We start from the raw sequence: 69,815 nt of genomic DNA on the forward strand, positions 1-69,815 counted from the left end.
GCATGCACACATATATACACACAGGCACATTCATACACATGCTTGTAACCGCTACCGCCATCTTGCCTCTTAGCATCCTCATCTTGTAAAGCCACCTGACTCACATGGGTTCTTTCCTTATCCTCTGCTTACAGACAGCCTCTCCTCCCATCCTGTAGTCTCAGAGCAGAGACATCAGATCCGCGGGAAACCCTCACCAAGGCCTGAGTGGCTCCGGCCGCCAGGCAGAGGCCCAGCGTCTGCCAGTGACTGGTAAAGAACAGAGCTGGTGTTGTCCTTTGGCAGGGCCATAAAGAAACAGCCAGCCGCTTGAGGCTCACATCCTTCTCCAGCAAAACTGAATCGGGACCAGAGCCGCCTTCTGCAGTGGCCAGTTTGGGGGTTACAGCTGCCCTTGCATTCTGTTCTCTGCCCTCCAGGGACTTCAGCTGGGTCTGGGCTTACCAGCAACAGCCAACTCAGCCCTAGGATAACAGGCACAAAGAGCAAATTAAGTCAGATCCTGGCTGCAGCAAAGGTCATAAAAACAGACAACACTGCAGGGGAAACCACGCAACAGTTATCAAACAGCCGGAGGACCCAGTAACCATCTGGGATTTTGCCAGAACCACCAGAACTAAGGGGCCCTACGGCTGGTGGCTCACTGAGGCTCCATTAGAACAGTGTCCCCATGACCCACTTTATTCCAGCCAGATTTTCTTGCTGGGTCCAGTTCACATGCCAACAGCGTGTACGGGCCACGTGGCCTCAACCCTAACATACGTGAGGCTCCCTTTTTATCCTAAAATGACATTTAGACATAACCCACTTACAGACCATTTTTAAAAAGCAATTTAATGCCCAAACGGAAACATAAAGGAGAAATAAGAAGAAAGCAGTGTTTTAATACATGTATTTCAGTCTGTGAAGCTCAAGCACGGCGGCCCGCGGAACCCCAGCGAAGGCGCCAGAGGTCCAAGTTTGTACGTGAGAGAAGGGAGAGGATCAGAAGCCGTTTCAAACAAGACACACCAGAAAATCAAAGAACAGAGGCGAACACCAAATAAAAATCCGCACTGCATTAAGCAATAACCGATGAGACCTTGTAGAAGTAATTTCTCCGTGAGTGTCAGCGGGGTATCTGCCAGCCCCGTAACCCGTGGAATGCCACTCCACTGCGCTGACGTCCCCGAGCACTGCGGGATGCGCCGCTTTCCTGGGCTCCGTCCACCAACGATGGCAACAGCCAAAAACCGTCCCCTCCATTTGTACGAGGCCCCAGGGGAATGGCCTCAGACCACCCCTCCCCCACCTGAGCCTCCCCAGCCAGGCCTCTTATGTCCACGTGCTTCTGCCCTATGGGGGACGAGGGCTGCAGGCCAGCAGGAGCTTGGGGATCAAGAGGGTACGGACTGGCCCTCCTGGGGTGTAGCACTCCCCTTCCGGGTGGGGGCAGGCATTGTAAGATGACAGGGACATCCAGTTACTCACAATCAGGTACACGGTGGCTCACGCAGCCCCCGAACCACCCCTCCAAAGCCAACCGGGCATTCAGTGTGCAGGGTGTCCCCTCCACCCACCCAGCCTCACTGCACCAGGTGGGAGTTCCTGCCTGGGACTGGGTACACAGGACATCCAGGTCACCTTCTACTCGGTGCGCAGGTTCTAAGGTCAGCACGTGATGTAAGAACCTGCATATACCCAAAACCACTCTCTAAAATTTACCCATGCACAGGCACCATGTTAGAGATTAGCATACAGACCCTTGGTCTATCCAACACAGCGGGTTTGTTCTCCAGTCTGGGAACAGATCTCTGTCTCTTTAATTGGGGCACACGTGTGGGGTGCTTACCCTGAGAGCCGCCATGCTGTGAGGAAGCCCACGCCGCATGGGGAGGCCCCATGTAGGTGTTCCAGCCGAAAGCCGCCATCGACCACCAGGCATCTGGGTGAACCAGCCTTCAGCGCCCCTGCCCTTGAGCCACCCCAGCCTTTGATACTTCCAGGTGAGGCACCAGATGTCATGGAACAGAGATAAGCCATCCCACCATGGCTATGTCTGAATTCCTGACCCACAGAATGAGGAGTAAAATGGTGTACATTTTTGCCTAAGTGCACTATTTGGTGTGCATAAGAGGCAGCTAATCTCTGTCTATCTTTCAACATTTCAGAATCACTCAGCTCCACAAAAGGCCCAGACTAGCAGAGACACACCAGAACTGAGACTGACCGAGGGAAAAGTAAAATCAACCCCACGCTCAATCAGGGCTTTAGTTCACAGGCCAGAGGCAAAGCCCCCACGGCTTAAGTTATTTCCCCTAAAGCAACGTGTGTAGATGAATTCTTGTAGCTTAGACACGTGACAGATCCCGCCAGACGGGCTCCAGAAGGACGTGTAGCTTGACAGAGGAGCTGAATTCTCTGGAAGGACACACCCGGGTTTGCATGCAATTGTCCAGAGGAGCCAACAGTGAGTCAACTCAGAGACCTCGGCCAATCTCCTGGGCAAACGTGAGTGGCGGGCTCTGGGGGCGGATGTGCGACGTCAGATGATGGTGCAGCCACAGCAGTACCTCTCGGGGTAATCCACCACGTACACTTTGTGGTCGGTGCCGTAGATGTAGTAGACGTACGTCTTTCCTTGGTACCAGTAACGAACTTCCGTGAGGGGGACCAGTTCAATGGTCTGGCGCTGAGGAAACAATTGGCCAAGAAAAACCTCAGGGTTCTGTTCAAGTCACTCGCCTGCTCAAGAACCTTCAGTAGCTCCCTACTACCTGTGGAATGAAGTTCAGGCTCTGGACTTGGCGTTTTGCCTCCAACCTGCCTCCTAGATGTATCTCTTACTACGCCCCTTCACATGCCCTAAGCTCTGGCCCAAACCGACTTCTCGTCTTTAACCACCACCTCATTCTAAGTTTCATGAAGCGGTGGGGTGGGGGGAGGGGGCGCACAGGCAATCCCCAGGGGAGTTGCAGGATGTATGGAACTCCACCAGCCGAACAGGACATCTTCCAGAAGCGGTAATTTTTAGATGGGAGGGTGGACAGAGTGGAGTGGAGAAAAGTGGAGGACAAAGTCATTTTAAAAATTTTTCTATTAAAACAACCATGGAGATGTTAGGGAATGTATTATGCAATTTGAATTAAATTTTAAGATAAAATGTTGACACCAAAGAAATTCCAAAGTTTGGTGGGCTGCTTCAGGCTATTTTCTCAGACGCTTCCCTCCCTGCACCAGAGTTTTGCATCAACCCTCCTTTGAGAAAAGTCTTTCTCAAGTTTTCCCCTCCTTTCACACATGGGGAAACTGAGGCCCATGGAATTTCAAGCTTGCAAGATCATCCAGGTCAAGCCCCACCTCCTGGCTGGACCTATTTCAGGCTCAAACCTCCTCCCTGGCATCCCTGTCTACTCGAGAGCCCGGGGCACTCACTCCCCCCATGAAGAGGGGTCCTAAATCCCTTGTTCTCTAGCCCCTTCTCGGAGCACTTACTCAACAATCTTCCAGAATCACGGGGCAGTGAACGGGATGCCCTGCCGCCTCGGAGCTGACACTGACTCCTGCTGAGACACCCAGGTCATTGGCTTTGGCACTGATTTGTTACGGAAAACTACGGGTGCAACCCACAGAGCAAAGTGACTCCTCAGCCCCAGCAAAGCTTTCTCGGGACGTACCGTGGGCCAGGCTCGGTGCCCAAACCCTAAGTTCTTGTGCACAAGCTGCTCCCCTGTCCCAGACTCGGATGTGGGGACCCCAACCCCGGAGGGAGGTGGTGTGCTTGGCCCAGGGTCAGACCCTCCTACTTGCAGGAAGATCCCCTCCTTGGGAAAAGAGCCCAAGTCCTCTCGTGGGAGATGATGGTCCTGAGGCGCCTGGGGAAAGTGGGGAACAGGCCGGGAGAGGATGTTGAGCAGAGGGCTCCCTACGCTGGGAGGTGCGGGTTGGAGGGGTGGCAGAGGGAGTGACACTGTAGCAGGAGGCGGGGGACTCAGGGTCAGGGCACGCACTTCCCATGAAGCCGTCTGCGTGACCTCCCACTTCCTCTCTCTGGGCCTCCGTTTCTTCATCTGTGAAATGGGTACAAAAACTTCTATGTCATGGAGTTGCTGAGAAAACCAAATGAGACGGTGAGACTGAGTTTTCTCCGTGTGCCGGAGAGCGGCCTCCAAGGGGGATAACTACGGAACGAAAAGGTAGACGATCCCTCTTGCCATGTTGGCACAGGAGACCCAACGTGGGAACCACGGGGCAAGAGGGGAGGGGAGCCAGCCTCTGCTCAGAAAGCCTGGGCCGCGGGTCAGACCACTCTTGTTTCCAAACTCTTCTACTACCCGACACAGAGCAAAACCACAGCAGCCCCACCCCACGTGCCTCCATTTGGATTCTAAAGGTCTCCAGGTTGGGGACCACAGGTTGGCCAGGACATCAACGGCCATCCAGTGGTCATCTCGTAATCGGACGTGTATCTGCTGGAACCCCTTGACTGTGCCCCTGGGACGAGCAGATTCCAGGTCTGAGAGGAGGGGCCGGGGCCCCGCGTGTGACAGCTGGTCCCTCCCTGGATTCTACTCGCTAACTTCCCAACCCTGAACAAAATATCGGCATGAACCTTTGTCTGTAGATCCTGGGCCCAAGGACGATTTAGGACAAAGAGTCACAGAAGTGGCCTCTTCTCCCTTTATGCTCCCTTTTAAAGAAACATGCACGTCTGCCCCTGGTGCACCCCTCCCTGCTCCAGGTCTGGTCCACAGATGGCTTGTGTCGCCCGAGACGGGGCTGTACCATCAGGGAAAGCCCGGGAGCCCCAGGGTCTAGACGGAGGCCTGCTGCCAACACGCAGTGTGATCTTGGGCAGGCACTGCCCCTCTGCCAAATGAAGGGTCCAAAAAGGACTCAAAATTGTCAGCCTCAGCAGCAGAAACGTCCCAGGAGAAGCACCTGTGTCCGCAAGCTGCTGCAATCCTGCCTCGTCCTCCGGCCAGTCCTACAGTAGTGCTACAGTACACAGCTCACTACTGGGCGGTCTTCACTGTAATGCCCACCAGACTGTACCAGGGCTGCAGAAGCAAGGCCCCTTAGAGACCGGGCTGGGATCCTCCGTGGATGGGGCTGAAGAACAAACGTCAGCTCCAGGCAAACAGCCGCTGAGGTATGGCTGACACTCAGAGCGTCACTACCCTCACCGCCCCCTTGTCTGACCCTCTTCCTGTTCCGGCTCCCCCACCCCTTTACCTGTTTCCCCTGGGAGCCCTTCCTTAACAAATGTCTTGGGCTTCCCTGGTGGCACAGTGGTTAGGGAGCCGCCTGCCAATGCAGGGGACACAGGTTCGAGCGCTGGTCCAGGAAGATCCCACACACCGTGGAGCAACTAAGCTCTGAGCCTGTGCTCTAGAGCTCATGAGCCACAACTACTGAGCCCATATGCCACAACTACTGAAGCCCGCACACCTAGAGCCCATGCTCCACAACGAGAAGCCACCGCAATGAGAAGCCCGCGCACCGCCAAGACCCAACGCAGCCAAAAATAAAATAAATTGATAAAAAATAAAACAAACGGGCTTCCCTGGTGGCGCAGTGGTTGAGAGTCCGCCTGCTGATGCAGGGGACGCGGGTTCATGCCCCGGTCTGGGAAGATCCCACATGCCGTGGAGCGGCTGGGCCCGTGAGCCATGGCCGCTGAGCCTGCGGTCCGGAGCCTGTGCTCCGCAACGGGAGAGGCCACAGCAGTGAGAAGCCCGCATACCGCAAAAAAAAATAATAAATAAAACAAACAAAAAATGACTTGCACACGGATCCTCGTCTCAGAGCTCCTTCTGCGGAGCCCAACCTAAGGTAAGGTCCAACCGCGCCCCTTTTACAGATGAGGACATCGAGGCCCGTGACTGGAAGGGCCAGGAGCCATGACTATGTGCCAGAGCTGGGAAGCAGGACATAACCTGGGAAGTGACTCGCCCCTGCAGTGCCTGCCAGGCGAAAAGGGCGCTGCCTCGTCCGGCTGATAGCCCTGCAAACCTACGCTGGCTTTCACAGTAGCCTGTGTGCCTTGAGTGCGGCAGATAATAACATTTCCCTTGGAGTTGGGAAATCTGAGTTCTACTCCTGGGCTCTTCCACTGAAAAGCTGTGTCACCTTGCCTAAATTACTTCCACTGTCTGGGCTTCCTCTGATTTATCGGCAAAGTCATGGGTTTGGACTAGACCAGGGGTAGCCGAGGATGCCCACAGGCCAAAGCTGGCCCAGCAGTCCATACAGTGCTCTTAGCATTTTTAAAATTTTGCTTTCAGTATTGAAAAACTGGAAGATTTCATGTAAAAATGTGTATTTCAGAAGGTCTGAAATCTCTGCCCCTGCACTGCACAGAGCTGAGGGGAGGCGGGGCCCTCTGGGTAAGGGGGCCTCCTACCCACAGCACCCCCCACCCAGGCCTTTCAGTTTGCAGTGCCCCCGTTTCATCCTCTCTGAGGTGCATTCCAGCTCCAAGACGGTCATTATTAATTTTAAATTAAATGCATCCTTTTCTCTCCTGCAAACAGGGTAAGCGTGCAGGAAGAGAAGCGGAATACTCATTGCAAAGGGAACGGAAGGCACAGGGACATTTTGAGCACCGGGTTCCACGCACTTAAAGCAAATGATCTCATCCCTACCAAGCCCTCTGAGGCGGTAGTAATATCTTTTTCACGGGTGAGAAACTGAACTTCAGGAAGGCGTTTGTAGCTGGCCCGGGACCACTCTGGGACGTGGAAGAGCCAGGATCTGCGCCCAGTTTGTAAGACTCGGACCCCCGACAGAGCCCTCACGGAGCTCAGGCGCTGGGCTTTCCCTTGCCAACCCCCCGCCCCATCTTCCATCCCCGTTTCCTTTACCCCGTCCCCTGCCGCACACGCCCCGCCCACCGCGGCTCCTGGGGACGCGACGGGCACCAGCGCCACCTAGAGGCCAGCAGGATAACAGCCGCACAGCAGCGCGGGCCGTCAGCCCTGCCCTTGGGGGCCTGGGATTTGGGAAGTGCCCCGGGGGGCCGGACGCTGGGTTCCAAACCTGCCCTTGCACCCTATATCTCGAGCTTTCCCTCCCCTTCCCTGAATACCGGGGGGGGGGGTGAGAATCGAAACGACACTGAGCCACATTCCTGCGTGAAACCCTGTAAGCTCCCTGTCGCTCGCAGGATATAACAGTCCAAACTTCTCCCTGTGGCCTTATGTCTGACCAGCCCTGCTCTCTGACCTCCGGTCACTCTGGCCCCACGTCACTGCCTAGTACCTCTGTGCTCCTCCGACTGGGGCTCCACCCCTCCCCCCCTTCCTTCTGCCCTGCCACTCTCAAGAAGGAACCTCCCCACAAAGGGAGGAGCCCGTTCCCTCCTTTACGTCCACGGGGACAGTGTCCTGGAGTCCCAGCAGACCCGGAACCTCACCTTCCACCAGCCCCGGTCCCCACCCCACCCCCCTCAGCTCACCTGCTGCAGCACGCGGGCTCGGGAGGCCAGCGCAGCGCTGTGCTCGGCGATACCCCGCTGGGAGGCCAGAGAGATTTCCCGCAGGGGGAAGTCCACGATGGGGTACACCTGGGGGGAGACGCAGACCACCTGACCCGGAGCCTCAGCACCTGGAGCCTTGGAGGGCTGATGGGAGCACGAGGCCGGAAAGGGACGGGCCCTGGCCAGGGGCGAGCGGGATGGGTGGGGCTTGTTAAACCCAAGCGGACCATTGATCATCCACCTTATAGCGTCGGGAACTCCAGCCAATAAACGAGGGCCGTAGACAGACTACCCGCCCACCCGGCGCGCCTTCCCTGCTGCCTAACTCAGGCTAGGATTGGGCGCAGGGTTTCCTAGAGGGGTGATGCCTGAAGTGAGCCTTTAGAGAGCCTAGTGATTGGGGCAAAGAAAGGAAGGTGAGGACTATTATGAAGCCATAAAGAAGGAATTCCTGCCATTTTCAGCAACATGGATGGAAGAGGGCATTATGTTAAGTAAGATAAGTCAGAGAAAGATACACACCCTATGATCTCACTTACATGTGGAATTAAACACAAACTCCTAGATACAGAGAAGAGATTGATGGTTTCCAGAGATGGGGATTGGAGGGGTGGGCAAAAGAGGTGAAAGGGGGTCAATTGGTACAAACTTCCAATTATGACATAAATAAGTCTTGGGAGTGTGAAGTACAGAATGGTAACTACAGTTGATAATACTGGATTGGATATTTTAAAGTTGCTGAGAGTAGCTCATAAAAATGTCTCATCACAAGAAAAATCATTTTAACTGTGTGGTGATGGACGTGAACTGGATTTATTGTGGTGATGATTTCACAGTAATATACAAATATCAAATCATGATATACACCTGAAACTAATAAGCCAATCTGAAACAGCTACATACTGTTAAAAAAAAAAGAAGGAAGGAAGGGTGGGAAGAAGAAAGGGAAGAAAGCAAAACCAAAAAAAACTGTCTGAGGATGTCCCATAAAGGCCAAATTCCCTTCCCAGGCCGACAGCAGGGAGCCACAGATCTTTTCTGTAAAGGGCCAGAGTAAATACTCACGTTTGAAGGCCATAGGGTCTCTGTCTCGACTACTCAACTCTGCCCTCGAAGCACCATAGCAGCCACAGACAATACATAAACAAGTGGGCTGTGCTCCAATAAAACTTTATTTATAAAAGCAGGCCAAGGGCCGGAATTTGCCAACTGCTAGTGTACAAGACCCTCCCTGATCTGGCTGCTGGCACCTGTCATGTCTTAGCTCCTTGCTCCGCCCAGCTCGCTGCCCTCCAGCCCCCTGCCCTCTGCCGCTCCTCGAGGCCTCTGTCGTGCTGCTTCCTCTGCTGGACACCCTGACTCCCATACTGTCACATCATCCACTCCCCCAAGGCACCGCTCTCCACCACCGACACCCTGCCCCTTCCTGTCTCTCTATCTCGCTTGTGTATTTCTCAATGGCTGACAGTGTGGTGAAAATGCTCTTATTACCCTCTCCCTCACCGACTGTGAGATCGGAGGGCAGAGATCCTGTTTTATGGTATCCCCATGGCCTAGAATGGTGCCTGGTATAGGAGGAGGGTCTCAAGATTTGTCCAAGGGAAGGAGGGAGGAAAAGAGGGAGAGAAAATGAACAGGGGAAGAAAGGAGGGTTGAATATGTAAAATTCAAGACAGAAACTGCCCCATGGGGTCCCAGCAGCCTCTGTCCCCGCCCAGCCTTTCTGAGTGAATGCATCGCCTGCAGAACCAGAAGACCCGGCCTCACAGGTGGAGGAGGGACCCAGCTCCCTATAGGGCGGTAGCAAAGCCCTCCTTACCATCGTGTTTTCATCCTTAAAGAGCATCTCTCCTCTGGCTTTAGCAAGCAGGTCTCCAGGGCAGGCCAGCTGGTGCTCAGACACAAACTCAAACAGGCTGTTCTTCCTGGAAGTGACGAGGATGAGAGACAGAGCCCGGGGGTCGGGTTAAGAACCTGGGTTTGGAATCAGGCAGATAGGGCTGGACGGCTTGCCGTGCTACCGCTGGGACCTTGGGAAAGTGCTTTAGCCTCTCTGGGCCTCAGCATTCTCACGCGTAAGATGGAAAACTAGTGAAGTACGGACAGTTCTGTTCTAGCAAGGTACCCGATAGGAGAAACCCTTAATGCGTGGGAGCTTCCCTGACGTGGGGCCTTAGGACCCTGGGACTCCGTCTCTCCCAGCAGGTCCCTGCACTGTGAAAGCCCCAACCAAGTGGAGCTTCTCTGCAGAAACCAATCCAGGCCACGTCCCCCCCGGCCACCCCGCCAGGCCATGGCATTGAGAGGTGCCACGTACCACACGATGACCAGCTGGAGGAAGTGCAGCAGTTTCTTCTCGCCCTTGCAGGTGGCACAGGTCTTGTTCCCCCTCCCTGAGCATGTGCTGCATCTGAGAGGGGCCCCATCAGTACCACTCAGATGGTCGTGGTGTCCCAGTGGCTCCGGAGGCCCCTGCCTCACATCCTTCCTCATAGAGGTGCACTGTGGCGGGCACGGATTGCTTCCGCGTGCCCACCATCTAGACCTCCCACTCCTCGTAGCAGTGCCCCAATCTCCCTTTGGAGACATGGTTTGTGGGCTTGCCCCCATCCCTTCTATGACCAGCTTGGGACCTCAGCCTGGCCAATCAGAGCATTCCATCTCTCTGGCCATAGTGGCTGATACAGAGATTGACGCATGACCCAGGTGAGTGCACTAAGATCCACCCCCACAACTTTTGCTGGAACTATCAGGAAAGGGCCATCCTTTTCCACTGAGGTCACCAAGCTTGGAGCTCCTGGTGGCCTCCTCTGCCACCACAGGAGACAGCCTGCCTGAGGATGAAGCCAACATGAAGGAAAGCAGAGTGAGGGACAGAGACAGATTCCTGGTGACATTGTTTAAGCACCTGGATCCAGCTGTACCTGAAGTCATCCCAGAAATCTATTCCTCGACTTTTCCATTACATGGGCCTATAAATTTACTCTTTTGCTAAAGCCAGTTTGAACTGGAGTTCTTTTACTTGTAAGTGAAAGAAATCTAAGTTTCTTTCCAAATCAAAGAGCTCCTTTACCAACCACAGGTGGCAGGTCCACCAAAGCTTCGCCATCTGGCTTCTTAGAAGGATGGCCTGGGCCTGGATGAGCCACAGGTATCATTAACCCAACACAACTTTGAAGAGTTTCACTCCTCATGGTTTCTTGTTTCCCTTTAAAGATTTATAAATACGTGAAAGGACGTCAAGCCCAAAAGGCAGCAACCCACTGTTTGCAAAGCCCTGTGAACAGGCACTTTGTTTAGTCAATCAACCAACCTTCCTTCACTCTTCCTCCATTTAGTCCCTGCAATGGGTTATAAATAAGGGTTTGCCCGGGCCCGGATCCTCAGAGAGATAAGAATCTCACCTTGGGTGCTCTTCTGTATTCACTTCCCCTCCACGTGAGCACGAAGCGGTCTCCTCTCTGAACCCATGGCCTCCCTTCCTCCCTGCAGACCCTCGTACCTCCCCCCGCCCCCGACCCACAGATTGCTTGATGGGCTCCACTTGGTCTCGAGAAACACTCACTGAGGTGACAGGGCACCTACAATGCACAGAGCTCTGGGGACACAGGGGTGACGAGACAGCGCACCCGCTTGCCTTCCTGAGGGCAGGCAGTAAAAAGCAAGAACGCCCGTGAGAGCACTCAGCTCGGGGCCGGGGAGCCCCGTCTTACCTCTGCCTGCCGGACCCCGAGCACATCTGACACCGCCGGGCGGGCCTGGCTCTGCGCTTGGCCCGGCTGCATGAGGGGCACCGCACCTGCGGACACACGTGGCCTCAGCCCTCGCCCGCCTCCCGGGGAGCAGGCAAAGGGCAACCTGAGACCTGGCTCCAACCCAGCCTGTGACCTTCCCCAAGCTGTCACTTCCCTACTTGCTCTCCCTGGGCCTCGCCCCTTGTCTGTAAAATGCAGTGTATCTTTGGACCCCTCCAGTTGTAGCGTCAGAGACTCTGCATCCTCACATCCCTGTTTCTCCTGAGACCTCAGCCTCTCCTGCTCTTCTCTCAACCCCATGACCCTTGGGACCGTCCCCTGACCAAACAACCACGGCCGGGGCGGGGAGAGGGGGGCAGGCTGGCCCTCCCTGGTGCTGGAGAAGCCCCCAGGGATGGACCAAGCTATGCCCTCACAGCGGGCTCGGGGTGCGCTCCGGAGACATTCCAGGGAAAGCCTGAGGGACAAGGGGGTAAGAGGAGGAGGGGCGGGAGGGAGCAGCAAAGGCCACCAGCGAAGGCCACCGGAGGACACAGAGCAGGTGCAGCCACCGCGGAGCCCCACGGTGCGTGCGGAGCGGGTAGAGGGACGAGCACGCGGCAGGTGGAAGGTGGGTGCAAGGGCGCGTGGGCAGAGAGAGGACAGAGGAGGCCGGTTTACTGCAGCAAGTAGTCAGTGTGTGTCCAAGGGGTTAGGCACAAACGGGGAGGTGGGGAGAGCTGAGAACACGTGAGGGGCGTGGACTTACTGCCGGGAAGGCTAGTAGCCTAGAGGATCCTGCAAAGAACGCTGAGGCCACGAGGGCCTGACTGGCGCTTAGGGGCCCGCGCGGGGCTGAATAGTATACGTGGTCGTCCCCGCCCGGATTTACATCTTCCAGAACCTCAGAATGTGACCTTATTTGGAATTCATCTTTGCAGATGTAATTAGTAAAGGTGAGGTCATACTGCAGAAGGGTGGGCCCTACATCCAATGACTCGTGTCCCTATGGGAAGCCCGTGAGGAGACAGAGACACACACAGAGAAGCCAGGAAGCAACACGGAGGCAGCGATGGGGCTGAGGCAGCTATAAGCCAAGGACTGCCAGCCGCTGCCAGAAGCCAGGAGGAAAGCATGAGATGGCTCTTAACCCTGCCGACACCTTGGTATTGGACATCCAGCCTCCAGAACTCTTAGGGGATAAATTTGTTGCTTTAAGCCACCCAGTTTGTGGTCATTTATTACGGCAGCCCCAGGAAGCTAATCCAAGGCCGAGTCTACTGTGTCCCTCAAAGGCCCTGAACTTCACTTCTCGGCCGGCACTGGCCCCTGCACTACAAGTGCTGGTCACTTGCCAGTCTGCCCCTCGGACAGAGGGTCCCTGTGAGAAGGACCCCAGGTCTCAGTCCTCCTGCACCCAGCAGGTACTCAATAAATGTTTGTAGGTGGAGCAGAAAAGGAGAGAAGAATGAAAATCATAAACCATCGAAGGGAAATAAGGTCAATAGAGACCACCCACTCCAACATTCCCATTTTACAGGTAGGGAGATGGAGGCCCGGAGAGGGAGGATGACTGGTCGGAGGGCCCACTGTTGGCGCAGGGAGCCCCAGGCTGCCAGCCCAGCCCTCCATCCCCACGTGGCCCTGTTCCACATCACGTACTCACCAACGGCCACATGTGACTCACCGTGCCGGCCCCGTGGCAGCTGCTGCACTTGTAGCGCCCATGCCCGTGGCATTTGTGGCATTCCTGAGAGTGAACGCTCTCCTTGGTCTGGTTTTCCAAGTACCAGCAGCTCCTGATTTCACCAACCCCACCCCCATGATGTCAGCATCCCAGGTCGAGGTATAACAATTCAGGCCATGGTGGGAAGACGACCATTTGTGACTAGGCTTCCAAAGGGCCTTGAACACCAAGCCAAGGAGATCACATTACCATCTCCCCGGAGCCTCAGCCCAGTCGGCCCTGGATGCTAAGACGGGGAGACCAGGTCTCCGACTCCCATGTCCTAACTCACACTCCCAGGCGAAACCACAAAAGCCAGTATCCTTTGCCCATTAGGTGGCTAAAGTGGTCTTTGGGAATAGAAGCCATAAAAAAACAGAGGGTGTTTTTGCAAAAGGCAGCGAGCGAGCTACTGGAATTCAATGGCTGAATCAAAACAGCTTTTCCACCCTGGAGAACAGAATGAAACACTTTCTTGATCTCTCAAAGTCCTCTTCGTCTTATGATGCTATGAAAACTCAGAGGGTAAAATGACACGCTTGAATCAAGTTCTAAAGTGAAAACAAGGCAGTTAATTAGATGAGCACATAACATAAAACATCTCAGCTGTGGTTTTGTAACACATTAGGTTACCCTCACTACCTGTCCTGATTATATTTCTGTAAAACAGCGTGGATGTCAAATTCTACTCCCCTAATGACTTCCATAAAAAAAAAATCCCAGTGATGCTTTAATTTTATTTTATATGTTTCATTCAGCTGTTTCCCAACAGGTCAAAAAAATAAAAAAGACAAAAACCCTCAGATGGTCTAGGAATGTGAATGCTCGCTATTTAAATCTGGTGACAATTTCGTACCATCCTGTTGCTATGTGAACGCTCCCTAATTTGCACGGAATTTCGTAGGGGACTACATCCCATACGCTGGGTTTTCCTAGAATTCTGCTTACTTGATGGGCAAGGAATAAACCACCAGCCTGGATTTTGGGTTTCCTTTTTCAAAGGATAAAGTTTGAAGAAACTACGGTGCCCGGAAAACCAGCTCCGAGAGAAGGGCAGAGACTCCAGTGAACACATTACCTTGACCAATGATGAGTGAGGGACTTGGAACTTCCTGGTATCTTCCTGAAACATTGGGGGAACCTGGACCTTGATGTCCCAAAGCCTGGGGGAGGTCCCTCTTTGTGGCCCATCCACGGAGTGGTCTGACAGAGAAAGGGGCTGTTCAAAGAGCAGCAAATGGCTGCAAGGACCAGCCTTCATTTATTCACCAAATAGTATAGAGCCTTCACCTGGTGCAGGCGTTAAGCTAGAACCTGGGGCCGAGGGACTGGTAGGTAAGGGTCCCCTTAGAGCCTGTGGCTAGGCAGCCAAGCGTCAGAGTTGAACAGACCCGGCTGCCTCCTGCTTCTTGTACTTCCTGGCTGCGGAACTCGACACCAGCTCCTCCACCTATATATACCTCTCTGCCCTGCAATCCTCTCCTCTCTAACCAGGGATAACGGTGGCACCTACCATGGAGGACGGTAGTAAAACTGAACAGCAGAAGGCGTACCAAAGCTTAGCCCAGGGCTGGTACATGCCGAGGGATCAATAAACCAGGATTGTCTTCACTACTGTCACCATCCCCACCATCTTCTTTCTCCTCCTCCATCACAATACAACAGAATATGACATGGGAAGTGCTTTGGACAAGAGCTGCATAAGGCGTTCTGAAAAACTCAGAAGACTGACTCATTCTGCTGGGGAGGGGACAGCAGGGAAGAAATCCTCAAAGGCTTCATAAAAGAGGGGACCCTTGAGCTAAGTCTCGAAGGATGAACCAGAAAACAGATAGGGCACAGAGCTTCCCACAAAGAGAGCCTTAAGCCTCTAGGGGGTCCAGCAGAGGTGACATAGCACACTGAATGGGGTGGGGATCTAGAGATTCGGGGAGGCGCTGGGGGTGGCCCAGGAGGCAGGTAGACGCCCGAGCACACTGGCTGCCTTTGCAGTCTGGCCCCGTGTGGCAGCACCAGCCTGTGGCCAAACGCAAACACTAGACTTTTGCAGGACCTCCTGCAAGCCACTTCCTGGACAGGAAGCGTCTGCTAACGTCAGCCCTGGAAGGTCTCCAGGAGGAAAGGCCACCCTCTCTTTTTATGGGGGATGGGAAACTGAGGCTCCGAGCAGCAGAGCATCTTCCTCGGGGTTGGCGGCTAAGCCAAGTCCTGACATTCTCCACCAATCCCGGCCATATTCACTCCGAATTAAACTGATTTCAGACAACTCACTTACTGGTAAAGGGCTGAAAAGTCCATTCACTTATCCTGGATTCACTGAAGGTTTCTAGTCGATACTATAAAGGAAAAATAGTGTGTTCACACTCGTGCCCTTAGGAAGACAGAGCCTCATGAGAAAGGATGAAGCTCCCCACCCCTGGGCTCAGCAGGGAGAACAAAGTTCCCAAGCACGGCCAGCGCCCGAGGGCTGCTCAGAACAGGCTGGCAGCAGCGAGGACTCGTGTCGCAGATGCCCTGGGACATATCTGCTGGCGGTCATTCAGCCCCAGGAAACCTCCCCTGACAGACACACCACTGGGCACCTTCAGGATAATGTGTATAATTTCTTTATACACAGAAATGGTCTATGAGGCAAGTTTTGAAGCAAAAATTGCCCTCTGACAGATGGAGGTTGCTGGAATCAGCCACTCCGAGCACCCCTGGGGGAATGTATCTGCCTGAGGTCGAGATCCTCCTTCTTGATCCTCATCCACGGGACCTCGGACATCGCCTGTCTCCTCCTTTTCCATGTGAGGAAAGGGATGCTCAGAGAGGTCAGGTGACTTTCCCAAGGTCACACAGCTACACAGAGACCTCGTACCTCAAATCCCTGCTCTGACCACTCCCTGCGAGGCTGATTTCTGCAACTGTGTGCCCTCCAGGGGACGGCTATGCCAGTGACACTAGGAAATGTGAACTTAAGCTTGTCCCTGTCAAGGCAGAAGGTGACACAGGTGGGGTCACCTTGCGTGGTCTTGGTACCAAGCACAGGACCTCCCTGGAGCCTCAGGCTTGGGGGTGATGAATAAATACCCCTGGCACAGATGAAACTTGGGGGAGGCAGAGGGAGCTGGGATCAGGGGAGGAGACGGCCCTTTCCAGGCCACGCCTCCAGGAAGCAGGTAAGTTGTGTCTTTAAAAACAGGGCTTCGGTGCCCGCAAACCTGTTTGAATCCCAGCTCGGTCACTTCTAGCTGCATGTTTGGGGGCAAGTAACTTCATCTCTCTAAATGTCCAATTCCTCCTAACTGGTGACGATGATACCTACCATGAAGGGTAGCTATGAGGATTCGGTGAGACATATAGGTAATGCGCTATCCATGACGCCTAGGGCATTCGAGCTGTTCTCTGGTGATTGACAACCAAGATTCCTCGTATTATAACTCACTACAATGTCACCGCTATTCACACGCACTGTTCCCCAAGACTCCTTTCTCCCCGGCCTCGCCAGGCGCCCTCCGGCCAGCCCTCACCCTGCGCAGGACCTGCTGCTTCAGCTCCAGGATGACGAGGTCACCGGCGGCCGCACTGCCGTAGCAGCACTTGGAGTCCACGAAGCTGAGGAGGGCTTCCCGGGCCACCTCCTCTGTCACCACGGGGACTCTGGTGGGGACCGAGCAGAGGGGCAGTGGTCGGGGAGAGCCTGCGGGCTCACCCAGGCCAGCCAGCCCCCTCACGGTGCCGATGGAAACTAAGGCCCGGAGACAGGGGTCCCCCAACCGTGTCCACAGCAGTGGTAGAGCCCTCGGGCACCCAGCTGGTGAGCGCATCTCCGGCATCAGGAACTGTGTGAACAGATGCCCAGTGGGAAAGTGGCAGGTCCTTCTAGAGGACAGCAAAACCACTTTAGCTGAGGTCTGGAGCTGCGGAGAAGGGCTGATGGGGTCTTAGAACTCAAATGAAAAAACAGAAACAAAAAACTGAAAGATGAATTATGCCACTTTACAGATAAGGAAAACTGAGGCCCAGAGAAGATGTCACACAGCTAGGAGGAGGCAGAGTTAGGACTAGACGAGGTTCCTACCCTCTGGGACCTTGACTTCAGCCAGAGGAGTTGTGAGTAACGCTCAGGGGAAGACCCCAGCCGAGAACCTTCTGACAGTGGCGCCCACAGAGACCCGCCGTGAGCCCGCTGGACGGCAGTGGTGCAGGCTGGGAGGGCAGACTAGGAAGGACCCCTTCTCAGCCCCCTCTCGGGACACCTCTCCTCCTCCTGGAAGACTCCCCTGAGGCCCAACTGCCCTGTCCCTCCTCGGCAAAGCCCTCCCGCCAATGCCATGAGCTGAGGCCCCTTCCTCCGCCCTGCCCCCCATCTTCACATTCTTCTCCACGGCAGCCTGCCTCCAAATGTAAGCCCTCACCAACGCACGCTGTGTCGCCGACACCCCCGGCCCAGCGCACAGAGGGGCCCGTGTGCCCACAGACAGTGCCCAGCAGATGGAGGGCGTGGGCGCAGCAGTGGCCGGGATGACTCCATGGAAGAAGGGGCGTCTGCAGGCACGCAGGGAGGGCGGCCAGGGAGGAGAAGGGAGGGGGTCCAGGCAGCAGCGGGGCCAGAAGCACCAGGAAGGCACCCTCGACGGCAGGACACGGCCACTCTGGACCCAGCATGGGCACAGCTCCTCCTCCTGTCCGCCCAAAGCTGGCCGGACAGCCGGAGCTCTGCCCCGAGTCCTCCAAGCTAGCGGACTTTCGGTAAAGGGCGAGATAGGAAATACTTTAGGCTTTGCGGGCCACGTGGCCTCTGTGTCACCACTCAGCTCCTCTGTCACGGTGTAAAAGCAGCCACAGACAGTAAGGAAACAAAAACACACGGCCGTGTGCCAATAAAACCTGACAGACAAAAAGAGGCAGTGAGCTGGATCTGGCCCGGGGGCCGTAGTTTGCAACCCCTGATCTAGACTAGAGTTTTCAACCCTGGCTTGGTAGCCAAACAACCTGAAGAGCTTGGAAAAATACACACTCCCAGGCTCCATCCCTGGAGACTCTGATCCACTGGGTCTGGAGTCCTGATGCACTGTCTGGGTTGAAATCTGTGGCCCCTGAGGAGGGCTGTCGGGGGACAAAGGTGACCTGAGGATCATCTCGCGTGACCCCGCGCAATGGCTCTGTGGGGGCTGCCAGGGCTCACCTGTGTTCCAGAAACGAAGACCAGCACCTTTGTTCCCGGGGCCTCCCCGGGGCCTCTGAAGGTGGGAAGAATATCTGGCATCCTGGGTTCCAAGACCGGCAGCATCCTGGTCGTAAGTGGAGATGGACGTGGTCACAGGATGTCCATGGACACAGGGCCTACGCCCCATCCTCCCGTTCCCTCCCGATGGCGACAAGGGGCTTCCCAGGTCCCCCAGGGGACAGGGGAGCTCTCCCAGCCCGGCCTGTTCCAGAGATGCCCGCACAACAGCATAAGCCCCAGGAAGAAGCTGCGGGACCCAAGCCCCCAGGGACACAGACTCACTGTCCCCTTGAAGAAGGCAGTCACAGCTGGGCAGCCTCTCCAGGAGTTCAGCCGGGGGCGCCAGAGGACTCTCGGCCTCGAAGCTGAGGTCCATCACACCTGGGGAAGAACGGGCAGTGCTGAGCCTCGGGGAGGAGGGGGTGGAAGGCGACTCCTGTCAGCTACCTGACGGGTGAGGGCAGGTGCGTCGTCGAGAGGCTCACGGTTTCAGTCAGTCTCACTCCGGCCCCCTCACGACACACAACATACTTGTAGGGCAGCCAGCAATGGGGTTGGGGGTATGACAGTAGCAGCGGTAATAATAACGATGAGACAAACATTCGGAAGGGCAGCTCCTATCTGCTGGACACCTACTCTGTGCCAGTCAGCGGGAAAGGTGCGGTATAAACAGTATCATATTCCCCAGCCCTAGGAGACAGACACTGAATAACAGATGGGCACACTTCTCTGCTGCTCCTCTCATCAACAGACAGGTCTCCGTTTCCTCCCCTTGAACCTGGGCAGGCTTGTGACCGCTTCACCAAGGGAACACAGCAAGCAAAGAAGAGACTGCAGCTCCTACTTCTGGCCTCCTGAAGCCGTCCCTCTTGATGCCTGAGCTGCCAGGTAAGACATTAGACTATCCCGCTGGAGAGGCCACGAGCAAATGCCCTGAGACTACATGGGGAGGGGCCCAGTGGAGCCTGGCCTTCCAGCCACCCTGCCAAGCCACCAGGAACATGAGCAAAGCCATCTTGGACCCTCCAGTCCAGAGCAGCTGTCTGCTCAATACACTGAGGGACCCTTTCATGGACTGCATGTCTGCATCCCCCCAAATTCATATGTTGAAACCCACAGCCCCAGTAGAGCTGGGTTTTGGGTTTTTTTTTTTTTTAACACATTAAAAAAATATATTTATTTATTTGTTTCTGGCTGTGTTGGGTCTTCATTGCTGCACTTGGGCTTTCTCTAGTTGCTGCGAGCGGGGGCTACTCTTTGTTGCGGTGCGCGGGCTTCTCATTGCAGCAGCTTCTCTTATTGCGGGGCACGGGCTCTAGGTGCGTGGGCTTCAGTAGTTGTGGCACACAGGCTCAGTGGTTGTGGCTCGCGGGCTCTAGAGTGCAGGCTCAGTAGTTGTGGCGCACAGGCTTAGTTGCTCCGCGGCATATGGGATCTTCCCGGATCAGGGCTCGAACCCATGTCCCCTGCAATGGCAGGCGGATTCTTAACCCCTGCACCACCAGGGAAGCCCTTGGGAGGGGATTAGGTTTGAATGAGGTCTTACGGATGGAGCCCATGATGGGATCAAGGTCCTTATAAGAAGAGAAAGAGGCTAGGGCTCTCTCGCTCTATGTGAGCAGCCAGTGAGAAGGCGGCTGTCTACAAGCCAGAAGTGGGCCCTCACCAGATGCCGGGTCTGCTGATGCCTTGACCTTGGACTTCCCAGGCTCCAGAACTGTAGGAAATAAATGCTTGTTGTTTAAGCCAACCCAGCCTATGGTATTTTTGTTACAGAAGCTTGAACCAACACAGACCCTAATCAGTCACAACACGGAGCACCCACCTGAGCCCTGTTGAAATTTCTGACCCACAAAAGCATGAACTATATTAAAGTGGTTGTTGTTTTAAGGCACTGGGATGCGGGACAGTAGGTCATGCAGCTTCCTCCATCAGGCAGTCTTTACTCTAAGACTCTCCCCAGACCCACACAAGACTTTCTTGCAGCCACACCAGGGTCTCAGGCTCCCCTGCTGCCCCCTCTCCTCTCACAGGTGTCTGACCTACACTGTGGTCCAAAGACGGTCCCTGACTACACCTGCCCCTTCTCCCCCTTTCCCTTCACAGGTGTCCAAGGGACGTCTGGCATGTCTCAGGCCATCTTGGTGTCTGCTTCTTGGATGACCCAAACTGACACACCAGCACAATCACATTCTACCAATGTGACTCGCGCAAGATCGCCCAGCCAGTGAGTGATAGAGCTGGATTCAAACCAAGGTTCTTCTCTCTCCAAAGGTGGTGTCCTTTTCCAAGTACTTTTTACAAGGCAAACCCTATGGAAGAAGCACTGATTATATAACTGTTTTTAAAACCTCATCTTGATCTGTCAGGCTGTGACATCTATACAGAGGGACTGAGACTCCAAGTAGGAAAGCATAATATTAGAACTGGCTCCTGGAAACTCAGGACTACTCACGAAGCACCTCCCACACCTGATGCCTCACCCCACCATCCCACCTAGAGGTGTGGAAGGCAGGGCGTCTAGCTCCACTTGACACGAGGAGTCTGAGCCTCAGAGAGGTTACTCCAGTACTCCTAGGGTGCACAGCGCTGGAGTTAGAGCAGGCCAGAGGCTCCTTGCTCCACTTCCAGCCCAGTGGGCCATCTGTCAAACCTGTTCCGTGAAGTCCCCAGGCTGGGGGACAAGGATCCCTCAACTGTGTCTTTCTAGTGGCCGGTTGACCACAGGAAGTTGACTTTAAAGGGCAAGCTGATAAACGGTCAGTGGAAGGGGATTTTCTCTGCATTAAGTCACTGAAGGCCACTTGGGTCAAACTTCCAGCTGATCGACCTCATCTCCGAGATCCTCCTCTTTTCTGCAGCTCTCTAAAACCTATAGCTCTTTATCACTACAAAAAACAAAGATATTATGTCCTGTTCTTTAGAGTTTAATAAAAGCAGAGGCCAGAAGAATAAGCAGATCTTGTTCAAAACCGGAACAGCTTAGGTTATCTGGAAGCAGAGACAAGACGTTGGACGGTGAAGAAGCCTGAGATTCTGGCATTCATGGCCGAGAACAGTGAGGGAGGAGGCGGTGTCATTGAAACAAATTAACAACCCTGCTCTACCACCCCTCCCCCATGAGGGGTGCACTTGTCCTCTGATAATAAGCACTACATATGCGTCTCTAAGGTTCTGTCTCCTTGCAGGAAACTTCCAAAGGAAGCTGAAATAGAAGAACGTTTGTGGATATAGAGAGTACCTTTCTTAGCAGGAAAGCTTATCTTTGTAAGCAAATGATTCTGCCAAGAAGCAGGTGAGAGGCCTGGGACGCATGCGAGTGCGATGTAAAGTGACGTCATCCCAAAGCGGCAACGCCTGCCAATGTGTCCTGAAATCCCCAGGATGAGATTTCCCCCGGAATTATTCTTCGAACCTTGGTTCTCAATATTGTTTCGCTTCTAATAAGTTTATTAGCATTCTCTGCTACTCCAGCCACCGGGGACCCAGAGATCAGCAAACATTTTCTACAAACAGCCAGGTGGTAAACAGTTCAGGCTATGGGCTGTACAGTCTGTCTTAGTTACTCACCTCGGCCGTAGTGCCCTGAAAGCAGCTATAGGCAACAGACAACTGAATAAGTGTGGCTCGTTCCAATTCAACTACAAAACAGGCGGTGGGTCAGCTTTGGTCCGTGAGGCGTATTTTGCCCACCCTAACCTGACACCCACCTGTGCGGGGGCACTCTGAGGGGGATCCGGAAGGTGGCGGCTGGAATTTGAACCTGTCTGGGGCAGGGTCCATGCAGTGTCTGTGAGCGTAGTTAAAAGAATTAAAGGTGAGGGGCAGGGTTGGACTGTAGCCAGGGTGGGGATGGGGGTGGCTGCACTCAGAATCCCTGGGCATTGTGTTGAGGAACCCGGGCTCCGATATGCTGCCGTCTGAGCCAGGTAACACATGGCACTGTGCCGGACACTCATCCTCCCAGCGCTCAACTCCTCCAGCTGGGAAAGAGAGCGGGTGGTATTAGGGCCCACCTAACGAGACAATGTGGATACAGCTCTCAGCCCCGAGCCTGGCATGGAATAAATGTTCGTTCAGTGCCTTGGACCCAGGAGGGCGGGTCTTCCTCTTTCCCGGTGCTCCTTTAAGCCAGCGCACAAGAGTGAAAATGTCAAGCGTGGAAAGAAAGGCAAGGCCATCACAGCCCCCTCCCCTGGGAGGGCCCCCGCCTGCCCGGAAGTCTTGTCTCCGCTGGGGCATCAGTGCTCCCCTGGACGAGAAGACGCCACGTGGCTGCTCTGTCCTGCTGGAAACCCAACAACAGTGCAGGAAGACTGGAAGAATGAGAGGTGGGGCGCTCAGAGCTCCATCCATCAACTGGGAGCCACAATGACCTCTGGCAACTCATCAGAGCTAAATTAAACTCCCCATTATGTTGTGGACGAAAATAAAGGCCTCCAGGCTGAAGCACAGGCAGACACGTCATTTCCTGGGCAGATCTCAGCGGGCACAACAGGAATGCGGACGTCACGGGACATTGTGTGGCGCCCAGCGTGGGGTGCTCCGATGGGGGCCACCAGCCGCGTCACCGTTTCCATGGTGTTGGGCTGAGTTCCAGGGTGGCCGACCAGCTGGACCACTGCCCCCTAATTCACGTACTGCCTCGGTGAGAGACGCTCCATGATCTCTCTTGCACCTCATGACAACCACTATTTTCCCCATTTAGTAGAAGGACGAGATGAGGCTCAGAGATGTGATTTGAGACAGCAAAAGCTCACAGGCTCATAGCAGAGACAGAAACAGTACTTAGAGCTCAGAGCCTGACTCCAAGCCCCAAGGCCTTTCTACTCGGGTGAATACCCCAGTGCTCCAGGCACACACGTCGAGTGGTTGCCGAGAGAGCTTTGCAAAGTGCCACCCAGGTCGTGTTTCTGCTCACCAGACGCCAGCTATTTTTCTTTTGTATAGGAAGGAATTTTTCTGGTGGAGAAAGGCACAATTCATGGATAACCCCCTTATCTTTCTCTTTTTTTTTTTTTGCGGTACGCGGGCCTCTCACTGCTGTGGCCTCTCCCGTTGCGGAGCACAGGCTCCGGACGCGCAGGCTCAGCGGCCATGGCTCACAGGCCCAGCTGCTCCGTGGCATGTGGGATCTTCCCGGACCGGGGCGCGAACCCACATCCCCTGCATCGGCAGGCAGATTCTCAACCACTGCGCCACCAGAGAAGCCCTATCTTTCTCTTTTTAAAATGCCATTCCCTTGATTTCAGGTGATCAAAGGAGTGCACGTCTCCTGCCCCTGATTAATCATTGTTGAAGCACTGAAATCCGACAGAGGTGGTACTGAAAGTGACTTGCAAGTGGATGCAACACCCAGAATGTCCCTATCCATGCCTACTTCGGTACCAAATTATGTCACTGGAGGAAGATATTCTTTCTCTGAAGCTTCCCCACATTGTAGACTCAACAACTAAGGGGATAACACTTTAGTGACTGGGAAGGGTAACTCAACTGGCTAAAGTGGACAACCATCTCTCACCTAAGAAGGGACATTTAAATTACAGAAGTCGGGCTTCCCTGGTGGCGCAGTGGTTAAGAATCCACCTGCCAATGCAGGGGACACGGGTTCAAGCCCTGGTCCGCGAAGATCCCACATGCCAGGGAGCAACTAAGCCCGTACAACACAACTACTGAGCCTGTGCGCTAGAGCCCGTGAGCCACAACTACCGACCCTTTGTGCCACAACTACTGAAGCCCGTATGCCACAACTACAGAAGCCTGTGAGCCTAGAGCCCGAGCTCTGCAACAGAAGCCACCGCAATGAGAAGCCCGCGCACCACAATGAAGAGTAGCCCCTGCACACTGCAACTAGAGAAAGCCTGCACACAGCAACGAAGACCCAACGCTGTCAAAAATAAACAATAAATAAATTTATTTTTAAAAAAAAGAAAGAAAAAGCTTTAAAAATAAATAAATTACAGAAGTCCCATAGCAGGCTCCCTTTCTGAAACCAGGAGAAAACTTTACCTAGTTTCAGATTTCATCAATCTTGTTTCTAAAAACTCTCTGGACAATCTCACACCTTGCAGTAGACCCTAAATGCCGGCCTGAGGTTTGATTATGTTGGAAACCAGCCCATAGGGTGACCCTACGGCAGAATCAGAGTTTTTAGAATTTTAAGGGAACTAAAAAGAGTTCACCTTCCTCTTACCTTGCTTACCAAAAAGCTTGATGCCAAAACAGAAACACCACGGTGGTAATATTTTCCATTAATAGCAGTTTAATTTTAAAGCTCTCGGGGACATAATCTGATAATTCTCTAGAGTCAACATTTACTCCATGCCTACGCTGGGCTGAGTGATATATTAGGCACTTTACATCCAATTAATCTTTTACCAGTTCTGCAAGATGACACCATCTCTATTTTTATTGGGGGAAATAAAGCTCAGAGAGGTCAAGTGACTTAGGTGAAGTCACCCAGCAATTAGGAGGCAGAGCTTGGATTTGAATCCAGATCTGACATAGCCCATGTCTACTACAACAAACTCCAAGAATGAACTGAAAGAATGCTAATGAGCAGTATTTTTTAAGAGGGAAGACTGCATTCTACTGTTAGTAGAAGCTTATCAGAATAAGACTATGGATCCACAATTTCCAATATATCAGAGATCAGAGTCGGTCCTCCTCAAATACATGCTAAAATATCTAGGTACAGTCTCTCACTTCAATATGAAAAAGGACTCCAACAAAATTTAAACTGAGCTCTCTCAGATTAGCATGGGTTCATTTCATATCCCACTGCAGCTCTGAGGCTTAAAGCTCTGACACCCCAACATTAAGGGCAGGAAAGAGTGCTGGGCCTGCAAAGGACCTTCAAAGTCACCAAGCTTGGTAACTCTGAAAATGCACTAGTGTCACGGGCCTCTCTGGGATTCAAGTGAAAGCTGTGGATGCCTTCCCCTCCCCCTCCCCCTCCCCCCCCACAAAGCCCACATACAGTATTTTGCCTTCACCTTCATGGTCCTCAAATTAAGAACTCCTGACCAATCTCCTTTTACAGATGGGGAAACTGAAGCTCAGAGAGGTTAAGTGACTTGACCAAGATCACAGAGCCAACTCACAGCAGGGCTAGGACTTGAACCCTAGCCTGCCAATTCCCAACCTGATACTCACCACGTTGTCCATTCCAAACTCACTCTCCAACTTTCTTGTTTTAAAACACAGCACATTTCTTCTTAAAATACCACTTCCTTCTTCATCTCTTTAATTAGTTCTTAGATTCCATTGTATTTCTGTCCCACTAATGACAAGATGGGGTCACCTGGACTATGTTTCCTGAGCAGTAATGAACAAGTGAGCTTTTTGCTAGAGGGAGATCGTGCGTAAAGACCTTTCACTGACATTGCTTTAAAATTAACCTCATCTGGGCTTCCCTGGTGGCGCAGTGGTTGAGAGTCCGCCTGCCGAGGCAGGGGACGCGGGATCATGCCCTGGTCCGGGAAGACCCCACGTGCCGCAGAGCGGCTGGGCCCGTGAGCCATGGCCGCTGAGCCTGCGCGTCCGGAGCCTGTGCTCCGCAACGGGAGAGGCCACAACAGTGAGAGGCCCGCGTACCGCAAAAAAAAGAAAAAAAAAATTAACCTCATGTAAGAACTGATGCAACTCTGACTGAAATAAGAATCCTGATATCCAGGCTCACATTTGGCTTGGGCAGGGGAGGGGTGACTATCAATCGGAGAAAGGAAGGATAGAGAATCTAAGATTTGGACAGTGTTTCGTGGTTAGGGAGGAAAGTCCTCACCTTGGTTTTCTACCTTCCTTCTCCACTGCCCCGAGGCACCTAATGGAAGGCTGCAAACGGGCTTTATGTGTGGAAGGAAGGAAGGAAGGAAGGAAGGGATGCCCTAGCAGCACAGACGCAGAACCAAGACAGCGCTGAGGGCAGCAGGGAGATTTCAGCTCAGCCACCCACGGAGGTGGGCGCCCCTCGCCCTGACAGGCTGTACTTACTGTCACCGTCACTGAGATCCCTGTCCATCGTCGAGACGTCCAGCCAGGGAAGCGTCTGCCCTCCCAGTGGGCTCAGGCTGCTGGGATCTGAGGGACCACCCCAGGCCCCGCCCAGAACAGCGGGCCCATTGTTACCTGATCTGAATACAACAGAGGGAAACATCTGTGGGGAAGCCCCAAGGCCATCAGAGCGGCTGCTCTGGCCCCCGTCTACGGGTTCTTGGGGCTCCTCCTCACAAGACCCTCTACTTGCCGGGCTCGGCTGGCGCCCCTGATCGCCTGCATCCTCACGCAGCCCTGAGAGATGGGCACTTTCATGGAACCCATCTTCCTGAGCTGGGATTCAGACTCTCGTTTGCTTGGCTCTCAGGTCAGAGCTCTCGACCCCTGTGCCACGTGGCTTGTCTATAGGGAGGCAGGTTCCGGAGCGCTGGGCAGGCGGGGTGGGGGAGGGGGCAGAGAACGATGTAAAATGCAATAACCGCAGGGAGGTTACCTCCCCAACAGCAAGGGGAGAGACAGGTGGGAGCTCTCAAGTCGTGAGTGTCAACCTCCCGGGCTCGCTGGGGGAGAGTCCAGGCCGGCATGAAGAGGTGATGCTCCCAAGCTGCTCAGCACAGCATGGGCAGAGCCGGCTCCCAACCCAGGCTGCGTGGGCCGCTGATGTCACCACACCAGCCCAGCTCTCTGGGAGACATCTGTGGGTTTCTAAAGGCCTCTTCCTGAGCCTCCTGCATCAGGGCTCGAAACACCTGCAACCCCGACCCTTGCAAGACGACGCAAGATCACCCCTCTCCTCTAGAGGAGTCTAAACCATGAGCACCTGGACCTGGGTCACCTGCTGGTGGAGGCAGAGGGCCCTGAGCTGGTACCACCTGCACCGCATCCTTGGCAGTGACGTTCACAGCCGGGCCTGGAGTTCTCTAGCCAGGACAGCCTCGCTCCGTAGGGCAAAGCATGTGCCCTATGCCCTGCCTGCCCAGCCCAGCGATGCCCATGGGATGTGTCACGACGCCCACAGTGAAGACTGGCTGTCGCCTTCACCTGGGGAGTGCTGTGACTGATGTGTCCATGGCCTGGCTTCAGTGGTCACACTGGGCACAGAGAGGGCTCCGAGGCGGCCACAAAGCGCCCTCGGTCTCCCTCTGCTGCGCTAACCCTCCTCATTTACCACCCGCCCTCAACAGAATGCTGGTGACAACCGTGAAAGCAGTAGTGATAATTTAACAAACGCTTCTTAAATACAGTCAGATGCTTCAACGCCCACAAATAGGTTTTTACGGTTGATCGGAGCACTAAATTCCTTAAACTGGAGAGTTATATAAGTTTCATTACTGCATGTTCATGACAAAGACAGAGATCCTAATACAGCCTTTAATACCTTTAGACATTAAGCAGTGATTTGAAGCCCTTGTAGAACTGTCCCCAGGGTAACAAGATTACCATGGATGTGTATGCCTGGGTGTGTATTTTACTCTAAACATAATATGTGTGTGTGTCTATGTTTACGTCTGTGTCTGTGTGTATGTATAGTTGAGCCTAAACATGGTAGATGATAGATAAATACATAGACACATACATGGATAGACAGAAACTACCTGTGGCTTAACTAAAACAATATACCACTATTACATGTTGAGTACTTTTTAAGAAACAATATATGCATGCCCAAAACCCTCCTCAGCATTTGAAAGAAAGAATCGTAGGAAATTATTAAATGGCAAATAGAAGCACAGAATGTTAAACAGAGCTGAGCACTAAGGGGTCCGGAAGCCTTGAGGCTGCAAAAAGGCAGACAACCATGAGTTGTATCTTAGGAACCGGGGAGTGTTGATCAAAGGCAGTGAAAGTCCCTTGCTGCACACTAGTTAGATCACATAGTAATGGGATCATAAATATCTCTTAAAATACATGGAAAGTGAACAAACCAACTGCTAGACCTTTCTAATCTTGCTTAGGCATCAAGACAGGAATGCTGTCTGCAACTACAATGGCACGCGTGAGCGGCTCGGGCCAAACAATGTAACCATCACCACCTAGTATTCAGATGTCAGGAGAAACGCGCATCATTCATTCTAGGCTCCAGGCCAGCATGAAGCTAACACTGGTTCCCACTTCCTGCTAGTATCAGAGGGGCTTCGGGGAGGGAAGGAGAAGCATCAGATGCGTTCTGGACACTTTACAGTCATTCTGTATCTGTTATTCTGTATCTGCTATTGGTATCAAGAAGGGGGCGCTTCGAGCTCTTCTTCCTGAACCGGTCCACAGTAGTCCATGGATATGATCCATCATCACACTCTTCAGGTCTTACACACGGTTAAATACTCATGAGACATTTGTTGAATGAACATAACTGTCGAAGAGCTAACTCTATCCATTTACCGCTGTCTGAGAATCTCGTTTGTTCTTGGAAATAAAGGCTATTTGATCTCATAGTTTGGTCCCTGAGTCCTGAGCGTACCTCATGGCTGTGGGAATCATGTTAGGGCAGTATAGGGCTTTAGAAGAGAAACCAGAAATCACAGTGCCTGGCTACAGCTGAATACGATGCTGAGAGACATTCCTAGAGGCAGGGCTCAGCCAGTGCCTGCAAGTATTTACAGGGCTGTCATGAGGAGGTGAGTCTCAGGACACTCATCCTACGAGCAGGCATGCTGGGAGCCGATCCAGGATGGGGGACCATTTCAACTTATCAGAGAGAAGATCTGTCTAGTGACAGATCCTTCCACTGGGTTGAGCCTCTCCAAAGAATATTAAAGCAGAAGCTTGCCGATCAAACCAAGTGGGCAGTAGTAGAACCCAACGGTTTATGACTTCAGAATCAATGTAAACTGGGTTCAAAATTCAAAGGTGGTTGCTGCAGCACTATAGTCCCTTTCTGGAGCATCCCCAGAGGAGAGTGGAAGGAAATCCTCCTGGTGGGGAAAATTCTGAACAGTGCACCTGGTTGTGCATTTTGCCTGAAGGAAGAAATGGCCACAGATAACAGTCTATACCCCTGTTGTATAGCACAGGGAACTCTACTTCACTTCGCTGTACAGTAGAAACACACACAACGCTGTAAAACAACTATACCCCAATTTAAAAAAAAAAGAGTCTACACCAATTTATAGGCTATGGAAAATGGTTCTGCTGGATGGCCAGGAACTTTGGAAGGAATATCACTGGAACACTGATGACAAGGAGGTCTGGGAAACCGGTATATTGATAGATTTCTCTGAATGGGCAAAGAATACAAAAACATTTGTATCTCATGTTAATGCTCATCAAAGGGTAACTTCAGCAGAGGAGGATTTCAATCATCCTTTAAAGTTGAGGTGTGACCCATCCCATGGGGACCAGTCAGGCTCCCTCTGCAGCCACTTCTGCCATTGCCTAGTGGGTCACAGTGGAAGGGATGCAGGTCATGCGTGGGCTCAGCAACATGGGCTTCCAATCACCAAGGCTGGCCTGGCTACTGCTGAGCGCCCAGTCAGCCAGGAGCAGAGACCAACACGGAGTCCCAATATGGTGACCAACCAGTTACCTGGTGGCAGGTTGATTACACTGAACAGCTTCCATCAGGGAAGAGGTAGTGCTTTGTTCTTCTGAAACAGACACTCTGAATATAAACGTGCCTTCCCTACACACCATACTTCTATCATCTCCAGACTCTAGCAAAAAGAGCAGAGGCTGCATCCTCTAAGATGAAAGAAATCATCAGACCAGTCTGGATGAGAGACAGAGGTTTCTGGCAAGTAGGTCTCATGTTTAAGTCACCAGGAAGTTCACCAGATGCTCCTTCAACAGTTCAGGAAGTGCTTACTGTGTGCCCAGCCCTGAGAGGTAAACCAGGTAATTCCTGCCCTTGAGGAACTCCTGGTATTAAGTGGGAGACAAATTCATAACCAGGTACTTAAAATTCAGAGGCCCAAAGGCGGCAGCAGAGGAGCAGACAAGATGTTCTGGAACATCGAGGATCAGGTATTGCATGGGATACACACATTGGCACAGTAGTGGCAGAAAATGCACCGCCCACTAGGCACTCGTAACACCTCAACTGTCGGATGAATACTGGGTGAACTTACTTAAACATCAGACCTCCTTGTGGGGGACCCTTGCCCCTCAGCCAGTCTGGGCAGTTGATCGCTTTGTATCAGAGGAGGCCGCTTCTGACAAGCACTGGCCCCTGCTTGCCTCCCCCTGTGACTACACCTCAGACCCCCGGAGGCCGTGGCTGGTTTTTCTCCCATCAACATGGCAGCCACCCAACGTGGTTTCTGTCCCTGGCTTCCCAATTAATCTGCTGGGGCTGGTCCCAGGCTCTCGCTTCTCAGTCAACCAACAGGAATCACCAAGGAGCTTGTCAATATTACACATTCCCAGGCTCTGTCCCCAGAAATCCTGAGGTGGAAGCCTGGACTGTGTCTCCTTTTATAAGATCTCTTGATGATTCCAACTCAGGTGGTCTACACTTTAAAAACCGCTGACTTAAGCAACAGCAGAATTCAGCATCTTAACTTCCTTCTTACGAGTGTCATTTCAAGATACAACCAGTAGCAGATTAATGAGGCTACCCACCATCTACCTGTCTAAGATATTTTTCCTTTTGATGGGAGGCAGTTTCTTGGCCTCAAGATGAAGACATAATATTGGGTTAAGTTCTTTAGTGAGATCATTCTCCTATCAACCCCCAGGTTTTCAATTTCCTCCCTCAAGGGCACAAATCTTGGGACTCCCCTGGTGGCGCTGTGGTTAAGAATCCGCCTGCTAATGCAGGGGACACGGATTTGAGCCCTGGTCCGGGAGGATCCCACATGCCACGGAGCAACGAAACCCGTGCGCCGCAACTACTGAAGCCCGCGCTCCTAGAGCCCGTGCTCCACAACAAGAGAAGCCACGGCAATGAGAAGCCTGCACACTGCAACAAAGACCCAACACAGCCCCAAAAATTAATTAATTACTTTTTTTTTAAAAAGGCACAGATCTTACAGGGGTAACAGCAAGCACCACAGTGAGAACAGGTGAAGCTTTTTAGAATCACGGAGCGTTTTCAGATGTTCTCTCATTTGGTGGCAGCCTCAACCTGAGGCATCCTAGGACATTCAAATGCAGAAGCCCTATCTATTTCATGTCTCCTCTCCTCTTCTGAGCCCAGAGAGCCGCCATAACCACATGGTGAGTTGATGGCATCAAGAATTCACCCAGAAATTCAAATTACTCAGGATTCAGCCATTCTACACGTAGATAAACAGAAAGGCTCAATTCCAGTCAAAGCAAATTGTTTTCATGAAGGTGGTGGTGGTTATACAGCACTTTAACTTTTTTATTGTGCACGTAACATAAAATTTACCATCTGAACTTTTTTTTTTTTTTTTTTTTTTTGCGGTACGCGGGCCTCCCACCGCTGCGGCCTCTCCCGCTGCGGAGCACAGCCTCCGGACGCACAGGCTCAGCGGCCATGGCTCACGGGACCAGCCGCCCCGCGGCACGTGGGATCTTCCCGGACCGAGGCACGAACCCGCGCCCCCCGCATCGGCAGGTGGACTCCCAACCACTGCGCCACCAGGGAAGCCCCCATCTGAACCATTTTTAAGTGTACAAGTTCAGTGGTATGAAGTACACTCACATTGTACAACCGTCACCACCATCCAGCCACAGAATTTTTTCTTCATCCCCAGCTGGAACTTTGTACCCATTAAGCAGTAACTCCCCAATCCCTGTTCCCCACAGGGCCTGGTAATTACCATTCAGCTTTCCATCTCTATGAATCTGACTACTATAGGTATCTCACAGAAGTGGAATTGTACAGTATTTGTCATTTGGGGACGGGCTTATTTCACTTATCACGTAGGGTCTTTTTATTAAAATTTATTTATTTATTTATATTTGGCTGCATTGGGTCTTCGTTGCAGCGCATGTGCTTTCTCTAGTTGCAGCGAGCAGGGGCTACTCTTCATGGTGGCGCGCGGCCTTCTCACTGTGGTGGCTTCTCTCGTTGCGGAGCATGAGCTGAGGCGCGGGGGCTTCAGTAGTTGCAGCATGCGGGCTCATTAGTTGTGGCGCACGGGCTTAGTTGCTCCGCGGCATGGGGGATCTTCCCGGACCAGGGCTCAAACCCATGTCCCCTGCATTGGCAGGTGGATTCTTAACCACTGCACCACCAGGGAAGCCCCTCATATAGGGTCTTTAAGGTTCACCTATATTGTAGCATGTATTAGAATTTCCTTCCTTTTTAAGGCTGAACAGTATTCCTTTGTATGTTTACACTACAATAATATTCCTCTGTATGTGTATATCACCCTTCCATGTACAATTGGGCTGCTTCCACCTTTTGGCTACAGCAAATCATGCTGTTAGGACGATGGGTGGACAAATATCTCTTCAAGACCCCACTTTCAATTCTTTTGGGTATATACCAAGCAGTGGAATTGCTGGATTGTACGGTAATACTATGCTTAATGCTTTAAGGAACTGCCATGTGATTTTCCACAGCAACTGTAACATTCCCACCAACAGTGCACAAGGGTTCCAATTTCTCCACATCCTCACCAACACTTGCTTTCTGTTTATACAGTACTTTACAGTTTACAAATTATTATTACCTCCACTTGACAGGTATTTTTAAAAGGCTCAGAGATGTGACGTGACCTGCCCAGGATCACACAGTAAGGAGCCAGGCCGGAGCCTCCTAACTCCTGGTGCTACATTGTCCCCCTGCCACACAGCTACATGTGAGCACTGGTTCCAAATCCAGTCTCACTCTTTCCAGATGTGGGTCTTGCCCCACCATCTACAGAGCTCTCATCACTCACTCACTTGTCCATCCAGTGAATACTCCCTGAGCATCTACTAGGAGCCAGGCCCTGCCCCAGACCCTCTCAACAGCCCATGTAAATAAACCTGAATCCGCCCAGAACCCCCGAGGGAGCCAAGACTGTCCAACAAAGGAACTCTACCCCACAGGGCCTGGCAGCTGCGATAACATTGTTCCTGGCTTATCGGCAGGCTGGGTGGATGGAGACCAGTGGTGCCCATGGCAGGAATTGAGGATGGAGGGGAAGAGAATGGTCTTGACACAAATAAGAAATTTGCCCACGTGGGAGGTTCCTGGAACACTGCACCCGAGCACCCTCCTCTCCCTGGGAGCCAGGGAAATTGGCACATCCCTTCAGGGTCAAATCACGAGCTCCCAGCTGCAGGGACAGAAAAGGGACTGAGATCTTCTGAAGCCTCCCAAATGCCAAGGATGAAGGGAGATGCTTTCATAGGTGTCTTCCCACCTAAACCCTTACAGAAACATGTTAGGTAGATATTGTTCTCTTTATAGGTGAAGAAGCAAGGGCTCAGAGAGGGTGAGTGACTTATCCAAGGTCACACAGCTCATGTATGGCAGAGGCAGGATTTGAACAAGATCTGTTGGCACCAAGGCCCTCATGTAGACTACCAACAATTCCACGCATTACTACCTGTCATTGTTAGCATCTGGGGGAAGAGAGAATGATGTGGTTTTCACTGACCTGGCTAGAAAATGGCTCCATCCTTGTAAGCCTGGCTACCCAATCAACCAAACAAGTAAACTACAGAGGAAAGTTTTCATGGAAGAAAGTGAAACTCTGAGGCTGTCAATTCCCTGGCCTTCAGAAGGTCACTCTTCCACCTTCCCTTTTCTCACGGAGTGATGATAACCTGAACCTCTGTCTCCCTGACAACAGAAGAGCCGTACTTCAACAAGTGTCCCTCCCTGGTCTTCCTGCAGGTTCCCGAGGATCACCCACGACGCACTAATCCTCGCTGTGTGTGCTGCCCCTCGGCACCTTGGCCGGATGCCCCTGGGTTCTCCCTTCCACGTCCTCCGGGTCTCTGCTCACCATCCCTTACCATCTTGACTTAAGTGAGACCCCTCCTTCAAGTCTCTAGAACCGGGCTGTCTCACTTTACAAAATTCAGCTGCAGAAACTATGGAACACAAAGGAAAACCTAACCCGGAAGTCGGACGCATCACAGCTGCTGGGTTCCATCAACCTTGACTCTCCAGGGAACCCCAAACTCGCCAACTCTTTTAACAGACCCTGGCGTGCCACTGTCTTACAAGGCCCTGGCCACGTCCCCCAGTGGATGGGCGGTGGGGGTCGCTGCGCCGCAACCCCAGGTCCCTCAGGACTTACTCCCCAGCCCGGGGGCATCCCCGCTCAATGCCCAGAGGGGGCCCTTCTGGAATGGCCCTGGGCAGAAGGGAGCTGCCCGGCCCCAGGGCATGCCCCACCCTCCGGAGGGGCCCAGGTCCAAGGACCGGTCCATGCAAGGCCGGCTTGCCCCGAAATCGGGGCAACTCTGAAGGGCCCCCCGACCGCGGCCCCTGAGGGAATCAGCTGAGGCCTTCGCTGTGACTGCCCTGCAGCTCCAATCCCCCGCCCCCACGGGCCTGCCGCCTTTGCTCCCTCCCAGGACCTATGGGATCCCCAGAGCACCGCCCTCCATCCGCACACCACCACCCCCTGACCCCCTCCCCCACCCGTCTCTAACTCTGGGGGCCTGGACTCACCTTGTGTCCGTCAGCACTCACTCCTGGGTGACCTCATGTCGCTCCCTGACCACAGCCGACTTCCAACCTTGCACCCTCCTCTGAGCTCCAGGCCCCTCTCCAGATGGGACATGTCCGCTCAATGTAACAGACTCTGCAGCTGAACTCCTGACCTCTGTCCCCCCCACTCCCCGCCTGCAACTCCCCTCTGCTCCCCACGCAGCACGTCACATCTACTGTCTGGGTCGCGTCACAGTGTGGCCACTTGCTCCCACTGTGTACACTGCGCCCTCCCCCTCCTCCCGGGGTCCTGCTGCTGCTGCTTGCCTCCCTGCACCTCTCCGAGCCTCTGCTAGACACAGCCCTCAGACACATCCTTCTATACCTGCAAGTCACGTGACGGCCCTCCTCTGTTCAACACGCCTCTGGCTGCCATCTCACAGGTCCTGAAAGCCAAGCCCTTGCCGTGGCCGGTGAGGGGCACCCTGCACCCCTCCATCGTCCCTGCCCTGGTCCCCACTGTTCAGTCTCCTCCTTGCTCCAAAGCCACACCAAGCACAGTCCTACCTCAGGGCCTTTGCACTGGCTGTGCCCTCTGGCTGGAATTCCAGATCCCACAACTCGCTCCGTCACCTCTTTTAGGCCTTGGCTCAAATGTCACTTTCCCAATGAGGCCATCCCTGGCCTGCTACTTAAAATTGGACACCCCTTGGGGCTTCCCTGGTGGCACAGCAGTTAAGAACCCGCCTGCCAAGGCAGGGGACATGGGTTCGAGCTCTGGTCTGGGAAGATCCCACATGCCGCGGAGCAACTAAGCCCGTGCGCCACAACTAATGAGCCTGCGAGCCACAACTACTGAAGCCCACGAGCCTAGAGCCCGTGCCCCACAACAAGAGAAGCCACCGCAACGAGAAGCTCACGCACCGCAATGAAGAGTAGCCCCTGCTCACCACAGCCTGAGAAAGCCCACGCGCAGCAATGAAGGCCCATTGCAGCCATAAATAAATAAGTTTATTAAAAAAAAAAAACTGGACACCCTGACGCCACCCTCACCAACTCTGCAGCTCCCCAGTCCTACTTCCTGCTTTTGTGTTTCTTCACAGCACCTATTACTATCCAGCACTTTAACTATCTTACTGTTTTAACATCTGTCTCACCACCCTATAATCAGGATATAGGATCCATGAGGACAGATTTTTGTCTGTTTTGCTCCCTGCTGCATGCTTAGCACGCTGAACAGAGCCTGGCGAATACCAGGTGCTCCACGAATGAATGAATAAATAAAGGAATGAATGAATGAATACACAGTCAATATTATTACGCAGTAACTTCATCATCCCATTGTTCTGGGCTCTGAGAAGATTTCTCAGATGAGTCTGTTTCATCTATGGAGCAATAGCAAGACAAGGAAAGGAAAGACGACTAGTAATTTTAAAATATCAGTTTGTATGACTTTCTAGACTATGACACTTTGAAAAACAGAGGACCCTGGTCTCACAGTGCCTCGTTACGAGGACAGCAGGAGGAAATTCACTGTGACCCTGAGGCTTCAATGCGCAACTAAGGATGTTTCCCCAGAAGCTGGGAATGAGGAAAGCTCTGTCCCCACGGGGTCGGAACACAGACGGGCGACAGCTCGAGAGCCATCCCATGGCTACAACTCCAAAGGACATTTCTCACGGAGCTCTTTAGCAGGTCCAAGCAGATACGCCACCTGGGTGCTTCATATTCCACCAGCCAGAACCGGCTTCTGCGGCCCGGTTGCCATATGCTCTCTGGGCTAGAACCTGGGGGAGGTTTTCACCCCTGCCTCCTGGCAGACAAGGAGGACAGAGTGGTGTGTTCCCAGCAGAAGTCCCAGAATCTAATCTCATAGCACAAGGCTGCTGCTGCCAGCAGTTCCCTCCCTTCCTCCTTCCTTCCCACCTATCCAATCCATCTGTCTCCACGACCAATTTGGAATTTTTAAAGGCCAATCTATTTGGTCACTTACATTTTCAAACACAAATTCAATTTGCCCTGTGAGGCACCGCCAGCTTCCCAGGCCTCAGGACAGCTCCTCCCCCAGCCTGTGTGACCACAGAAGGGGCTTCCACCGTCAAGGCTCCAGGTCCCGCCTGCACCTCCCTGCACAGCCCTGGGTAACAGCTGGGGGTGGGGGGGGCGGTGGTCGTCATTGTTGGGAGTGAACACGTGTTGGCATCTCAGAAATCCTCTGGTCCTACCTCCCCACTGTACACGTGGGAAAACTGAGACCAAGAGAAGGGAAGGGACTTGCCCAGGGTCACGTGGCAGGGAGAAGCAAGCCAGCGACCAGGATTTCTCCCACGACAAATACGCCTCGCAATTCGCCCTGCGGTCCCCCAGACACGAAGTGGCTTCTGCGGGCCACGCGGGGAGCTGGGAGCAGGGTGAGGCGCTGGAATCAGGTAGGTACCTTTCACTCATCATCAGTAACAAGCTCCGACCCTCGCAGAGACCTTGGCAGGTGCTGGAGCCATTAAGTAACAGCAGACACATCCAGCTGCCTCCCGCAAAGCCGGAAGTGGCAGAAATGATTTCTCCTCCACCCCCTGATGTTGGGCTCCCATCTTACGTCAGCTGGAGACACAGTCCTGAGGAAGGACAGACGTGCGGCCACGACTCTAATCTAATTGCCTTCCTCCCCAGGCCAGTCCCTCCCTCCTCGGCCTCTTCTGGCCCCATTGCTCCACCATGCCCCCCACCCCACGCCCACCCCCCAGCCACACACACTGGAAACCTCTAGCTTTCCTCATCTCCTGCCTCTCTTCGCCCCCGACGCCTCCTGCCCATCTCTCCTGCCCCATCTCGGCCGCACCTTCCTCATCCTGGCCGTCACCACCCCTCCTGCCTGGGGCCTGGGCCCCCGCTCACCTGCCCTGCAGCGCCAGCCCAGGAGCCCGTCTAAACCATGCGCGTGTGCTCCGCGGTGACCCCAAGGGTGGAGGTAACCGGTCCACCGCCAGATCCTGGAAGGGAAACCGAGTGATCAGACGACCCTGAGTAGTTTAGGGTCTGGAGAATGCGACACAAGACTCTTCCCTTTTCCTGCTGAGTCACCCAACCAGCCCACCTCAGCCCCTTCTCCCTGGTCTCCTCCCCAGCCCTGCACCACTACCTCCCTGACACCCGGCGGTCTCAGGTGCTCTGGGAAGGGCTCGGCAACCTTCTGGATCTGGAATGTAAATGGCTTCACCGGCTCTAGATTCCTCCAAATAAAACCACCACAAGGCCTGCAAACCTTTGTGTCACTAGTAGCGGCCGCATTCCATAGCATAAGCTCCACACTTGTAACATCTACCAAGACTCTGTCTTTTTCTCCTATTGATGGGAGTCCCTCTCCCCGAAAGGAAGGATGGGAGAAAGGGGGGAAAGAGGGGGAAGGATTGGAAGTTCCTTTCTGCCACACTTCACTCTGAATAAGTTTCCGGCTTCAAATCTTCTATGGCTCCATATCACCCGCAGAATAGAGTCCAAAGTTTCAATCTGGCTCCCAGGAGCTTTCCCAGCTTTATCCCTCACACTTTGCCCTGACCCACTCACGCCCTGAGCTCTCGGGCACGCTACACTCCTACATGCCCCCAGCAGCCAAGTCAGTCACAACACCAAGACTTTGTGCATGCAGATCCTTCCATTCCTAACGTTCTCCTCCTCCACTCTCTGCCTGTCAAACACCTGCTCATCCTCCAAGGACCATCTCAGATGCCCCCTCCTCCAGGAAGTCACCCTGATTTCCGTGGGCAGAACCAACTGTTCTATCCTCTGTGTCTCCACAGGGCCATTCTTTATGGATATGAGCAAGTGACTGCCTCCCTGACACCCCGGGACATCTCCCTGAGGGTGTGTGTGGGGGGTGCCAAACTGGGTATCACTTCCAGAATGGCCATCCTGAGGCTCGCCCATGGCGCCTTGCTTCCAAACATCAAACCTGACTTAGAGAAAGAATCCACAAAGAAAATTCAGGACAACAGCCACAGGAATGGACAAGGCTGAACACATTTGTGGGTCTAACTTGAGAACCACAAGTGGAGATTTAGGGCCAAACAATTCAAAACCTGGACCCCTGGAGGGGTTCAGCCTTAATCACAGACCCCAGAGCAGGAAGGGGGGACTTCAGATATCATCTGCTCCAAACTTCTCACTTATTTGCCCCTTTTATTTACCTTCCCTATCTATCTATCTATCTATCTATCTATAAAGGAAATACCCTGATGCTGTGGGAAAAAATCAAACCTACAAAAGATTAAAAGTTAAAAATTAATAGACCCGCCCCACACATGAAAAAATGCTCAACACCACTAATCATCAGGGAAAAGCAAACCAAAACCACAAAGAGATATCACTTCACACCTGTCAGAATGGCCATTATTAAAAAGACAATAAATAACAAGCATTGGCGAGGATGTGGGGAAAAAGAAACCCTTGTGCACTGTCGGTAGGAATGGAAATAGGTGCAGCCGCTGTGGAAAATGGTACGGAGATTGCTCAAAATATTAAAAATAGAACTACCATATGATCCAGCAATTCCATTCCTGGGCATTTATCCAAAGAAAATGAAAATATTAATTAGAAAAGATATATGCACTCTACGTTCATGTCAGCACTATATACAATAGCTAACATATGGAAGCAACCTAAGTGTCCACTGATAGATGAATGGATAAAGAAGATGTGGTAAACATATACAATGGAATATTAGCCATAAAAGAGAATAAAATCTTGCCATTTGTGGCAACATGGATGGACCTAGAGGGTATTACACTAAGTGAAATACGTCAGACAGAGAAAGACAAATACTGTATGTATTCTTTCACTTATATGTAGAATCTAAAAAACAAAAGAAATGAGCAAACATAACAAAACAGAAACAGTTATAGATACAGAGAACAAACAGGTGGTTGCCAGAGGAGAGGTAGTTGAAATAGGCGAGGAAGATTAAGAGGTACAAACTTCCGGCTGCAAAATAAATGAGTCACACGAGTGATGGTATGAGATGTACAGTGAGGGGAACATAGTCAATTACTAAGTAATGTCTTTGCAATATCCTAACTAGACTTATGGTGGTGATCATTTTGAAATGTATAAGAAAAAAATCACTATGTTGTGTAACAGGAGCTAACATAGTGTTGTAAGTCAACTATACCTGAAAAACAAACAAGCAAACTCATAGAGAAAGAGATCAGATTTGTGGCTATCACAGGCAGGGGAAGGGCGGAGGGGGAACTGGATGAAGGTGATCAAAAGATACGAACTCCCAGTGATAAGTACTAGGGATGTAATGTACAACATGATAAATACAATTACCACTGCTGTATGTTAAATATGAAAGCTGTTAAGAGAGTGTTAAGAATCCCATGAGTTCTCATCAAAAAAATTTTTTTTCTTTAATTCTGTATTTGTATGAGATGATGTATGTTCACTATGCTTATTATAATAATCATTTCACGGTGTAAGTAAGTCAAATCATTATTCTGTGCACCTTAAACAGTGCTGTATGTCAATTATATCTCAACAAAACTGGAAGAAAAACAAAGAAAAAATTAATGGTCCCCACCTCCAATGTCCATATATAATTTATATATAGATCTGCATATAAATGTACGTGACCTTAGAGCTTTTATTATATTTTTACTAAATGAGATACTATAAATATTGCTCAGCATCTTTTATTAAAAACAAAATATATCATGGATCTCCTTCTGGGTCAGCACACATAGTTTTACACTGTTCACTTTTTTACTGTTGTAGCAAATTTTACATTTATGTACACTTACCAGGGTTAAGTCCAGGCACCGGGCTTGATACCAATAACAGAGAAATGACTGAAATATTGTTCATGAGTCTTTTGCTTTTATTGTTAATCATTTTTAGTTGGGCAGGTTTTTTTCTTGCTGTTTTATTGAAATAGAACATGCGCCATAATAATGCACAAATTTAAAACACACCTCAGTGAATTTTCACAAAGTAAAGGCACCCATGTGACCAACTGTCCGTTCAAGGACAGAATGTGACCAGATCCCAAAGCCCTCTCGTGCCTCTTTTTGGTAACCACTCCCCTGACTTGTAACACCAAAGCTCAGTTGGCCTGTTATTGAACTTTACACACTTGAATTTATACGACAGGGACTTAGCGTTAGTCATCTCAGGCTGCCGTCACACTAGCCTGGTGGCTTACACAACAGACATTTATCTCCCACAGTTCTGGAGGCTGGCAGTCCGAGATGCGGGTGCCAGCATGGTGGGCTCTGGTGAGGACTCTCTCCCTGGTGTGCAGACATCTCCGCTGTATATTCACATGGTGGAGAGAGAAGGGGGGCAAGCTCTCTGGTCTCATCTTTCAAGGGCACTAATCCCATCATGGGAGCTCTAACCTCATGACCTCATTGAATACTAATCACCTCCTCAAGGCCCCACCTCCGAATACCATCACATGAGCATGGCTGGTGCTTCCATGAACGGATCTGGGCCTCTTTTGCGTCTGGCTTTTTTTTAATTAATTATTTATTTGGCTGCATCCGGTCTTAGTTGTGGCGCTCGGTATCTTCGTTGCAGTGCAGAGGCTTCTCTCTAGCTGTGTTGCGCTAGAACACCCGAGCTTAGTTATCCCGCGGCATGTGGGATCTTAGTTCCCCGACCAGGGATAGAACCCGTGTCCCCTGCACTGGAAAGCAGATTCTCAACCACTGGACCACCAGGGAAGTCCGTGTCTGGTTTCTTTTACACAACATTACACTTGTAAGAATTATCCCTGGTATCTCAGCCCCATCCATTTTTAACATTTCATTGCATCCCGTTGTAGGGATGTACTGTGATGTATTCAACCATTCTCCTCTTGATGGACTCCCAAACTGTTTCCTATTTCTTTTTTTTTTTTTTTTTTTGCGGTACGCAGGCCTCTCACTGTTGTGGCCTCTCCCGTTGCGGAGCACAGGTTCCAGACGCGCAGGCTCAGCGGCCATGGCTCACAGGCCCAGCCGCTCTGCGGCATGTGGGATCTTCCCGGACCGGGGCACAAACTCATGTCCCCTGCATGGGCAGGCGGACTCTCAACCACTGCGCCTCCAGGGAAGCCGTGTTTCCTATTTTTTGCAATTATGAAAAGCATTGTGATTTTTTAAAAATCCTTATACATATGCCTGCATTGGCGTGTTTCCACATGTTAAATGATTAGAAATAGAACTGTTGTAACTACCTCATTTCACACACAGATGCCGGGACTCGGGGAAAACGTGAACACCTCAATGTTTCAGTGGGTGACCCCCCCAGGTTCACTGTGGGTGACCTCTCCAAGGTCACACTGAGCGAGTAGTCTGTCCAAGGTCACAGTGAGTGGTGTCCCCAAGGTCACAGTGAGGGAACGGCAGAGGCAGGGCTCGCAGCACACTTCCGTAACCTCCCATGCCTGCCCCATGGAGTCCACACAGTCTCCGTGGACTTCATTTCATTGAAAATATTCACTTGGAATTATTTATGCACACAACTTCTTGGAATCCCAAACATGCCTCAGGCCAGTTTCCTGACTGACACTAGAGCTGACAGCGCACAGAGAAAACACTGCTGTTCCTTTATTAAAAGCAAATCAGGCAGCCAAACAGTACAGCCTCTTAACCATTTTGCGTTTGTCCGACTTAATGCCTGACAGGATCTAAAGCAAAAGACTTGGATCTCTGGTTAATGGTAGGGGTTGAGGAGACAAACAGACATAGATGGAGATTCTGAAAGTTCACTGGGTTCCTTTGCAAGGTCAGGACATTGGGGATTTTTCAGATTTCTCCACTTTTTTTTCCTTCGCCTCGCACCACTGTGGAGTAAGAGAAATTGAATTTCCAAGGGATATTTTTCTAACTAAACATAAGCCTGTGCCACTATAAAAACAGGGTTGTTGGTTTTTGTTTCTTATTTTAATAATAATTTATGGCCCATTTCAGCAATGGTCAAGGGAATAAGACTTTAAGAGAGAGAGAGAGAAAGACTGGATTAGTGCAAATCTCAAACCAAGCACACAACTCAGAAGGCTTCATATTCAGACTCAGAACTGAGAAGCTCACATCTCTGGCAACACACACCCTCACCCCTTCTCATCTCCTACAGCTCATTTCCCATCAACAAGTCTAATGGGAAAGGGAACAAAAGGTCCGGCCCAGGACAAATGTTAGTTAGTATTTATTCCAACAACACCTGGGAAAACTTTTGGAACTCACTGCCACCATCCCTGTCCTGAGTCCCAGGGCCCCTCTGTTCAGGCAGCAGGGCTCTGCTGCTCAAGAGAGAAGGCATCTTCCCTCCATTCACTGGGAAGACACCATTCCAAAGCTTCCAAGGAAAACGAACTGGTTCCGGGAGCTGTGGGATGGTGCACGCAGACCAAGGTGGTAGGGAGTCTCCTGTGGAAAATACGGGGAATCAGGGGATGCAAAGAGCCGGCCCCATGGTGACCTTGCCATCCTCCACCTCCTTGCAAGAGCAAAAGCAAGTAGATCAGCCAGAGCTTGGATCTGAACTTTAAACGTGACCCCAGCAGGTTCTGTCCTCCTGCTCTGGGCTTCAGTTTCTCTGCTTGTGAGGTAAGGCTTAGCTAGTCCAGGCAAAGGGGACCTCCAGAAACTGCTCCCTCTCTCCCTAAAAATGTATTCTACAGACCAGAGGTAGGAGAGAAATAAAAAAGACTGATCAAGCTGAAGTTTGATGCAGAGGGTCTTTGGGACCATTCTGGCAAAAAGCCTGCTTGTGGATGGATCATTTCAACTCCCAGGCTCCCAGCTCCCCTGGACCAGCCACAGGCAGCCACTGCCTGGGACTCAGGGATGGAGAAACAGCTTCTCCACAAACAGTGATCACGCCCCCACCATGTCCCTGCCTGTGAGGAACGAATGTGATAGAAAGGAGTGGGGGCCAGGTGCCTCACATGCATCAGCTCACTGAGTCCTCACTACACCCTAGTGAGGTGGGAACTACCATTATCCCCATTTTAGAGATAAGGAAACTGAGGCACAGGGAGAGAACTGACTTGATCAAGTCCTGCCGGTGGGAAGTGGCAGAGTATGACTCGAATATGGGTTTCTCTGACTCTCACAACCTTCTCATTCTTAGGATTTACCATCCTGTTTTATCTTTTTATAAATTTATTTATTATTTTTGGCTGTGTTGGGTCTTCATTGCTGCGCAGGCTTTCTCTAGTTGCGGGGAGCGGGGTCTACTCTTCATCGCGTTGCGCAGGCTTCTCGTTGCAGTGCCTTCTCTTGTTGCGGAGCACGGGCTCTAGGCACGCAGGCTCAGTAGTTGTGGCTCACGGGCTTAGCTGCTCCGCGGCATGTGGGATCTTTCCGGACCAGGGCTCGAACCCATGTCCCCTGCATTGGCAGGCGGATTCTTAACCACTGCGCCACCAGGGAAGCCCCACCATCCTGTTTTACAATTGCTTCCCTCATTACCAAGATCCTTTGGTACAGGCTAATGTCTCCCCACATCTCTAACACTGCACTCAGTAAGTATTTATTGAATGGGTGCATGGATAGATGGGTGGATGAGTGGGTGGTGAGTGGGCTACATGGGTGGACAGATGGATGGATGGGTGGATGGGTGGGTAGATGGATGGATGGATAGATGGGTGGACAGCTAGGTGGGTGGATGGGTGGGTGGGTGGATGGATGGATGGATGGATGGGTGGGTAGATGCATGGATGGGTGGATGGATGGGTGGGTAGATGGGTGGATGATGGGTGGATGGGTGGATGGATAAATGCATGGATGGGTGGGTGGGTGGATGGGTGGGTGGGTGGATGGATGATGGTTGGATGGGTGGGTGGACAGATGAATACTTGACTCTGGTGCAGTAAGAAATCACTGAAAGTTGGAGGGCAGGGGAGTGATATAAAGTGACATGTGACATAAAGAAGCACAAGATTCAGCTTCTACCCTCAAGCAGCCTTTAATCAAGTTGGGAAGACATGGCATGGACACTTGAAATGTCTCTTAACACTGAGAGGCCACTTTCACTGAGGTGCTCTATACTTACAGACAGTGGATGTGACAGGAGATCAGATGGGAGGGACCCCATACTGCTCTGGGTAGGGATGAAATCAGAGGAGGCTGCCTGGAGGAAGAGGGGCTGAAGCTGGGCACTGAAGGATGAGAAGAATTAGATGGATGGGGAGGACGAGGGAACAAGGGAAGACTCCAAAGACCAGGCTGCTACAGATGTCTGTATGCTTAGCAGCATTTGTGTTCCCCCCCAATTCATATGTTGGAATCTGAAGCCCCAATGTGATAGTGATAGGAGGTGGAGCCTTCGGAAAATGATTAGGTCATGAAGGCGGAGCCCCCCTGATGGGATCAGCGTCCCATTAGGAGACAGCAGACAGTATCCTATTCCTAGTGAGGACACAGCTAGGAAGAGGGCCTCACCAGACACCAGATCGGCCGGTGCCTTGATCTTGGACTTCCCAGCTTCCAGAACTGTGAGAAATAAATGTTAGTTGTTTAAGCCACCCAGTTTGTGGTATTCTGTCATAGCAGGCTGAGCTAAGACACAATCCTTCGCTGCCCAGCTCCAGCCCCACCTCCTCCAGGCAGCCTTCTCTGATTTCTCCCAGCCCAGAGCAGGGTGAGCCTCTTCCTGTCTGACCGCCTATCATAGCTGCTGTGTGTGTACTGGGCACTTCTACAGAGGTGGTCTTTGGGGGTTAGAGATGTCACATGTCCAAGTCCTGTATTCCCAGGTGGACTGGGAGCTGTTGTAAGGCAGAGGTTGCATCTGTGCTTCTGTTCCCATCACTCCCCTGTCCCCAAAACTTCAATGGCATAGGGCTTTATATTCACCCCTCTGTCCAGGCATCATCCAGCCATACATTTATCCATTCACTCAACAAATATCTATTGTGTGCAGTGTGAGAGAAACGGAAATCAACTAGACACCTACAGTCAGAGGGGAGAGTGGGGGTAAGGAGGTAAGGGAAATGCAGCCTATCAAGGCCACGGAAGGGGAAGCACAGGGGTCCTGGGAGACTTTCCAGGGATGGGTTACCTGAGTGGACTTTACAGGAAGAATGGAGATTGACTAGGTGAGACTAGGAGACCATTCTCGGGCAGGCCTCACGACAGTCCCTCCAGGGTATGACCAGAAGTCCTCATCCCTGTCAGCCACTATATCAGTCACGTCCCAGCAGGGAAGACAGGCTCACTCGAGTAAGATCATAGGAGAAGTGTGTGTTCTCATGGGGACAGTTAACCACACGGGGGCAGATGGGGGAACCACGTGGTCGGTGTGGTCACCTGGCTAGTTGTCATGGAGCAGTTACCACCCGCTAGGCCTGAAAGGGTGAAGACGAGGAGAGTCTAGAGAAATCCAGGAGCAGACAGGTGGACAGAGGCCCCAGGAGAAGAACAGTGACTTATGCCAAGAAGATCCGTACCAACCTCACTCTCCTTTCACCTCCTGATCTCCCACCGGAAGCTCACATCGGCCAACCCAGCTAGAGCAAGGGAACTGGCTTGCCTCCCAAGGCACACAGCAGGGTGGAGAAGGGCAGAGGCTGACTCCAGAAGGGCAGAGGAAGCTGTCCAGCCCAGCCGGCCGAGCATCCCTGATGGCTGTCCCCTGAACCCACCTTGGCCTTCACACCTCCATCCCTTTGCTCACTCTGTCCCCTCTGCCTGGAACGCCCTTGCCCAGCTTCCAAGCCCATCAAATCCTCTGCCTTCTTCAAGCCACACTCACAGGCTGTATCCTCTGAAAGTCTTTTCCTTTCCTACTCACAAAGCATCCATCTTTCAGTGCTTGTATTATTCTCTCAGGGGTCTTTTTCCCTCCATCCCCTGTAAGGGCAGGGGCTGCAGCTGATTTGTCTGTAAAACCCTGAATCTTTGCCTCCTCTAAGTCATGAGCCTAGAATCTCTCAAGAACTGTGAAAGGCCTGAGATTTGCCCTACTTGCCAGCTCACAAGTTAGCCTGCCAGTTTCACGGATGCTGGCAAAAGACAGGAGACTCCTGGATCAGAGACAAAGAACTGTATCACTCACAGCAGTAGCGGTAGCTGGACAATAAGCCTTTTTGCCCCAGTTTCCTGAGCCCCAATTCCCACAGGACCACATAAAGAGAACCATGTAACTCCTGTACACGTGGTGGGTTACATTATAGGAGAACAACGCTGAGCTAAGGGAACCCAAATATTTTATAGTGGGCAGTAAGCTCTCTGTTCCAGAGGAAGACTCTCTCTCTTCTCGCAAGGATGTCTGCTATACAAACATCCTGGTAAAGGTGGTCCAGAATAAAGAACAGACAGGGAAGCACCAGACATGGGGTCCATTGGAGAATCATCCCCCAACAGAACCTGAGACGTACCCACTGACTGTGATACGCCTGCCCTTGGTCTCACTCTGCCTTCCTGAGAGCAAACATCAGAGCTGAGTATTCGTCAGAGCCCTGACCTGGTCCTTTCTAGGGATCCCTTCCAGTGGACGCCAGGACTCGCAGTGATATTACCAAGAGAAACTGGGAAGGAGTTGGTGGGTAATAAGGAAGCTTACTGGTTCCCCCAAACCCATGGGACCCTCAGGCATGCATGGGGGTGGGGAAGAGAGGCAGGATCAAGGAGAAGCACGAGAGCAGGCTGGGTCCAGTCCTGCCTCTTACCAGCTGGTGCCTATGCAAGTCCCAGAATTCCCTTCTGGGCCTCCTCTTTCCCATCTGTAAGAGGGGTACAATAATAGGAACTAGTTCACTGGGTGGTTAGAAGGATGAAATGACTTCGTTCCTGTGAAGTACTTAGGCCAGCACATAGTAAGTACTATATGTCTCAGCAAAACAGAAAGAAGGAAAGAAGCCCAGAAAAGCAGAAGGAGGAGAAGGCAGGGCACAGGGACCAGACTGCCTGGCTCTGCTCTGGAATGGGAAGCAGAATCACAGCTGTGATGTGAAAGGTAAAGAACGTGATTACCCACCGACCCTCTTCCCCAGGCTCTGACCGGCACTCAGGTGGATGTAATTTCCAACATCACTGAATCTGGTCTCCATCCGCATCTTCACTCGCAGATGGGACGTGATGTGACAACATGTGACAACACCCATGTGGCGTCCACGAGGACAGGTGGATCCAGGCTCCATTGCTTGGGACAAATTACTACCCACTGGAAAACAGAAATGAATAAATCATGTTGGAATCTTCCAACACAAAATAAGTACTGTGCTGCTATTCCTATTCTCATTCAGAAATTGATTTGCTCCCTTCAGCAGCCAAGCTATGGACCAAATCATTGGAAGATCATAATGGCATGAAAGAAAACAGCCACTAGCGCAAACACAGTATGCTAACGAACGTGCCAGGCCCTGAGCCGGGGCTTTGCAGTGCATCTCCTATCTGACATTTCCCAAGGACCCCAGGGACGGCCATGATCATCATTTGACAGATCAGAAAGTTAAAGCTCATGGAGGTGAAATAACTTGAACTCAAGTTCTAAGCTCAGATGTAAACCCAGGCCTCCCGGCAGGGCCACACCATTACACTGCTACAAGGAGCCATGGGAAGCACTGCTCCCCGCACTTTTGACGTACAGAGGAGCAGCGGTCTGCAGAATAGCAATGCCACGTGCTGAGTCGGAGAAAGCGCCTGCAACCAAAACGCATAACTCTGGGTCCAAACTTCTGTCCCCCTGCTCCCATTCTTTGCTCTCTGATAGCTTCATCGGTAATTTATGAGAAACAAACACAAAACAACATAAAATGCAGAGAAAATTACGAAGGTGGGGATGGAGCAGGAAAATCACAGCAGTGTGGCCGCAAGGGCCATTTCCAATTCGGTCAAGTCCAAGAATTCCGCGGTCAATTAGAGCAGTGATGTCCACCAGGGGGCGCTATGACTCTGAACTGATTAGAGGCTCAATGCAAAGTCACAGGGATGCCCTCGCCTTAACAAGGGTTTCCCAAGGAGTACCGCTGGAGATAACACGACGTAACTGTAAAAGGCACACAGATGAACTCGTAAAAATTCTTAATAATTATGCATCTTCTAAGAACATTTCGTTTTCTTCTAAACGCACTTGGCAAAGGAGGGATTTGCTTTCTGCCTGCGTATCAATATTTTCCTTGATTAGAAAGTGAGCGGGGCTTCCCTGGTGGCGCAGTGGTTGAGAGTCCGCCTGCCAATGCAGGGGACACGGGTTCGTGCCCCGGTCCGGGAAGATCCCACATACCGCGGAGCGGCTGGGCCTGTGAGCCATGGCCGCTGAGCCTGCGCGTCCAGAGCCTGTGCTCCGCCACGGGAGACGCCACAACAGTGAGAGGCCCGCGTACCGCAAAAAAAAAACAAAAAAAACTGCTACCCCAGAAAGCACTCCCAGGTCTGCGTTTCTATAAGGTGAGAGAGATGGAGAGCCCATGTGGGTTGTTTTGCAGCTCCTGAAAAATGAACCTAGGCAGAGGGGCGTGAGGCATGTTACATCTTCTAAGAGCCTCACATTTTTCTCGGCAATTTTGGGTCATGGAATGCTTGTCCATCGGGAGCAGGCCGCCATGTTGCACAATTCCAGGGGCAAGATTCCCATCACGGTCTTCATGAACTAAGGGTCCCCCTCCCCCTGCAGTTGTGGATAGCACAGCCATACTTGGGGGCCCTGATTATAAGTATTCATTCATCCAACCACTCATTCATTAAACAATATTTCTGAGCACCTACTTTTTGCCAGATGCTATGGTCAGCCCTGCTTTTAAAACAACATAGAGGCAAAAGTGCCAAGTGCCAGGGGCAGGAGCATGGGGAAGGGGGGAAACAGTTCTGAATGGGGTTAATGCATCCCATTTTGAGAAACCAAACATTCCCATTTCATGGATGAGGAAACTGAGATCTTCAGAAGCAATTTGCACATTAAGGATGACACACCTAAAAAACAGCAGAGCTGGACTATAGCCCATTTGTCCCAGCTCCTCTCCATGCTGTGGCCTCCATCCCACTTTGCCCCCCAGTTGGCCACGGACTCTCACAATGTCTCTAACCTGCAGGAAGGAGCCAAGATCATCGCTCCCATTTCACAGAAGAGCAAATTAAGTCATCCAGAAGACAACCTAGACAGGTTATCAAGATCAACATCCATCCAACTCTGAAACATTTCTCAAGAAAGACACCTCCACCAGTCCTCTCCCCACTCCTCGGATTTTCTGCTCCATGTTCAACTGCGGGAATTCTTCTGTGTCAACGCTCTGGACCATTTATTGTCAAAAAGGTGAGACGCTGACTGCAAGCACTTCAGTTTGGGTGCATTTCAGTTGCCACAACAGGAAGAGGAAAAAAAGAAGAAAGAAAGAAAGATGAACAAGAAAAAGGCATTGGAGGGGAGGGAAGATGATGAAGATGAAGGAAAGGGGGTGAAGGGGGGGAGAAGAAAGGAGAAGCAAGGGAGGGGGAGGAAGCGGGAGGGAGGGTGTTCTGCTAACAAGGACCACGGTCGTCTATCAATTCCCCATCCTAAGGATCCAGAACTGCCAGAGACGCTGTGTCCGTCAGCACCGTCTGTTCATACAGGAGGGTTTTCACTCTGCAGTTTCCATCCTTCAAGCCTTGGCCTGAAATCGAAGTTCAATGCGGCTTTCACAACATTCCCCAGTTAAGGGAAAAGCCACTCTGACTTAGAGACAAATCTTAGCTAAGAAAACAAAAAAAGAATCTTACTATCAAAGCATGTCAGAGTAGGGCAAGATCACAGAGATCCCTACCGGAGCCCTCTCAGCTTCCAATCCATATGCCCTTTCCATTACACAACCCCCCAAAAAACAAACCCAAAACCACCTGGTTCCTTTAATGGCACTTGAAATCTCTAAACAGATTAAATATCATTACTAAAAACAAAACAAGGCTATGGCAATTTTAGATCAAAACTATTTTTCCCTGCAAGGGAAACAGAGTCTTTATTTTATTCACATGCTATCAATCTGCTTGCCTGCTCCAGCTTTTCTCTCTTGGGTCAAAAGTGGCAACTAAGACTTCACCAAGATCCTTTTCAGCATCCAGGCTGTTGCATGCCATTTTTTATGTTGACAAAAATGGGAAACAATATACACCAATTGCTGACTTGTTTCCAGAAAATGAGAGAGAAAATTTCCCCCACCACACAAAATCTTTAAAGTCAATTTGATGTACGTTGTCTTGGCCACTAAGTGTCAAGCCTGAGTTCTAATAACACCTCTGGGAGACCTGGTAAAGACTGAATGCTTTTGAGAATGGGGCTCCTTATAGAGTTTCGAATGTGCTCTTCAGCCACAGTATCAGAAAAGAAGTGTAGAGTTGGTCCTTCATATCTGCAAAACAACCACGGATCAAAAAATTTTTTTTTATTTCCAGAAAGTTCCAAAAAGCAAAACTTGAATATGTCACACACTGGCAACTAAATTGTAGCATTTTAAGTTGCATTCGGGATTATAACTAATCTAGAGACGATTTAAAAGATGATTTATGGGAGGATGTGCATAGGTTATATGCAAATACTATGCCATTTTATATAAGGGACTTGAGCATCGGTAGATTTTGGTATCGGCCAGGGATCCTGGAACAAATGCCTTGTAGATATCAAGGGACAACTGTATAAACTGAATTCACCCTGCAGACACATTCCATGAAATGTTTTCTTTTTCCTTAAAAGCAAGAACGTCACCAAATTTAAACACTAAGAAGAAAATTTTACCACCAATATACCTGCAGACAAATTTTGGCTATAATTTCTTGACATACGAAATACTAAGAAATGAGGTGGATGTTTATTTCCTAAAGTTTCACAGATCAAAGTATTCAGAGCTTCAAGTACGCCAAGTATCTAAGGTGGGGCTCCCAAGAAGCAGACCCTCGGTGAGGAGGCAGGGCCAAGGGGTTTATTAAGGAGAAGCTGTCATGGGGTGAGGAAATCAGGACAGGAAAAGGGGCTATTCAAGCAGGACCTGACCTTGGCCTGGTCCCTTAGGGACCTCTAGAAGATATTACACTTCAGAATTTGTCCCCCTGGCCACCTCCCACGATGAGAGAGCTGGACTTTTATACCCAGCCCTGCAGTCACCCAGCCCCTACGGCCACCCCAGGGGCTATAAATCCCTAGGAGGCACTTCTGCTCTGTGCCTGCGGGCAGAGGGCCCCAGCAGCCCGAGGGTGGTTCTGGAGGAAAACAGCAGGTGTGAGCGAAAGAAGGAAGCATGCAGAAGCTGTGAACCCGTGAATGTTGTGAACCCCTAAAAGAGACCCGGGGCCCCAGGCGAAGCACTGAGAGTGTCCGCTCTACCAAGCTATGTGGCAAGTGAACACTTTGGGAAGTTTGAAGACATTTCCCTGGTTATTCCAAAAACAGAGCGACTGTGACCATTCATTCCAACCAGGTTAATTTCCCTTTGGCAATAAACAAACCTCAGTGTTCTGGGATCAGAACTCAAATCTTCACACAGAAAGGTAAGTGATGACCTGATGCTCTAACACATTCTCTTTTACCAACTGGCTACCTGGACAGCCAGAAGGAGCTGCCCTCACAGAGTTTTCCACTCCCATGCTTGGCTGGGTTTAGACATCCTAAAATACGACTCTTCCCTTGGATTTTTGTCCCAAATGCTGGTCTTGAACCTAGCACTGCTGAAAGAGCATCAGCAGGCGCCCAATTTTATTTATTTTTTTTTAGCTAAGCTCATTACCTCAAAGAATTCTGACAATGCTTCAGAGAGAGCATCAATTTAAGGGGCTGTCTCCAGGGTTAAGGACCACAGAACTGCATGTGTAAGCAAGCAACGAGCACAGTTTCCCTTTATTGATGATGAATTAACCTGAAATTTGATTTTCTCAGCAAAGCCCTCTTTTCAGCCTTTGACTATAAAATCAGACACAACAATACTCTGGAATTTAGTCATAATTTTCTCTCCAAATGAAGTTTTGGCAACACTCAGGATTCATGGTTTTCATGATCCTCTTCAACAACATTAAGTTCTTGTCATTCTCTGTTTACATTTAAAAAAAAAAACCTATTTCAGATGTTCATAAGCTAGGTAGACTCCTGATTCTATATTCTAGTACAGTGCAGCCTCACACGCTGAAGAGAATTGTGCCGTATAAAAAAAAAAGAAAGAAAAAAATCCTTCCCCCGTTAAAGGCTTGTCTGGGTAACTCAAATAAAGCTGAGATGCCTCATGGCTGGTCTCAGCATGCTCTCCCTTTCGAATGAAACAGCAGTTCAGCATAACAAAGTGGATGAAAAGCAATTTTAATTATTTGTACTTTGTTGTAGTGTTTAAATTATAAAAATAATATATCACGTCAAGAGGGCGTAAGAGCCAACCTGAAAGAGCTCCCACTAGCCAAAGCTGGAACGACTGGGGCAATAAATGAAGTAATATTTGATTATAACCCAATTAATTAATTAATTAAAAATGTCCACGAGACCAAACTCATTAAAAAAGACTGAATAAATAAATAAATGGGAGAGGAGTTATGACTCTTCCTTACAGAAGAATTCCAATTAACAAATGGAGAAGGAATGGGGGAAATTCAAGACCACCATCAGAGCACTACAGCTGTAAGGGCTGCAAGGTATACCAATGAATACTGAGATTAGAGGGTGAAAGGTGAAGAAGGAACAGGATATTTGATAACCTCAAAGAATCCCCCCCCAACTATTTATTGTTTATTAAACGAGACATAGCTACTCTGCAGTGGAGGAGTGGCAGACACCACGTAACAAGGTGACCTTCAGCAGGAATAAACACACCCGTATCACATACCCCAATACTAGGCGCTGAGAAAGGCAGCTCAGCAATGTGGCATTCTCCCCCTAAATCCATCACCGCCATCTATCTCATCATGAGAAAACATCAAACCCAAATTGAGGGATATTCTACAAAATACCTGACCAGTACGCTTCAACACTGTTAAGGTCGTAAAAGACCAGTAAAGACTGAGGAACGGTCACCCACTGGAGACCAAGGAGAGGTGAGAAGCAGATGTGGCGTGGAATCCTGGATGGGGGGTCCTGGGTCAGAACAAGGACGTTAGTGAGAAAACGGGGGGAATCTGAGTCACGTCTGTATTCTCCTCAGGAGCCTTGCACTAGTATTCTTAGTTTTCATAAATGTGCCATGTTAACATCGGGGGAGGCTGAGTGGTGGGTGTATCAGAACTCTCGTTGCAACTCTCCCGTAACTCTACAATTATTTCACCATTAAAAATTTTTAAAAGAAGAAAAAAGTAGAACATGGTATTGTAACAAGTCGAACCAAGTAAGAGGTAGAAAGAAAAACTTTGCCCTCCCCTCCCCACCTAGCCCACCCCTTGAAGTAACCAGTTTGCTTTAACTTTATGGTGACTTTTGCTCATAAGAATATACACATACACACACACACACACACACACACGCATATATATAATGTATATCCATATATACATTTATTGAGGTTTTCCCTTTGCTTTTTATTTGTTTTTAGAAGTGGGTTGCTGGGGAACTCCCTGGTGGTGCAGTGTTTAGGACCTGGCGCTTTCACTGCCAGGGGCCTTGGGTTCAATCCCTGGTCAGGGAACTATGATCCTGCAAGCATGGTGCAGCCAAAAAAAAAAAAAAAAGGGTTTGTTATGAACAGGTTAATACTTACTAATTTAACCTTTACAGAAATCTCTTTAAAAAGCTCCAAATGGACTTTCTGTTGTAGGATGTCCATCAAAGCACAAGGGAACCCCTCTTCACCCTGATTTATTTCGGGAGCTCTTACAGTCCCTGTTCAAAAACCTTCCCTCTATCTCTCCACCGTATGCTCACCTCCAAGTTTCTAATCTGTGGTGATTTCCTTCCCTGTTTACTCATCTCACCACCATTGCCCCCTCCCCAGCCCAATAAACCACTTAATTTATGCCAGTCTTCCATGGCTATTCCCTTCTCTTCCCAAAGGAGCCAATTCCTGGCTCCTGCAAATGCCCCGGTCCACTCAGTGGCATGAGCTCCATCACCAGAGTCCAAAGCAAGCAGCAAAGGATCCTTCGAGGCGGCGGGGAAGCTGTGACTGTATCAATAACTTGGTCCTGCCACACTGTATTTGACTCAAATGGTTTTCAAGTCAAGAGGGCTATACGGTGACATTGCTCAGTATTCTTAGACATAATCCAACCCGAAGAAATTATATCCCATTCTTTGCGATAAACATGGATCCGTAGTTGATACAAGCCTTAGAAATTTAGGGAAAAGGGGCATTTCCTGCCGTAGTCCGCAGGCAGCACCCCCAAGAGAAGAAGGGAGGGAGGTAACAATGAGGAGAGGGCTGGCTGCACTTTGGGGGTGAAGAGTGGTGTCGGTGGTGACCTGTGGGGGGCAGAGCGCTTCCAGGAATCCAGCTATCCTTGGGACCAATTCCTATCAGTCTCCCTGTACACAGAGAGCCGCAGCCTGCGTTCCCGTCCCGCTGTTTAATGGAACCTAAAGGCAGATCCGTGCGCCCTTATTCTGATTTCTTTTGAGGTCGAAGTAGGGGGGATTCTAACTCCTGAGAGGATGTCATCAAAATAACTGTTTTTGATACTCTATTGCAGCAACCACACACGCACACACAAAATTAGCTTTATCTGGCACCAATCAGTCCTGGCACTGAATCTCAATCTTCCCACTTACTTGCTGAGCCTATTGTCCTCATATCTAAAAAGGGGGCTAATAATATTATCCACCTAACGTGGTTGCTGTGAGGGTTAAAGAGCTAATGTAGGTAAAGTACCTACACTAGAGAGTGGCATTTTAAAAAGCCTCCATCTTAAAAGGATAAATTACACAAACTATTTACTGAAATTCAATGGATAGCTAGACAGACAGAAATAGGTAGATGGATACGTATGGAGTTGGCATTTAGAGATATTGTGGTGATCTGACAAGCTCATATATGTGAAAGTGCTCACCCACCCAGTTCTGCTAGAAAAGCAAGCAGATACTACTGCACTGCAAAGCTTCCGCAGGGGCTAAGCAGCGGCTGTAGAAAGTGGCGGGTGGCGCTGGGCTTTTCTCAGGGGACACCTGGAGCAATTCTCCAAAGACAGAATACGGACTGGATGTCACTTCCCATTTCTAAACCACCCCAGTGAGAGGAATGAGCTTCTTTTCTTTAAGAAACCGAGACAGGACAAAAATACAAATTTTGAATAAATATTAGGGGAAATTACGTATTTTGAATAAGTAATCTATCGCACTCGTACTCATCCATTCAGTCTCCTTGAATTAGTGGGAACAGGTGAAATTACATAGATCCTCCCAATGGTGAAACCCAGCCCAGGACTAAAAGGGAACTGCTGTGTATTGAGTTCTGTCTTCCACCTGCTACTTGGATTATCTGAATTAATCCTCACAAGGACACTCTGAAGTAAGGACTATGATTATCCCCCTTTTTTAATGAGAAATGAGGCTCAGAAAGGTACAATGCATAGAAATTGCCCAACAAAGAGTGTTAGCATGCAGTTAATAAATATAATGACGACTATTTAACAAGGTGTCACCGCTAGTTTGTGGCAGAGCCAAGCTATGTCGAACACACACGTTTGACTCCTCAGGCCACGTGCTTCCCAAGACTTCGCAGAGTTTACCAGACCCCTCCTTCCCTTCCCCCTACATTCATGTGACAAATCTTTTCTGAGCACCTACTGCATCGCATCCCCTACACGCCTGATTATTTGCAGGGCTTTCTCAATTTGACACCTCTTTTGAGTCTCAGTCTTGGAAGGTTAGCAGAGCAGAAACTGCTCTCCTCATTATACATGTGAGGAAACTGAAGCTTGGGAAGGTTCTGGGAGGTGCCCAGAATTCTTAGGTACTCACGTGCGCCCACACACACACATCCCAACCCCCTGAACCAAGGGTCAGTGATTTCTTTCTTTAATTTTAGAAATACTATGTATTGATTTACAAAATTGGAAAATCACCAAAGCTCTGATAAAGAAAAATTAAATTTCCAATAAGCGTGCTCCTCAGAGAGAGCAGGTGTTGGCATTTTGGTGACTTCAAAAGTGGCAGGTTGGTGGATCAAAGGCCAAAGCCAAACGACCAACATTTTCATTTGGCCAAAACAGTATTTTAAAAAGCGTAAATTAGTTGCTAACATTGAAAAATTAAAGGATTTCACATAAATACCACCATTTCCAGCTTCTTTTTAAAAATCTGAAGAGCTAGCAATCGTCGGCTAGGAGCCTCTTTTCCAGAGGACATGTTCTACACAATTTGCCTCAGTCCCCACCACTCCCTATTGTGTTACACCTGCTCTGAGCCACTAGTTTCGGGGTTTTTTTGGCCTCGCCACACGGCATGCAGGATCTTAGTTCCCCCACCAGGGATCAAACCCATGGCCCCTGCAGTGGCAGCGTGGAGTCTTAACCCCTGGACAACCAGGGAAGTCCCAAGCCACTAGTTTCTATTAACCACAGGCTCCTGTAGTCATCAAAGTTATAATTACTGAGCACACCTTTCCTGTCCTTCATCTATGCAAATAATACTTTACATTTGAGATCACCCTATATTAACAATTTTTCACTTGCTTTTTCAGTTGACCATCAGCAGTTTCCCACATCATTAGAAATTCTCTAAATATTACCATGTTGTACAGTTTTCCATTATAAATATATGTGTCCCTTAATTTATGTCTGACTTTTTGCCCTTATAAAGGTGATTTTTCAGAAGATATAAATTTGGATTTATTTTTAAATGTGTGTGCGCATCGGATGATTGGACTATCTCCCGTTTCAAGTCTCCAATTCTGGGATTCATCATTTTGGTCCCCTTTCAACACCATCCATGACCTATGACCTTGGAGACAGTGGTTACTGCTTCTGAATAACCCACCACCAAGTGTCAGGACTCAGTTCATGGCCTGAAGAGGTTCTCCATGGAGTGAAGGTATTTACTTGCCGGTGGGTGTGAAAGAGGGAATCACCCGGGCCCAGTGCTGCGGGGAAGCCAGGGAGCCAGCGTGGGCCTCCAGGGCCGCCCAGTCCCCGCGCACCAGGCCGCCAGGCACACGGGCAGCCCTGCAAGGGCCCATCTCAGCTGCCGTTCCTACCCCCCCTTGGAGCCACACTTTTACACTTACCCCCTATGGTGAAGTGTCACTTAATCTGGGAATTTCACCTTTCAGAATATGACTCAGAATATAGAAAAGAGCCAAAAGGGCCTTGGCAAAGTCAACGCCATTGCCGTCACCGAGCATGTGCACCAAAGCCGCACTCACCGCCACGACTCATACTCGAGACAGAATTTTAACAAGGTTAGTTATCTGATAGCCCAGATCCAGAGGATTAGAAACAGTGGCTTGAGAGGGGGCAGACACTAGAGGCAGCCGACAGTAACAAGAAGTGGCACTGAAAGTGAGGAAAGAAATGGAAAAGCTATTAAAAGCAGCCAAGAGCTTCAAACACCACAGCAATCTTGGGTCCAGGGATATTAGAAGCATCATCTGGAGGGAGACAGGGCAGAAAGGAACGTGGAAAGGGGTGAGGGCCACCGGCAAGCTCAATGCAGAGCACAAGTTCACTTAGCACAAGTCTGAGCAGGATCTCACTGCCAGCCTGAGGAGACAACCATCAGCATGACAGACAGAAGACCAGGGGCCGACCCCTAGGTCCCCAACCACTGGCTAAGGCACCCTCACCCTCTCCCCACACTCAGGGTCCTGTGGGAGGTGCAAACGGCCTGGGGCAGCCCGAAAGGGAGAAGCATGTGAAAGAGAGAGATGACATCCCAACCAGATGACCCTGTGGTCTGGGGGTCAGAACTTCCGCAGAGTCTGAACATGTCTCGGCCACGCTGAGCCAGCCACAAACCCTGGCTCTGCCCCCAGACATGGGCTTCACCCACAGCCTGATTTGGAGGAATTTCTTAACCCTCTAACCCCCATTCAGCTGTCAAGTGAAGATTTTCATCCCTGTCCTGCCTGTCTCGTGGGCCATCTCAATGGTTGAATTTGTTAAGATGTGAGAGAGCGTTAGAAGCTGTTACTGCCGTGTGTCCACCGCACAATGGTGGGGAGAGGACTGGAACCTGCTGGCTCCGGAAAGCGAGATCACATTCCACACGGCACTTAGTCACCCAGCCAGCCTGTGGATTAGCCGGAAAGTTAGCACAGTGACAAACGGACGTGAGAGAAGCTTTGTTCTAGAACAGACCAAAAGAAAAACTACAAAATACACACTAGCCATTTCCTCGATCAAATAGGAAGGCTGGAGTTATCATTTTTGCCAGGCACTTTTATGATAAAATATATTACTTTTGCACTTACGCATCTCTTCTGAGAGTTGTAATCTTTATCAACGTTGCAATGTGATTTTAACTTAGTTTATGTTCAACCCAATGGACCCCAGTGGAGTTACTTTTGCTTTAACACTAATGAGGGCTGCCCATGAATACCATCCCCTCTCTGTTACGACGGGTCAACTGAGGACTGGATATGAAAACTGAGGTCCAAAGAGGTGAAGGGACTTCCCCACCAGGTGACTGGGTGACAAAGATGAGATTCAGACCCAAACTCTCTTTACTTCAAAGACTTTGTAAGCATGATGAAGGCCAGGGGCCTGAGGACTTGGGCAGTTTAACTGACACTGTCCAGCTAAAGGGAGGTGAAGATTGTACCTTCTTAATGAAGACCTAACTTTATTTGGGAAAACACCCCGATGAGACATTTGGGGAGAAGAGGAGTCACATGAGGCCACGAGGGTAGAAGAAAGGGAGAACCAAACACCATTCCTTGGAATTACCCACAAACGTGCAGACAAGGAAGAAGGGGAAAGAGAAATGGAGATGAGATGGCTGAAAGTGGGGCTCTAGAAATGTAGGACACGCTCTGTACAGTGCTGCAGGGGGCCGCCCAGGGGCTCGAGCAGAGATGCCCACCACCCACTTCCAAGTCAGGATACAGGAATCCAAGCCCTCCCCTCTCCTCACTCCTTCCACATCTTCACAGGGGAACGCCTACCACATTCCCAAACTGCCACGCATGCACGGGATTTTGATTGGGAGAGAAATGTAAGAAGTTTTACTTCCAGGCACATGAAGTGCAAAATAGAGAAAGCAGGATGACCTATACATTAAAGTAGGAGCTCAGAACTGAAAGTCACCGTAAGAAGGAATCCCTCCTGGGAACTCACTAAGACTGAGGAGTTTAGGCTTCCACAGGGAATGATGGAGGTGGGGTTCCAAGTTAATATCACCTCCACGACAAGAGACGGGGTCCCCACCTGACACCGGGGCCCAAGGCATTCTACAAAGAATGTGCTCGTCAACTCCCTGGATGATTTCAACATGCCGTAGAGGAAGCAAACACGTAAACCATCAAGTGAAATGGTCTCCCTAAGCATCGCGGACCCACACCAGCCTCACCAGTCAACATGACTCCTTTTCAATTCAGTCAACGACTAGAATGTCTATGCTCTATGAATCGCTCTGAAAATACTGATGTAAAAGTCATTATGCAAGATGTAAGGCGGAGCTGACATTCAGCCAGTTTGCACTACACTCCCGTTCAGATTGCTTTTCTTAACCTCTCTGAGGCCGAGTCACCTCCACTGTAAACTGGGGATCAGACAGAGAAAGCAGCTTCCTAGGGTGACTGTGTGACTTCAGTGGGATAGTACACGGGACATCCTTTCAGCGGGAGCACCTGAGGACTCTGCTATCATCCACACTCCTGAGATGAGGGGCAGGGGACCAGAGAAGTCATCAGTGGCCCTCTCAGGATGCACAGCCAGTAAACACGGGTAGGAGTCGCAGCCAGGCTACAGACTCCAAGTGCAGTGCTCCTTCTGCTCCAGCACAAGCTCAAAGAAGGAAGGAAGGGGCTTCCCTGGTGGCGCAGTGGTTCAGAGTCCACCTGCCGATGCAGCGGACAGGGGTTCGTGCCCCTGTCCGGGAGGATCCCACATGCCGCGGAGCAGCTGGGCCCGTGAGCCATGGCCGCTGAGCCTGCGCATCCGGAGCCTGCCGTGGAAGAAGGAACTGACGAATTGCCAAGAGGCACAAGCCAGAGAGTGATCATTCTGAAAGCTACCCGCTAAGGGCTGTTGTTTGCCTGACTCCCCACGTTCCTTGACCAAACAGATAATGGTGAGTAAACAGAGCCGGCCTTGCCTGGGGCCCTGGGAACCAGGAAGGACGCCTTGGGGAGGCATGGAAGTGTCCCAACAGGTGGTGAAGGGGATCGGGTCCCCAGGGTCATTTCTTTGGCAGTGACCGATGGTGGCAGCGAAGCTCACTGTCAACTTGAGGCTGTGCTTGTTTGGCTCCTCTTCAGCTAAAGCGTTAGAAGAGCTGAGAGGCAAAGGGGAAAACAGGGCAAGGGAGACAGAAAGCCCAGCTGCACAGGTGGCACCCACCCTGAGTCATCAGGCACCCAGAAACCCATTCTTGCCTAGACTGAACCTTAAGCCAATTCATTTCACTGCAAATTAAACCTGCAGTATTCCAAGTCTCTGGCAACACCATGAATTTACCAAGCATCCTAAGTTAGAGGTACACAGAGGTACATGATTATAGGTCGAGCCGGGGGGTAAATGTGAACCATCAATAAACAGACAGACCTATCAGAGAGTTAATATCTACATAAACAGCCGACACAAATCATTAAAATGTGAAGATGAATGGGAAGAAGGCATGAGGAGGAAATTTCCCAAGGAAAGAACAGAAATAATAAAATACCATAGAAAAAGTTGTTTGGTAACTGCATCACCAGTTACCAAAGAAATGTAAGTACAAACTATGATGTGTCACATGACATCTATTAAATTAGCAAAAATAAAGAATAACAGTAAAGCCCAATGATGGCAAGGTTGCAGGAAAACTGCTAAGTTCAAATATTGCTAGTGGCAGAGTATTTTGGAAAGTAATTTGGAAACATATCTTGAGACAGAAAATTATTGATACCTTGTGACCGAATGATCACACTCCATGGAGTTTTTGCTAAAAGAATCCAAAAGTGTAAGGTCCAAAGATGCTAGTACAACAACGAGAAGTTTAAAAGCAATCGAAACGTCCACAGTATGGAAACAGGACAACAAATAACAACGTGTTCACCTAATGGAATATTCTGGAGCCATTTAAGATGACAATTGCGAGGCTTGTGTAACAACTTAGAAAATACTTTTAATATACCTAGTGTGCAAAAAGAAAGATATACATTTGACCCTTAAGCAACATGGTTTGAATGGTGTGAGTCCACTTTTACACAGATTTTTTTTCAATAGCAAATATGATCCGAGGTTGGTTGAATCCTATACAGAGGAATTGCATAGACTGAGGGTATAAATTATACTCAGATTTTCAACTGTGCAGAGGGTTGGCTCCCCTGACCCCCGTGTTATTCAAGGGTCAACTGTATAGAGGTAGGGTTACAATTATGGAAAATTTCTATTTCTAGGGATACAAAAATAAAATAGGTTCAGAATAATGAAAAGTGCTCTTAACTCAGTAGGGTCGTGGGGAGTGGCTGATTTTCAGTGCCAGTTTCCTCATCTAGGAATTTCAGCAGCCTCTCTCTGCCTACCCCTCCCCCTCCCCCTCCCCCTCCCCCAAATAAGGAGGGAGGCCTCTGGCCAGCACCGCTCACACCCCACGTGCTTCTGTCTTCAAGCCCAGTTTCCCAACACGCCCTGCTTCCCTCTCCCCACACTGTTCTGGTCAATAAGGGACTCAGGCTTTCAGCACCCAGAGGTTGGTTCAAAAGAAAGAGAAACCACCAGAGCCCCCAGCAGGGAGGAAGCCTGGAAGTCACGAGGTGACCCACATTCCCTGAGTTTCCAGTTTATAAAGCAGCTCTGAAGTTCTGATCTCCCCCAAGACTCACAAGAATCCCCTGGGAGGAGGTACAATCGGAGGATATCATTTGAGTTAGAAACTGAGGCTCAGAGAGGTGAACCACCCTTTCCAGGGTTTCACAGCTTGTCAGTGGCACAGATGGCAGAACCCAGGCCTGAGGACTCCAAAGCCCACGTTCTGTTGGCTAAATAGGGAGGTTACTGGCAGAAGCTCAGCTGCCCTTGAAACCTTCATAGCAAGAAGAAATTTTGCTTCACCAGAAACCTCCCACGAGAAAGAACACTGGTTGTCCAGAGGTTCCTGAACTTGAGCTTGTGTCAGGATCACGTGGAAGGCATCTGAATACGGATCACTGGGCCCATGCTGGTCTGGGGTGAAGCCCAAGAACTCGCATGTCTGACAAGCTTCCAAGGGATGCTCATGCTGCGGGTCCACAGACCACACCTGGAGAACCACTGGTCTGGAAGTCTCGATACGGGCTTGAGATTAGAGGTGTATTTGGGGCAGCAGAGGAGAAACGGTCTCCATAAAAACCAAGGAGAAAAACGCATCCTTCTGCTCCCACGAGGGAAGTGAAATGAGAAAAGAAGATGGGAGGGAGGCTGCGGGTCTGAGACGTAACCTCGCTTGCAACTCCACCACCAACTTCCAATAAAGCCACAGGAACCACGCGTGCTCAGTGTTAGTGGTTTACTGCGTTGGAGGGTACGGAAATTGAGGGGGTGAGTGACTGAGTGTCGTGTGGGAATAGGGGTGAGACACACGGCCAAAGACAGCCAGATGGACAGGCTGGCTGTCTGGATTCCAGCCACCTGGAAATTAGGGGAAGGGCTTTCAACATCCGAGGCTGTGGTATCAGAGGACAAAGCTCCTGTGGGCAGAGCCAGCTGACATATAAATCTGCTGAATTCATGATGGGGCTGGCCTATTGTGGCCTCTATCATGCGCCGGCATGAGATTCCTGTCGTGCATTTATGAATGTGATATGAATGCAATGGTCTCATTCAGTGGCTGCACCCCTCCAAGGTGGGGGAGGAGCCTGGGCACGGCGACATGAGGATGCAGAAACCGGGCGATCACCCTGAATCACAGCGGCTGGCGTGAAACCCAAGATCCTACCTAATGCCTTCACGGAAGCCTCTGGCATCTTCCAGAATACTCTGCTAAAATGTCCTTGGAAAGTTGACTCACCCGTTAGCTCAACAAATATTCACAGAGTTTCAGGCAGATGCCGGGCGATATAAAACCTTTAGACAGTCATGAGCTAATGCTTTAGTGGGTGTTAATTGGCAACCAGCCAGTCTCGTTTTCAGGTAAAATGGTCAGCAGACTGGGGCGGGAGGGCGGTGAGAAGCAACCTGGTGACTTGGGATTTACATTCCAGGTGTCAGCAGGCCGACCCTGTTATTATGATCAGGGCACCTATCAGAGCAGCCAGCGTGCTCCAGGGCAGTCCATGGGCTCCTGACTCATGCCACGTGTTAAGCCGGAGGATGGAGGAGTGTATCAGTGGAAAGGGTGGGTGAGAGACAAATTGGGAGTTTGGGATTAACATATACACACTACTATATTTAAAACAGATAACCAACCAGAACCTACTGTATAGCACAGGGAACTCTACTCAACACTCTGATAACCTATATGGGAAAAGAATCTGAAAACGAATGGATACATGTAGATGTATAACTGAATCACTTTGCTCTACCCCTGAAACTAACACAACATCGTTAATCAACTATACTCCAATATAAAATCAAAATGTAAAAAAAAAGAAAAAGAAAAGAAAATGCTCACTCTGACAAGCGCTCCAGAGAAGTGCGTGTAGGATGAACTCCAAGGGGGTGGTGGCAGATTGGGGTGGGTTCTTCTGGAAGCCCACCCAAGACATCCCAGAGGCCTCCACTGTGAAAGAAAGCGCGTTTGCAGTCAGTTTGAGAGTAGTCCTGTATGTCTCATTGTGCTTAAAGGAATTCAGAAGCCAACCTATAACCCCGAGGGAAGAGCTCTAGGCTTGGAGTCACGAGCCCCAGGTTAGAATCTGGGCTCTGCCACCTATGGGTTGTGAAAACTCAGCTAAGTCATTTCCCCTTTGGAGCCTCATTTTCCTCACTCATGAGAGAAGCGCTAACACCTACATCCTAGTCTTTGAGAGGCCATGGAGAACAGCGGTTAGAGGTCGTGACTCTAGAGCCCGGCTGCTGGGATTCAAACACTAGCTCTGACACGTATAAGCTGTGTGACTTCTGGCAGGTTACCTAACTTCTCTGTGCCTCCACTGCCTCCTCTGTAAAATGAGGCTAATTATCATTTCTAACAAGATTCCTTCTAAGAATTAAACAAGATAATATGTGTAAAGCACCTAGAACAACTTCTGGTATTTACTGAGGACTACGTAAGTGTTTGTTTCAAAAGCGGTCAAATAGGATATTTAATTGTCAAACCCATCACCTGCCACTACCTATGGAAGGGAAGGGTGGCGATTTCTGAAAGGAATTTGCTGCAGGTGCAGGTACCATGGGATCCTTTCCAAGCCCAGTGGGGGGAGCCTGGGAGAACCATTTGGGTATGCTCAGGAAGGCTAGCAGGATGAGCATAGACAACCCCTCCCTGGATGATCTCTGCTGAGCAGCAGAATCTCAAAGGCCACCCTGAGCATTAATGGAGTTCTTCGTGGCACCTGAGGGGAGGTCCCAGAACTTTGGGGGGTATGCAAGGACAGGCCTGGTGCTGGCCCCTCAGAGAAGCCTAAGGTGTCAGCTGGCAGAAACACCCTACAATAGCAAAGCAAGAACAGCCTGCATGCATGGTGGGCCCAGGGCTCTGGACTGAGTTGTGTCCCCCACCCTCAAATTCATATGTTGAAATCCTAACCCCCAATGTGACTATTTCAAGTAAGGATGCAATAAAGGTTAAATGAGGTCATAAGGGTGGGGCCCTGCTCTAAGAGGACCAGTGTCCTTTTAAGAGGAGACACCAGAGAGCTCACTCTCTCACTTCTCTATATAAGGACACAGGAAGAAGGCGGCTGTCTGCAAGCCAGGAAGAGAGCCCTCACCTGAAACCAAAACAGCCAGCACCTTGATCTTGGACTTCCAGTCTCCATAACTACGAGAAATAAATGTCTGTCATTAAACCACCCAGTCTATGGCATTGTGTTACGGCAGCCCAAGCGAAGGCACCCAGGATGCCTGCATGTCCCCAGGTACCCAGGGAACTCTGGAGGGCTGCCTCCAAAGTGCAAAGTGCACACCCCAAGGGGTGTACGCCGGGGCGGGACCAAAGGCAAGGCAAGGAGTGCAGCTGGTGAGACCAGGGCAGAGGCCCCTACCAAGCATTCTGCAGAGAAAGCATAGGTTAGGGATCTGCCATTTGTCCATCCAGAGGGACAGCTATATACAGCACTAGAAGGGGCATGGGCATCACCTGGGCGCTTCCTCAGTGAAAGGAGCCACTAACATCCCCCAGGTGTCTCTGATATTGCCTGGTATTGCTGGATGCCAGCCCACCTACCTCCATCCCCAAATTTCTGGGACTCACCTGAGGAAATCTGACCTATGTCCCCAAAAATGTTACCATCAACCAACACCCGGGCTCTGCAGGGCTGGTTGTTGTTATGGTTGTTTAAAGTTTAACTCCAGACACCCACTGGCCACTGCTGCTGTTCTATCCCATATCTCTCCCCAGCCCCAGGCTCACCCACCAGAGTCTCCCTCCCCAGAGTTTGATACACACAGAGCTCAGACACAGTGTGCAGCCTCCCATGCTGCTGACCATGTTGGTGTCAGCCCCACCCATCAGGACATCTCCCCAGCACCTCCCCTCCTGGCTGCAGCCCCAAGGCAAGCCCCATGATCTCCCCACCCACAAGAGGGATTGACTCATTAAGGTGAAGGTCTAGAAGGAGCTCACACAATCAGACCCAGGATCTCCTATGTCACACTCCAAGCCAGGACCCTCCAACCCACTTGCAGAAATAGTCCCAGAATCCATGTGTAGCATCTCTGCAGAGGCGGCTCCCCACTCTCCACCAAAAGCTCATCTTCAATTGCAAATCATAGGTTATCCTATTCTCTTTCAAAGCACCCTGTAACTAGAGGGAAAGCTTTGACATCACCGAGTTCAAATCAGCACCACCACTCAGCAGCTGTGTGACCTCGGGCACATTACTGCACCTCTCTGAACCTCAGTAGCTCCCACCTTCTGAGTTATGATGGAGATCCAATGAGAACTAACAAATGTTACCCCTCCCTCCATTTGGAAAAGCATTACTACTATTGATTAGCAGTAACAATAACTAATATATCAAGCTCTCTCCATGTACCAGGCACTACGGTGCTTTTCCATGCCTTAATTCGTATGTTCACTCGCTTAATCCTAGGGGTTAGAAAACACAATTACCCCATTTTACAGAGGAGCCAACTGAGACATGGTGAGATTAAGTAACTTGCCTGAAGTCACTCTGGGTATGTAGCAGAGCCAGGATGAACCTGAATTTATACAGCCCAATTTATATCTCCTCTTCTCAAAAACACACATCTCAAGATTTCCTGTGCTTGGTATTAAATGTCAATTCAAAACTACTCGGAATCCAGTTGAAAGCTGCTCAGATATCTTGACTCAGCTGTGACATGAGTCATTCTGTGCGCATAACAACAGCCACTCCTAACAGCTTCCAGAACTACGGAAAGCCTTGATTTGCTGTCAGCTGCTTCCCTCCTGGTGGAGCAGACATTCAGCTTGACTGGAGCTGGACCCTCGTTCACAATCCTCCCCTTCTGTCCATGGAAAGCCAGCCCAGAGATGCCAGGGTCCTAGACCTGTGTACATCACATGAACATTTTTAACAAAGTATTTTTTTCTATCATCTGTGAAAATTCATTCGCAGAATTTTCTGGCTGAGCATTTCTGCTCTTCTTCTCTCCCCAGACATGAATCTGTGTGGTACTACTTCCATTTATTCGCTCAACAAATATCTATACAGCTCCTGCTGGGTGCCAGGCGCTATGCTCCAAACAGTTAAATTCAAAACAACAACTTATTCCCAGTTCCTATTCATTTCCCATGAATCAATTTCTCAGTTAATTCCTTAGAATCTACGTTCAGAAACCTTGAAAGTCCTGTAGGCTCCACAACTCCAGGTAACCTGACTTGATTAAAAGAAAGATTGTCCTGTTCCAACCCCTTTAGATAAATCCACCCCCCCCCCCCACCATCCCCAACACACCCGTCCCGGGCAGCTTACGTGCATGCGTACCAGGCCACTGCTTCCCCTCCACACTTCTCTCCCTCTCTGGCTCCATCCTCCTCTCTGAGTTTGCAAGCTCTCTCCCCCCATCTCCCTGGGTCTCCTGCCCCACCTCCAGAGCCGCTTTCTCCTCAGCACCGCTCCAGGGCAAGATGCCCAGTCCCTCCCTCCAGTGTGTGTTTTGCCCCCAACACCAAGCAGTTCTGCAACCCCAGCTGGGTGTCCGACAATTCGACTGGGCTTCTGATCAACTGGCTATAGACCGGAGGTCCCCACGACCCCATCCTCGCGTTTGGTTAGTTGGCTAGAGCGGCTCACAGAACTCAAAGAAACATTTACTTACTAGATTACCAGGTTTGGGGTTTATTATAGAGAGAGAGAACTCAGGAACAGCCAGATGGAAGAGATGCACAGGGCAAGGCATGGGGGAAAGGGGGCACGTGGGTGCTTCCATGCCTTCTCTGGGGCACCTCTCTCCTGGGACCTCCCCGCGTTCAACAACCCGGAAGCTCTCCCAGCTCCACTCTTCGGGTTTTTATGGAGGCATCATTACATAGGCGTGACTGATCATCACTGGCCACTGACCACCGCTCAATGTCTGGCTCCCTCCCCTCCAGGGAGGCCGGGCTGTGGGATTATGCCAAGAAGGGGGACAAAGGCCACATACGTATTTGTTCTTATAAATCACAGCGTCACGCTGTGCTGTGTGCCCCTTTCCCACATCCCAGCCACCACCTTCTTCCCCAGCTTCGTTGACTCCAGGGAACCAACCAAGTGAACCACTCTTTGCCTGGTCCACTAAATGGGATAACACTGAGGTCTATCGAAAGGACGTCCCATTTTCCCGAATTAGACTAGCTCTGCCTATGCTACGGTACACAAACTGTGGATGGAATATGCATGTTGCCTAAAAGTTCTCCTTACAAGCCCATGCCAGCGCCAGAGCACATGAAAATGAAATACTATAGGGCCATCCTCACATGACTGAGCGAAACAAAGCCCTTGTCTACCTGAACACAGTCAGGCCAGGCTCTAACCTCAAAAGTTCTATTCCAGTAAGAACGGCTTTTATTTACCTGGCAGAAGTGCCAAGTTCATCAGATAAATGCAACCTAATGAATCCATCTCCTCGGCTGCCCCAGTTTAATGATCCTATTAAATGTCCCCAAATGTTTTTTCCAGGGGTGATCAAGGACATTTTTTTTTTAACACTCCATTAAACTTCTGACAGTCATTTCCCAAACAGCCTATTATCTCTGTCTCCTTTGAGCCAGTCAAGGTTAAATTTTAAGCCAGAGTTTACCAAGCTCATAGCGGATGGGACATTTTATTTCACGTTGGATCCTCAGCAACTAACCCTGCGCTTCTAATGCTGACACCGGCCACTTGCTCCGTAACTCCTGAAGCCTGTCTTCCTAATTTCCAATCTATCAAGATCCTTTCTCACTGTAAACATACATTGTGTCTGAGTTTTGAAAAAGTTTATACTGTTTCCCGTAAAAGACCAGCCACAGCTAAGGAATTTCACAAGAATACTGGCCTTTCGTCCTCAGGCAGCTGCCCTTCTTATCTGCAAGAGCCGTTTTAGCCCACATCATTTTAATACTGAACTCGGCCACTTCCTCCCAAGCCCACGATAACAGGCACGTTGGGACATGTGAGGCTTTATAAAGACAGTGAGGGGTCACAGGGGAAATCACACAGCCGACAGCACTCACCCCCAAATCCCCACCACAGACCCCTTCTCTCCCCCAGTCTCTCTCCCTGGCCCCAGTCACCAGGGGGCCCCATGGCCGTGTCCTCTCCCTCCCCACTGCCAGACTGCTGGTTCTGAAACTGGGAACCACTGACCTCAGTGTTCATAACAGCACTATTTACAACAGCCAAGGTATGGAAGCCACCTAAGTGTCCATCAACAGATGAATGGATGAAGAAGATGTGAGATATATATATATATATATATACACACACACACACACACACACATATACATACAATGGAATACTACTCAGCCATAAAAAAGAACAAACTTTTGCCATTTGCAGCAACATGGATAGACTTGGAGGGCACTATGCTAAGTGAAATAAGTCAGACAGAGAAAGACAAATACTGTATGATATCACTTGTTTGTGGAACCTAAAACATACAACAAACT

General features: G+C 50.6%; 1 protein-coding gene across 1 annotated transcript; it reads right to left on the reverse strand.

Annotated features, from left to right (window-relative positions):
• Nucleotides 1-2,524: 2,524 nt before the first annotated feature.
• SSUH2 (ssu-2 homolog) lies at nt 2,525-26,166 on the reverse strand (the record flags this gene model as incomplete). Its single annotated transcript, XM_082664307.1, has 12 exons — nt 26,124-26,166; nt 18,414-18,512; nt 18,090-18,171; nt 16,432-16,561; nt 15,195-15,255; nt 13,998-14,122; nt 12,881-12,943; nt 11,173-11,258; nt 9,777-9,869; nt 9,279-9,384; nt 7,439-7,546; nt 2,525-2,671 (listed from the first exon to the last, which is right to left on the reverse strand). The coding sequence occupies exons 1-12, from the start codon at nt 26,149-26,151 to the stop codon at nt 2,525-2,527; spliced, it is 1,128 nt and encodes a 375-aa protein (XP_082520433.1). The 5' UTR covers nt 26,152-26,166.
• Between the last annotated feature and the right edge of the window lie 43,649 nt (nt 26,167-69,815).

This window comes from Grampus griseus (genome assembly GCF_964374135.1).
Source record: "Grampus griseus genome assembly, chromosome: 10".
Taxonomy (NCBI): Eukaryota; Metazoa; Chordata; class Mammalia; order Artiodactyla; family Delphinidae; genus Grampus; species Grampus griseus.